Raw genomic sequence first — 72,089 nt, forward strand, 5'->3', positions numbered from 1 at the left:
ATAAACACAATGTCAACAGCAGCAACAGAGACACAACTAATGGGGGGGAAAAGAACCATCTCCTGGTATCACACCAGTGTATAAGATGATGCATGTTATTAATATAATTTTCTATAGGGGTTGGAAATGACATCATAATTTAGGTTAATGCTGGCCTAATATCAACCCTTTAACTTCTCACAAAAAGTGGCAGCAGGTTGTAGGTGTCCCATATTACAAAATTATCCACTGCTAAATTGAGGCAGGGTGTGAAAAACAGTCCTTTGTGAAGCAGGGTAATAAATGGATACACACACAGGGAGAGGAAAATGAAAGAAATTGGCATGCATAGCCTTTCACTGACTTACATCACCTTGTAAACACGTTGCATCCTCTGAGAGAGGGTGATCCGTCATGTGTTAACATAGTGAAACAAACATGATTGATGGACTTCACATGGAAAGTGCTTCACCCTCCTGCTGAGATTCAGGAGGTTCTGATGTGGTTGTGTAACTCCGGAATAATGAGAAAATAACTATTTTGCAAATATGATTTTAAAGAGCAAGCTTCAAGAGAATGCCAAAAGATATTTGAAAAAAAGGAAGAGCATTGGCTAAAAGGAGCACCAAGAAACTGCCCCAGATTCCAGTGCTCTAGTTATGGTGCATTCCAGTTTAATTGGGAAGTCAGAATTTCCATGTTCCCTGTCGAACATTTCAACTGGAACGCCCCCTAAAGTTGGATTTCCGATTAGGAAAGTCAGGAGAGCCTCACAAACCTTGACACCACAATCCAAAATGGCTACTAAGGGCATCAACAGTAGCAACCACTGTCCATCTTCTGTGGACATGTTGCTAGTGTTTGTATGTGCAAAATACCGCATAATGCGTTGTTATCACTGGCATTGCTAACAATGGCTAACCTGGCTGCGTTCCAGTTCTAGTCAAAATTTCCGAGTTCCCAGGCGGAAATGTCAACACCCCGTAAAATCAGATTTCTGACTCTGAAAGTCGGGAGAACCTCACCAACCAACCCCGACATCACAATCCAACATGGCTGCTCCGAGCATCAACAGCAGTGAAAGCTGTACGCTATGTATATACTTTTTTGAGCTCTTCTGTCTCATTTGTGTCTCATTAAATCCACACAGTACTGTCAGTCTTCTATCCGTGGACATGTTACTATGGTGTTTGATCACGCAAAATACCACATAATCCTAACAATTTGTTGTTAGCACTGGAACTGGAACATGGTCAACTCAGGTGTGACGTTATTCCAAGTTCAGACCTCAGACTTCCGAGGAAAATGGAACACAGCATAATCCATTCATCCATCTTCTGCTTCATCCTATTCAGGGTCGTGTGAGGCAGCAACCAATCACAGCGCACACAATGGACGAGAATTTTTCAATTCACTTCACCTACCTGTGTTTGGACAGTGCTAGGAAACTATAGTACCTGAAGGAAATCTGGGTCAAGAAGTGGTCTAAAAATAGGTCAAATCATATTAAACGGAGCCTCAACCCAGCAAAAGACATTCACATTTTGGATTTACTGGTGCAATTAGCTGTAATTTGGTATAGTTGTGATTGATTTCAAAACTATTACACTCTTGTCTCCTCAAAACGCCCAAATAGGCTGCAATGTAACACACACACACACACACACACACACACACACACACACACACACACACACACACACACACACACACACACACACACACACACACACACACACACACACACACACACGATGAGTAATGCCATGCTCTTGTCTACTCAGGAAATAGTAGTCTGGAATTTTTTTTCTGTAGGTAAACCAATTTTTAGAGCAGATTGAAAACATTTATTTTCAGTTTTTCATTGAAGGTTAAAATAAGTAAATTTAGGTTATGTTGTTTAAATGCAAAACTTCATGTTCTCCCTAGGCTTGATCATTTTAATTTGCTTGTATTCATCTAGCTTTAATAAAACACATTGTAATGAAACACTGAATATTATGTATTTAGTTCAGTTGTACACTCTCGATACTAATGCTATGGCTGATAAGACGTGTTAATGGATTTAGCAGGTCACACCTGTACAGTAAATCAGTAAAGTATATATCTGTGTTTACATTACCCAGTCAGTTAAAGGTGCTGTAGGTAAGATTGCGAAGATCCAGGACTTAGCCAAAAAATTTGAACATCGATAACTTCTCAGTCCCTCCCCTCTTTCCGCTAAAGCCCAAAACGGTCTCCAAAGCCCCTCCCCCCACAAGGGAGAATGAATGCGTGTGCATGAGCAGTGATTGACACGCAGTTAGACACCCCCTCTGGCCCTGATTGGTGCATCTGAACAGGGAGCTGTGGATTTTTGCAAATCGCACTACAGGCTGTAGGTGGTGCCAGATTTTTTTTATTTATTACCTGCTTCATGTAGTTCTACTCAAACATAGGGTCAGTTTCAGCAAATATGACAGAAAGTTAGTTTTATAAGGCTTACCTACTGCACCTTTAATGGTATTTTCACTACATACCACCAATGACTGGCATCATTTACTGTTTTGAATGTGTGAAAAGTTACTTCTTTTTCTGTAATTGACTTCACTTGCCTGTTGATATACTAAAGTGTAATGCTTACTGCTTTGCAGTTATGGGACTTGTATTTGATTTATTGTAATAAACAAACAAAAAGATGTTATCATTTGCCTTGATGCGTACAGTGATGATTGAGTACTAGTTATCTTGAAATAGGCAAAAAACAAAACAAAAAAAACCACACAATTGCCCAAGCAGAGCGAAGATTTTGTGTTTTATAAAATCAGATAGGGAACTAGAGCGAGGCAGGGTCATTGACTGTAACAGTCTATGGGCAGGGTGTTATGCTGTGCCACCACCAGATGGCAGTCAAATTGAATCACAGAGCTGTGGAGATATGGCAATGCAAGACTACTTCAACTGCAACAGACCTTAGCCCATGGGCCCATCACAGCACTAATCAATCACTTGTTTGTTCAGTCAGTGATTCAATCTTTGTGCAGTTGATTAATATTCTTGTGATTTTATTGTTTCCAATCTTTTCCCTGATTTAAGGCCATAATCAAGTGAATAGATTCAGAAAAAAATGTCTATAAGAATACACTTAGCTGCCAGTTTATTTGGTACAGATGCAGAAGTTAATTAATACAGTCCCGCAATAAATCTTACCTTCACGAAAGTGTAATGTTCAGTTGAGTTTTTGTTTTAGAAAGGTGTTGATTCAACTTTATGGTTATTTTGGATGCTGTAGTTTGTGGCTCTGATGAATTGTGTAGCGTTGCAGCCTACCAAGAAAAAAAATGGCTACTATTTTTTCCATCTAATTTATATAAATACTGATGGAATATCTAATACTAGATTATATAAAATAATACAGACAATTGATATTAACAAAGATGTGGACAGTAAACAGTGGCAATACGCACTATGTGAATGTGAATACGCAACAGCAATACGCCGTAAGTAGACTATGCCAAATATGGGGGTGACAGTAGCTCAATCCTTAGGGACACGGTTTTGGAACCGAAGGGTCCTTGAGTAAGGCACTGCTCGGGGCGCCTCACCTCGCCTGTTTGGGGTTGTTTGTGTATTTCGGGCCTCGGTGTAATATGTAACAACAGAGTGTAAAAAATATGTAATTTCCACTTGGGAATTAATAAAATAAATGAATTAATTCCTTGAATAAAGGCAGAAGAAAAACTCACACGTCTACCAGTGGGTGGCGGTAACGCACCATAAACATTACATGTCGACAACATCCTGAAGTGCAACGAAGAAGACCAACACCCAAGTAGTCAGGGCTTGGAGTTACAAGTAGGCTTTGTATTTCGGTCACTGGGGGTAAACAAGGTAGGCAAAAAAGATATGCAAGTACTTTGTGTGAGACGAATACGTTTATAAAACAAGATCGTTCTAATTTGGCTAATTGAGTATGCTAACAACTTCTGCTACTAATGTTGACTAACATTAGTAGCAGAAAACCTAGTGAGGCTAAATTAGCTTAGCCAGTTGTTAAATACTCCTAACCAGGGCTAGCTATAGGCAAATGTTATTATAATTCCATACATGCCGTTACGCCTCTATAACATTACATCTGTACGAGCTCGTTATAACAGTGCCAGAGTAGCATTCAAACAAGTAACAGTTAATTATTTCTGAAATATTATTGAAACATAATGCCAAATTGCAAGCACAAATAACTTGTCTGTAATAAATCTGCCTATTGTTCACGCTATCACGGATCACGCTAATCTCATGTCCCCTTTCTGACCTTAGGTTCCAGCAGTTCCAGTGAGCCGTCTGTACACAATTACAGGAAACACCTTGCAGACGCACATTAGCATTATCAGACTTTATAATATTAAAGCTTCGCTCTGATGTCAGGAGAAAACTTTTAGGAGGACTGTAGCCAGTACCTCTAACAGGGCAGTCCAGATCTTCTTTTTTTTTGTTCACCACTGGAGACAAATGGTTTTTAGTCATGGATCAAGGTGTTGTGGACAGTCCTGCTGTTACCCTTGTCATCAGGGCACCCAACCAGATGTACGATGACCAGACCATCAACTGTTGCCAGAATTGGACCGTGAAGAAACTTAAAGCACACCTGTCAGATGTATACCCATGCAAACCAGTGAGTATTTTGGCTCCAGTCCACTTAAATCTGCTGAGATGAGAACATTAACGATGTATTAATGCCAATTACTTTACTCTGTCATAGCTTATCACCTTTGTTGAATCACAGGAAAGAGTTGTATCCTGTGTGTTGTTTTTTGCCTTTATTGGGCAGTTTGACAGCATAGTGTGGCAAGAAACGTCAAGGGAGAGTGAAACTGGTGACATAAACAAGTTTCAATTTCAATTTATTTATAAGGGACAATGTGCAATTAAAACATAAATATGACCATTTGATGCATTGCAAGTAAAAAGTGTTCCCAGCCGGACAAAAACTGTTAACATCAGTTACTTATGCATCGTCAGGTGGGTCCCTGCGTGTGATGGTATGTATGATGTTTGTAGTTTAAACCCAAGAAGTGAGTTGTATAAGATAAGATCAAACATTGTTGCCTGTTGTTGAATGTCAGATTTCCCGTTCCACTCAGAAATAGTGTAGAAGAAATGGATTTGGCTGGTATTGTAGACTTTTAACTGTATTTGAGTCCAGGACTAACACTGCCAACATGTTTAGATCACTGTTTGAATCCTTTTACACTTCTTTTGTGATTCAAATTACTGTTGAATTATCACAAAACCATTAACCTTGATCTGTACTCTAAAGTGAAAGATGTTTGATTTCCAGAGTCATAGTAGCTGTAAGAGCCTTGGCGTCTGTAGATTTGACATCACAATGAAAGGAAGGCATTTAGATTCCTGCTGTATTGTGCTGCTAGTGTGACTTTGCTCCTTTTCCATTGTTTCCTGGGACTTGTTTTGATGCAATCATTGTAAACACAAAGGGACAAACTTCTCCCTTGTAAAGCTGTGGATTAATCTCTATAAGGGCTCCACTTAGTCTTTTTTAGTGGACATTAACTGTGGCATATTTAACAGTGAGGCATCTTGAATCCAGAATAAATGGTTCTCCATTGCAGGTTGGCCAGGATTGGAAATAGGCAATTTAAACTCCTGAATGGTCGTACAGTGAATGCAGGCTTTAAGAGGACACACCTGACCTTGTTGCACTGCGAGGTTAATCCACTGTTAAAACCCATTTATTCCAAATGAGGTTATTATAATCTCATCCACTCACTCACTCTTTCAGTTTGCTATTTTATTGCTTATTGTTGTTTTTGTCAATGTTTATACAGGGCAAACAAAATTAAATGAACTATATTCTGTACATTTTGCTAATTTACAATTATCTCCGGTGACCCCATTATCCTAATGATTTTGGATTTCTAGAGCTCCAAAGACCAGAGGCTGGTGTATTCTGGGAAGCTGCTTTTGGATCACTTTACCTTAAAAGATGTGCTCAGAAAGGTAGGCTCCCTATGTGTTGGATTTCATATTTATAAGAGTGACTCAGAGAACGCAGACCTCCACCAACGCTATGCCCTATCTTACATTGTTAACGAAAGTAAAACATAATTTATGTATCTGCTCCGTGATTCAGATCTGCTCCAAAATGTAATGGGTTCTTCATTGGCCCATGCTACACCCTTTCACCAAGTTTCAGGAAAATCGGGCTTGTACTTTTTGTGTAATCCTGCAGACAAACGAACCAAACCCAAAACATTGGTTGAATAATTGTAAAGCTAACAAGAAGCACAAAAGCTGCTTGATTCTCTGCTTTCACCAACTGCATACTGTAAGTATCTCATGGTTTGTGCTAGGTCCCTTAGTTTCAGTTAAGAGAAATCTTTCTGATACAATGACATTTTAGACAGTGTTTTTTCAACTTTGTGGCAACAATTTATGGAAGTCCCTTTTCCTGTTTTAACATGACAAAGTCCCTGTGCACAAAGTGTGGTCTATAAAGAAACATTTTTTTCCAGTTTGGTCAGGAGGAGTAACTTGACAGGCCTGCACAGAGCTATGACCTCAACCCCATCAAACACCAATAAAACTGCAACACGGACTGTGAGCCAGGCCTTTACACCTAACAGCACTGACTGACCTCACTAATGCTCTTGTGGCTGAAGGGAGAAAATCCCTGCAGCAAGGTTGTGTAAAGCCTTCCCAGAAGGAGGCTGTTACAGCAGTATACTAAGAGCTATGTTTTAGGAGTGAGATGTTCAGTTGCATAGGGGTGTAACTTTGTTTGGATGTCACACACTGTTTTTGGGCCTTATGCATTGTTTGAATATTTTTCTTGCTTTTGAAATGTTTTGATGGATCAAATGTATTAAATTTGGAACACCCACCTGACAGATTAAAACTTGCCATATGTACATACCATGTTCCTATAAAGGCAGCCATCTCCAACATTAAAATGGGCTTTGTATTTGACAAATAGACAGAAAGATGCAAACATGCTATCCACTACCAAGTATTACAGCAATATTCACTATTAAAGTAATGCATTATATCAGGTTGTATATATGTATGTATCTCAAGTTTTATTGTAATTTGGTGGTATTTTACTGAGAAAATCAATTGGGTCATGCTATACTAGCAGTATAGCATTTATCAATATTACGCAGATAATATGAATAGTGTTAGTATTCTGAAATGCTTAAATAACGCACTTTACACCGACAAAGTTCATAAGTTTATCCTTTTTTTTCTTTGAACATGACTTAACTTGGACTCTGTTTACTAATGAGCTGTATTTGCATCTACAGCAGGATGAGTACCATATGCTCCATCTGGTGTGCGCCTCACGAACCCCTCCCAGCTCGCCGAAGCCCCCCTGCAGCCACAGTAACAATCCTCAGGAGGACTCAGTTGGTCCCACGGTGTGTCACCCACGCGATCCTTTCCATTCATTTCATCATCAGCACATTTCCTTTCATCATCCAGCTCTCACTGCTGTAATTTACACCTCCTTGAGGATTTGAGATTTGCCACTTGCCATAAACTATAACCTGCAATTTATCTTCTGGTTACAGCCCCTTCAAAACTCTACTAGTCCTTCCACTGGTCAACATAGCCAGTCATCTACAGGAGAGAGCAGTGATGGACTCAGACAGCGATCTGGACCCTTCCCTTACCACCAGATGTATCCACAATTTATGGTACACAGGTAAGCTTTTGGACTGGTGAAAACGTAACTGCTGCAGTGCAGAGTTAGAGTATTTGAGTAAGCTGACTTACTGCAGCAACTAAAGATTTTTAGAGCATAGAAAAAAATTAAACTTTTTAAGCAGATCATTCCTGACCGATAATTTAGATGCCAAATATCACACAAGCAAGAAAAGTCCTGGAATGACTCAAGAAAGCCTCAAGAACACAAATATTCACATAAAAGACACATGTCTGAATGAGAAGTCAAGAAGCTATCACTTCCACCAATTTATAAAGCAAGCTGTTCTGTATTCCATGTCTGAAAGAGGCTATAGTAATACAGAGCTGCTATCGGATTGAAAGAATTAGTTTAGCAAAGTAACATTTTCTGTCCATCTCAGCCTCTTTGACAATTGTGGTTCATGTTAAGTTGGCCTGTTTCCTGATTATAATCATGGTTGACACAGGTCAAATGTTTTTGTAACGCAATGTCTCTATTTCCAGCTGGAATCAGTACTCCCCACAGTCAACTCCTCCCACAAACATGCCCGCCTATTACAACCCCATGACACTAATGTGGTGGCAGCAGTTGTATGCCCGGCAATACCACATGCATTAGTAAGTCCCTTCATGTTTCTGAATGTTTGCCGGGCCTCTATCCAGGCAGCCAACTGTGCTTTTATCCTTTCTGTCCCTCTTCAGTCAGTTACTGGCTGCCTCCTCTCAACACCTCAGGCCAGACCAGCCCTCGACTCACTCTAACCAGCCCGACCCTCTGACCCAGCGACCTCAGGTGGATCGGGGCCGTGGCAACCAGGAAGTCCAGATGAACGCCCAGGGAGGGGAGATCATGAACGAGGAGGAGCTGAACCGGGATTGGCTGGACTGGGTGTACACATTTTCACGTGCTGCGATCCTACTCAGTATAGTCTACTTCTACTCCTCCTTCAGTCGGTTTGTCATGGTGATGATGGCCATGCTAGTGCTTTACCTGTGAGTCCTGCTGTATATTGACTTGGTATTTTGGGCTTTTGGTTAATATTGTACATCATGCCATCCACCTCCCATAATGATAGAGGTTCTTGTCTGACAGCAACTACATCAGTCAGTTAAACAGGAAATTAAAATGTGGTACTCCTGGCACAAGTTAGAACACATATTACGCAAACGTATAATTAATAATGATATTAATTGTTATTGGCAGGATCTAAAAAGTTTGTTTTTTCGGTCACTGCAGGCATCAGGCCGGCTGGTTTCCCTTCAACCTGGAGAATGAACTCCCTGGAGACAGAGCAAATCAGGACGATATGGAGGGAGAGCTACAAAACCACGACTTTGAGGAAATGGTAGCTTCCTTTCATTCATCTCAGTTTCACCAAAAACATTACCCAGGGCTAAAGGGATTTCTATCTGTAACCCATCGTGGTTACAAATACAACGTAGATGCATTGAATAGCTGAGCAAAAGCGACAAGTAGGGCTGGAATATCACATCATAATCGATTAATCGTTTAAACAATTTATTAAGAACAAACGCCAAACATTTGCTGGTCTCAGTTTCTCAAGGTGAGGATTATATCATTTTAGATTTAATAACTGTGTTTTAGATTCTGTCTGACAAAAAAGGCAGTTTAAAGATGCCCCCATAGGCTATGGGAAATTTTAATGGGCTTTTTCTGACATTTTATAACCTAAATGATAAATAGATTAACTTAAAAAAGAATTAACAGATTATTTAAAGTGCTCATATTATGCTTTTTGGCTTTTTCACTTTCCTTTATTGTGTTATGTTTTTTGTGCATGTTATAGGTTTACAAACTGAAAAAGCCCAAAGTCCACCCCAAAGGGACTTACCATCTCCAACAGAAAACACTTTTCACCAACTGCTCCAAACAGCTCTATTGTAGTCCAGCCTTTACTTCTGTGACGAACGTGCGTCACTTTGTAACACACGTTATAATGCTCGCCTAGCTGCTAACGTGGCACGCCCTCATACTCTGCTTCTGATTAGCTAGTAGTCCTTACCTAGCTACTCCGCATGTGCGACTCCCAACAAAGATGGAATAGAAGTGAGATGCCTCACTCTGTAGCTAAAACAGAGAGCTCAACACACAGGGTGAAAAGAGGAGCTGCAGCAATGTGCAGTACAACAAAAATATGGTGTTTTTTGAAAATTAAACCATGTAAACCTATTCTGGTACAACCTCTAAATACAATTATGAACCTGAAAATGAGCATAATATGAGCACTTAAAACAATAATGAAAGTAATTGCCATTTGCCGCTTTAGGGACATTTTAGGTAGGGATGAAAAGAGTACGATAATATTGTACTCAAGTAAAGTACTGTTACTTTAAAACCATTTTACTTAAATAAAAGTACTTATGTAAAATGTATTTGAATAAAAGTAAAAAGTAGGTCAGTTAAAATGTCAGTTAAAATGTACTCTGAGTAACCAACAATATAAAAAAAAAAAAAAATTCATCATCACCAAGGTAGCCAACACAGAGATGTATAAACAACATAAACTCCACAGCGGCTGCTGCCACAAACACACTAAGAAAAAGAGTGACTGCACAGTTTTTAAACACTGCGTAACACACACACAAACACAACGCTGCTAGGTAGAGGTAGCTGGAGTTCTCATCTGGAGAAAGTTACATTTGTCAATGATTTTTTTGTTGTACTAACCTGTCTGAACGTCATTCGCGAGGCACTCCTCAATCTGCCCCAGGTTCAACTTGAGCACAATATAACCAGTCCACTCAGCCTTTCTGTCCCACTGAGCTCCTCAAAGTTTTGAGTTGAATGAGGCTCTGCAGTCACATCATGGATTATTGTCAAAAAACAGCAGAAAGTCTCCAAACAGCTCTCTAAGTTACAAAGTTCCTAAGTGAATGCAGATGATCAACCATGAGCATTTTAGCATGTTAGCCACACCCAGCGTGCACATGTTGATGACACATCGTAGGTGTGTTTGATTTGAGTCACTTAGCTTGCTTACCAGGTGGTGCATTAAATCAGTGATTAATTAAGGTAGATGTCTGCGGCCCTTTGCTGCATGTCATTCCCCCTCTCCCTCCCTTTTCAAGTCTAAGCTGTCCTATCAACAATAAAGGCCTAAAAATTATAAAAAAAATCTTTCCAAAAAAAAAGTCTTTGTTACAGTACAGATAGGTCTCAATTGTTCAGACATTGACAGTAACTTTGCATTAGGGAGCTATTGCTCAAGTAGTGGATATCACATTTCACAATCAAATATGTGTAATGAGTGCACTGCATGTTACTGTAAACATGCTGTATCTTACCTGATTGTCCTCCTATAATTTGACTTTATCCTGTATAGGAAGGAGTGATGGATGACGGCTCGGACGATGATGGGGAAAGTGGAGAGGAAGGAGCAGAGGATCCAAACAGCGCCCCCCACACAGGCTTCCTGTCCTCCACGTGGTCGTTCATCATAACCTTTTTCATGTCACTCATCCCAGAGGGACCGCCAAACGCTGCTAACTGAACCACAAGCCGCCACAAGGGCACATTCTTAAGAAGACGAGTATCCTACCTGCTTAGGGAAACTGTTTTCTGTTGCAGTACAGTGTTGTAGTTTCCCAATAGTGTACTTTACTACATATGTAAGACTCTGAGCCAAAACACAAATGACTGATTGTAACCCAAAAAGTGGTCACATGGAGTTTTTGAACTGCCCAATGACACGAAGATTAGTTTAAGTGGGATTGGTAGGGATGCCTCATAAACATAGTCAAAATAATAAGTGTCTGTCAATGCATTCTGTAATTTTTAAAATAGGGACAGAAGGCATATTTATAAAGGAAATTACTGACGGCACTCCTTGTGTTTAACAACCTGAATCTCTTTTTCCTTTGTAAGAAGTTGCGATATTTGTTAGTTTTGTTTGAATTGTTATGTTTTTTTGTAATGGTGGTTGTATCCAAACAAGACATTTTATTTTAGTAAGGGCCACTTCAGTCCAAAAGCTAATGCAGCGCCTGTGATAATTTAGTGATTTGGGCCTGAAAGCTCATAAAATGTGTCTGAACACATTACTGTGTACTGTGTTGAAGTGTATCTCAGAGTGATGTTGGCTACAGAAGTGTGATTTTTACTAGTGAAACAATGTACCACTAATTCTCTGACAGCCTGAAAGAACTGAGTGAAGTAGAAGAATTAATCTTCCAGAATTAATGGAATATCAAACAGGACGGTTGTTGTTGTTGGGATTTAAGTCATGTGGCATTGAGCGGAGAAGAGACACTTTCAAATGTTTTACTGTTAAATAAAGCACTGCCACAATTCAGAGTTCATGTAGGAGTAGGACAAAGCTACACCTCTTGAGTTTGTGAAAATGGCTACTGCTGTATCTTTAACATGTGTACCATAATAATCATGTTTATTAAAGGTCCCATGGCATGACATTTTCACTTTATGAGGTTTTTTTAACAATATGAGTTCCCCCAGCATGCCTATGGTCCCCCAGTGGCTAAAAATGGTGATAGGTGCAAACTGAGCCCTGGGTATCCTGCTCTGGCTTTGAGAAAATGAAAGCTCAGATGGGCCAATCTGGAGTCTTCCCTATATGAGGTCATAAGGGGAAAGGTTACCTCCCCTTTCTCTGCTTTGCCCGCCCATGAGAAAGAGAGAGACATCATGGCTTGCAAATGAGCGAAGCATGGCAGTTGGTCAAGGCCACACCCCCACTCTCCACCTTGCCCCGCCTCTCTCCTCCTCAATAGCATTTAAAACATCGTGCACAGCTGTCAGTTTTCAAAAAAGTGTTCGTTTACATGTACCCGTGTATACATATATGCTGTCAAGAGGATGTCAAACCTGTAGGTGGCAGTGTAACGAGAAGCTCAAGCCCATGTCAGAATCCCGAAAATAGCAACAACAGCAACGAATCACTTCCTCTCTCTTCTCTTCCTCGGCTGCCTAAACCTGTTTGTCTCAGTTTACATGCAAACAAAGTTTTCCAAAATCTCCACTCTGGCCGGAGGTTTTAGAAAGACTCGTTTTCAGAGGCAAATTCTCCATTTGCGTGTAAACGAAGGGCACAAACGAAGGGAAATGTCTCCGTTTTTCAAAATAACCATGTACGTGTAAACAGCGCCTAAAGCTACAGACAGAAATGGCACATCCTAAGGAAAGCTCATTGTGGGACTGGCTCGTAGTGGCTGTAATTCTGAACCAAGGCTGAATTTCGGGAAAGAGACTTCAGATACAGTATTAGAGGACCACTGAGGCCTATATAAATAAATAAATATATCATAATAAATAATTCAAATATTTAATGTTAAATGGATTACTTTATGGATTCAGTTAACCTTTAGCTCTACTGTGCAAGCTCAGGTCTGGATACATGGGGCTGAAGCCAGTGCTGCCTCTAGATCAGAGCACATGCTGCTCAAAAACAATGAGCAATCAAGAGCATCAAACTAATTAGGTAGGTATAATTACTACTAATAACAGTCATAATCAATCATAATCAATGTTTGCACAGGTATAATAAACATTAAGGACATTTAAGCTGTTTAATTATTATTATATATAATTAATTTCTTGCTTTTACTCTCTCAAGCTACATTATCAAACCAAGGCCTCCCTATATCTAGACTGAAAGGTTTGCATAGCATTGATACTTATTATGTGAATTAATCTTTTGTCGGTAATTGTCATGTTTAAAGACCCCGCACATCCACACAGGTGTTTTCACTTACTGTGGCTGATTAGACCTCTGCTCAGGGTTAGTTGCAAGTTTCCCGCCTCAACAGGTTCCCTTTCTGTCAAAAAGTCAAAAAATTACCTCTTATGTCCTTTACTAACCAGTTTCCTTTAACACCGATGGTAAACGTCATGAAGTCAAGAAATCATATTATCCATCATCACTCATGTCCAAATCTAGCTTGCTCTGGCTTCTGATAATGCAGCCGCATTGTCAAAAGACATGTAAACAATACGCGTTGCTAGGCTACCAGCTGTGGTCAGCACAGCGGTTTTTTGTCATAGACTTATTAATGAAGTGAGAGGACGGCTCTCTGTGTCAATATCGCCGCAGATGGGATTACATTGTTGTTAGTAGTTGAAAGCCCCCATGCGATGTAGCTAGACGCCAAGGAGAACTTGTAGCCTAATAGTAATTGTGTTGTTGTGTTTGTACGTTTTATGGTCGGTTGTATGATGAAACAAGGGGGCAGAAAATACAACTGAGTGGGCAAAGCCTCCTTTTGCCCCCTTCGGGGCGCCGGGTGCGTGTGGTGTGTAAGACAGATCTCTGCTGCCACCTTTTGCCTTAACATGGAAATGTTAATGAGTCAGTCCCACTGTGTGTATACACTGGTAACATGTTCCTCTTTTCCTTGAGGACCCAATTAGTACGTTTTGATGATCAATCAACACTGGATTTTTTTGGGGAGCATATACCAATATCACTATTTAAGAGTTTAAAAGATCTGATAACGAAAACTAAGATTATTATTTAAAATTATATAAGGACTCCTTTGTAATTGTGACCAAGATATGTTTGAGCAGGGCAGTTTACAGTTGAAAATGACCCATCATTTATTAAACCTTTTACTTAAGTGCTCCCTCTGCAATGTAGACATAGTTTCTAAATAACCTCAAACTTTTTATCTTTGGCATTTCTGTATTTCAGTGTATCATAACGGGACTGATATATCTGCGATAAGCTAAACTAGGAAACGTGCCTCGCTAATGAGCCGTTAGTAATTATAGACATGACTTGGAGTAACAAAAACGAACCATGCCAAAAAAAAAACCTGTTCACTCATAGTGTGTTTTTAAATAAAGACAAGAAAATTACCATGTATTCACTTTTATTGCTTTGCACCAATAGGTCATCATTCAAGCTAACAACATAATGCTATGTGCTTCACTGATGTTTTACTACGTGATGGAGTGTAAAATAGTCACTTTTGTTCTTTACATGGTTGACTCACCTCTTTAAGCTAATAAATATATAAGTATATGTTGAAACTAATGTCATGTGAAAATAGGTTATTTTTTCATCAAAATAAACAGAATTGTTAAATTATAAGTTGGTTGGTGGATGTTCACTTTATTGTGATGATTCCACTGATCGACAACTCACACATTTTATATGAAATGGTCCATATGTGTAAGGAAATAACTTGGGAAATACTTGTGACTGAATTAAAATCTAAGCTTTTTAGAAAATAGTTGGTTGGCAAAATGTCACCAAAATCATTTCTGATGTTGACGGTACAATAAATTTGACATTCACTGAAAAAAACAGTACCTCAATATCGATAAAAGAGCTTTTAAATGTGAGCAGATACAAGAGCTGAGAGTAGAGCGCGCGCGCGCGCGCACGCACACACACACACACACACACACACACACACACACACACACACACACAATTAAGAGTGTGTGTGTGTGTGTGTGTGTGTGTGTGTGTAACATTTGTAAATGGAAGAAAAATCGAGTTACATCGTTTCAGTCGGTGGCTCAGGCTACGACGTTTACACAGACGTGGAATAACACTACAACAGACATAAGCCTCTGCAAATGAGCCGTGTACTACTTTACTCTTGTATAGTATTGATGGTCCATCTTTGGCATTGTGTGCCATCACGCTTGTTCCTGTATATCTGTTCTGAACACTTAAATTATCAGTACAAGACTTGCACATAAAGAGCTTCGACAAGGCACGTAAGCTATTGTCCGTATAGTCACTGTAGCTACACACAGACAGAGCAGATGAAACAGACAGAAATCATTTCACCAATTATTCTTTGCCTTGATATTAGCTAGGTTCATGAGTCCATACATTGCACAGTATGGAATACTTATTGCTAAAACAGGACCGCACTTTAGCGAAACAAGAACTTAATAGAATATAATAGTTTTTACATTTACTGTAGAAATATTTTGCATAAAATGACTTGCAACGCTAAACATACCAAATTATCTTTACACCATACAGACATACACATTATTACCAACAACAACAACACAGACAGTATAAAAACCGGTGCATCTAACTGGGTCACAAATATTTTCTTTTTTTTTACCTTGCAACCTTGCTTACTATATTTTATGATTTACAGCATTTATTTAAATAGTGGTGATGACAGAGATGAAAGGACATACAATGGACAGCTAATTATCACTGTCTTGTGACAAGAAATATCAAGTGACCACAGTCAGAAATCATTCACGATTCCTGAGTTGTTTAACTGACATTTGAACAACCGCTCTATAGATACGGTGGGAGGAGAAGTAACCTTTTTATTAACACACTATATTCCATTTTTAGGTAAGAAACTATACTGGCAAAGTGCTTACTGTACAGTACAGACTTCTTATGGCCTCTGAAGTAGTTTTTTTTCTTCTAAATGTTTTAAATTAAAAGAACACACTATACATACATACATACTTAATGATATTTAAGATAAGATCAAATAAAAAATAAAACATTGAGGTTTACAGTGAAAACAACTGACCAACTTATGAACAGCAATATCAATACTGAGTGTTCCCCTGCAGACAGTAGGAGGATTCATAAGCAGATTCTACAAAGATATATGTAGTAGTGTGGTGTAGTAGTAGTAGTATCTACTTTATCTGAATGCACCTCTGTTTTGGTTTGTGTCATTTACGGTGCCATACAAATTATGAAATATTATCAGCTGGCACTGACAGTACCTGAATGGCTTTAATCAAATACAGTAAGTTGTGAAGCTGGTGTAGTTAGGTGAAGGGTCTTAAGCCAACCTAAAATACATGGAAACAAACAGTGCAGGGCAACTCATGGTGTATGAGCTACAAAGGACATCATATGTCCAGTACTGTGATCAGCTAAAACAATAACAGTAAAATTAAAACACACAATCCAAGATCCTCACCGGTGAGGCCCCTTCCTTTGGCATCTGTGGTTTTAATGCGTGACACATTGCGACATTGAGAGAGTTCCTAAACAGTGTGCGTTGGTGGGCAGTAACAGCAGAAATCCTTCATTCCTCTGAGATGTGCGCTCTACAGTGCATCGTGGCAGCCATTTGTACATATGCTGCACACTTCAGGACTTGTGAAGAGTGGAGTAGGACTCACAGCCCTGGGGGAGCTCGCCTGCTGCCCCAAAGAAGGGAACTTCGCAGGCAGGTTGTGCTGCTCCAGTTCTATGCCCCCTTTACCACTATGATGGTGCTCGTCAGCAGGGTAAAGTGTTGTGTGGGGGAAGGTAGCAAGAGGGGAGGAGGGCCTCGGTTTATCAAAGGAAGGACTCCGTAGTAGAACCCCCTCCTGGTGTTTCTGGGCTGACGTCGACTCTAACGCAGGCCACCTTCTCCTGGCTGTTATAAATAGATGAAGAAGACACACACAAGATTAGGTGGTTTATGCTAATTTATGCTGGTAATGTGGGTGGGGAGCAACTGCAAATGTGAGATTTTGTCAGGAGGAGTGATAGTGCTCAATTACCAGTGCTCTTAGAACAGGATTTGACCACCTACAGTACACACTGTTGATGACGGGGCTTATGTGAAGACTGTTAAAATACGCAGCTCCTAACTGAGGCAATTCTAGATTAAATGTCAACTTGTGTTAAGGTTTGTGTATTTCCTAGTAAAGTTTAAAAGTATTCCTGCCAACATACTCAAATGAAAAGCTTAAGGAGCTAAAGGAGACTGTCACACTCAAGAAGACAGAATTTTCTATGGACTTTTCAATTCTGCTTTAAATATCACACTGATGTTTATGCTGTACAGATGAGGCAAATCTGTGATATTGGGCTATATAAATAAAATTGACTTGACTTGATCTCCTACCTTCTAGGCAGCAATAAGCTTCAGTTTATTTCACTACAGTATGAAAATAACCTTGCAGAGTCATAAAATCCAGTAGTCCCTAACAGAGTAAATAAGTTTTAGTCAACATTATATCATCATATTAAAGTGATGCAGTTGGGAGGGGAGGGGCTCTGGCAAACTCCAGGAGATGGCATAGCTACCTTTCACTACGCTTCACAGGTGGGACACATGACTCTGCACTCGAGTTCACGGCTGTCCACGCTGCGGTTTTGTCCATTTCATCAGAGATATTTACAACCAAGGGGTCAGAATCAGAACTACATGCCAAAATGCACGCACACACACACACACACACACACACACACACACAAAGAGAAGACAGGCATGTAGACATCAAATCAGCGAGAGTGGTTCAGTGCAGGACAGTTCAAACAAGCAGACACAAACATGCATATAATTAAAAAAAGATTAAAACAAATTAAAAGCACAAAATGACTGACCAGACAGGCCACACACAGCATGTTCCATGTTACCATGTATCAAGAAATGTGGGCCTTTTGCGTCGGAGGCAAAAATTGATTGTGTACACATTATTAGTTAGACAATGATAGGATTATTTCAACAAGACAAACGTTTGGCCACAGACTGTATTACCCTCAAAATAATAGTAAAAAGAATACAATAACACACAAAGCAGTGTGTTTTAAAGCCAGTGTTTCTCTTTTTTAAATAGCAGAGGACCGACAGTTTTGGCCATGCACTAACTGTCTGAGTATCAGTGAGGAGGGTTAGAACGCAGCCATGTGGGTCAGATGTTTTCCATCAGACACACAACCCTGCTACCTCTTCTTCCATTGGGAGGCTGTGGGTCACTAGTCCTATTCTGTATGATCTGTTCAAGATGGACATAATAACACACAGCTGACTACCAGTGTCAGAATTACCATTACAAGTTGTACATGACATCATGATAAATCAGAAAATGTGCTTACAGCTCCAGTTTATTTACTATGATCTACATTTTTCCTTCAGGTTTCTGGACTAGTCTTCAGCCGTTAAGGCATTTATTTATGGTTTATGGATTAGGAAATTCTTTTGGGAACTATTTACATTAGGTTTAGTCTGTAAAGCATTTTCAGACATCATAAAAATGCATTTAGCAGCCTCATAAAAGTCAGACCATAAAAAAAGAAAATATAAATCGTAAAAGATGAGATCTACTGTATAATTAAAAAAAAGAATACACTTGATGCCTCACTAAGCAGTTGAAATAAAATTCTGCTTTTCATCCCAGAACTGGGCATCAAAATGTGCTTTATTGGCTGCACCACTCACCTCCCTGAAAGTGCTTTCACCGGGATTTTGAGCCGGTCCAAGCCGTCAAAGCTGTCCTTCAGTGCCAACGCCTGCTCTTCGTGCAGTCTGGTCTCTTCTTCCTGATTGAAAACAGCAATGAAGGCCTAAATCACAAAATAGCCGTGACTGCAGTGAGGCAGGTAAAACACTGGTATGGGGTAACTGTCATCTAATCAACTGTCCTCTTAATCATGCCATTTCTAACTCTTTAGGTTGGGTTTTATGAGATTACATGGCTTTATGTTTACACATACTAAAATTGGCTGCTATGAGTCTCTACTAGTTATACATTAAAATTGCATTCAAAAGTTCATGTTTCCTTCTCCTTTACATAGCAATGCTTGCATGGCCTTTATACCTCTAAAGCAGTGGTTCCCAAACTGGGGGACCCACAGTTATAACAGGGGGGAGAGCTGCTAACAAGGCAAGGCTTAACAATATTTGTATCTACAAAAGAGGGGCCCAGCAGGAACCACTGCTGTATAGTGTCCAGATTTTAAAAAAAAATTTTTAAGCCTTTATTTATCCAGGTAAGTCGATTGAGAACAACTTCTCATTTGCAATGACAAAGCTAATCACAGCAATATTGTTGTACTGTAAGTTTGAACATTTAGCAAAAACTAAACTTCTCTTATCGTTCTGCTTTAATTACAGTTTGACTTAATTTCACCACAAAAAACAACAAGTCAATAACATGAGATGAGTTTTACCAGCTTTTCTCGTTCTTTCTTCTTCTTGTCGTCCTCTTTCTTCTTCTTGCTTTCTGGTATCAAGTCATCCAGCCAGCTCAGCTCTCTCTTTGTGAAGAAAAAGTCTAGGAGCTTTCGGATAAAGACCAACGCCAGAACCTGGAGACACGTAGACAAGGGATTTATTATCACAGATTCAACATCACAAAATATACATAAAATATAAAAAAAAATGGAATAAAACTACAATTACCGCCTTGCGGTTGTATTCCTCCGCCAACCGGTGGCGTTGTTCCTCAAATAACAAACTATAGCTGTGTTCCAATTCCATACTACATACTGTATACAGTATGTATACGTATGTATGTTTTTTTGCAGTTAGTATACAGTTTACATCAATGTCTGTCCAGACTTACATAATATGTGTAGTGAAAACTTTTAGGACTTTGAATTTAATAAAAAAGGTATTAAGTACATTTTTTGCCGAAACGTAAACACTGCACACAGATCTTCAACCCAGCAGCAAAGAACAGGGTACCCCCAGGATTATTTAAGTTAAATTTAAGACTTTAAGACTTTTAAGACCCTGCAGGTACCCTGAAAAATGATCTATACAATCACCACAGTTTCAAGATTAGTGTCACCAATTCAGCCATTTGTGACATTTTGTCATAATTAGCGTATGAATTCTTGAGTTATGGCCAAAAAGCTCAGTCAGTTCATTCTTGAGTCTGAGTACATTTGTGCCCTGAGATATCGTGTTCACAAGAATGAGAAGGACTGACGGACAATGCATAAACACATATATTACACTGAGAAAACTTTAATATCTTCATTTCATCTGGCACCACAATGAACATCAATTATGTATCATGGTGATATCAGAAACTTTGTTTAATCCTATTACTTCTGAACACACACTCTACTGTGTTGTGACAGTTAACAGTTGTAGATCTTAAAGCTATAGTGCATAGTTTCTGTCTCCCCCATGAGAAATTCTAAGTAATGACAACAACACTGTCGTTGCATCCCCATGACGCAAGCCTTCCGTGATCTTCAGATATAGTAATTACCTTCACTCGAGCTTTTGTGCGCGAAAGTCGTCGGACTACACCATTTTGTAAACAAAGCCATACTGAGAAATGCAGAGAGAGTTTTGTGGAGCTGATAGGCTTAATTAGCTTTGTAACTCATTTGGCAATGGCTTGAATGTGACGGACGTTCATTAATATAAAATAGTTGCGCACCCTAGCTTTAAATTGGTGAGGCTGAATCTGTATCTTTAACTTATCATGTAGATGTGAAGTGACTAAATGTGACAGTCATCGAGGTTTGAGGTCGTTACCATCATGGGGAATACAACAGCTGCTGAAGAGGCCTTGATGACCCAGAGCAGCACCAAACAGGTGAGCTGCACCAGGGTGAAGATATGGACCTTCCACAGCGGCACATAGCGCAGATAGATCAGATCAGGCTGGTGCTTGGAAGGCATGCCGAACAGCTTGATTCTGTCAAAAAACTACAAAGAAAATGAGAGGCTCGGTGAGGGTGAGGAGAAATGCTAATGAAAAAGACTGGGAAGACGAGGGGTGGCGAGGTAAATTTAACAAAAGCATTTAAGGAATCTGAATTACGATCAAAGGTTTGGAACTACACGGGACAAAAAAAACGTATCTTCACAGACAGCTCATGACTGCTGTTGTGTTCACAAAAAAAGGCATATTAGATTCAAAGACCAGCAGACTAGAGTCTTACTTGAATGCCTTTGAGGGAAGAGACACCCATGTAGAGAAAGACTCCATATAGGACTGGCATAGGAATGAACTGTAAAGAGCACAAAGCATAACCCCAGTGTAAATGATTCAACTAAAGTTCAGGAAAGAAACAGCTCATGGAACATGGCATTTAGTGAAAACGCATTTAACACATAACCACTTTAGCATGTTTGTTACTTAGATGAACTTCTCATTTTGGGCAATTCAAAGTGAGAGGCCAGTATTATTATGGAATCTCACCTTGAGCACCGATGTCATGAAAACGGAACAACCCATGAGGACAAAGATCATGAATCCAGTGACCCGCTGCTCCCTGATGCCCAAGAATTTGGGCTGCTCTCCTGGAGCGGAGCAGCCAGACTCCACCTTCAGGCTGTTAACGTGGGAGATGGAGAGGACAGTGGCAGCCACAAACCATGGCAGGCCCATAATGGAGCACACGCCCAGCATTACTGCCACTATCAGCAAATCCAGGTGATAGCCACAGCCTTTCTGTAAGAAAAAACAGGGAGACAGCAAGTGAGTTGGAGAGCCAGAGGGTTTGTTTCTGCAAATGTAATCCTTAAGTAAAAACAGAATTACAGAAAACAAGATTCAGGAGCATACTCTCTAAAAATTGTAATTTGCTCATTCACACTTGAAATACTGAGTTTCAAATCTCTCTACGAATTTTCAAGGTGAATTCAATTCATTTTTAAAATAGTAGCACTGTGGAACCCAGAGGCAAAAAAATACCTAAGAAAACGGTGTAAGAGATTATAGTTGAAGCAATTCTGTGAGATGAGAAGGACAGACAAGAGAAATCTGTTGTCTTCAACCATAATTAAGGATGACAGAAAGGGAGAGAAATGAATGAGAGCTACAGAGGAATAGAGAGGTGTAAAGGGAGCAAAGAAGGGAGAGTTCAGATAGAAAACGCTGGAGGCGGCACAAATAAGTACCAAAGTAAAAAGAAAATTGAAATGTATTATATAGTACATTTGGTACATTAATACATTTATTTAAACATCAACATAAATTCAAAATACCACATTAAAATTATTTGGATTTTTTATGAAACTGCTGGATATTAAAGAAGGGATAGACACCAAAGACCTATGTGTAACTCTAAGGATATAACACTGCCAAAAGTAAACCTCCAAAGGCCGGTCTGACCTGGAGCTTGTGCTCCTTGCGGTTGATGATGACTGCAGTGATCTGCTGGTCCATAAAGATGAGGATGGTGCAGAGCAGGGCAGGAAGTGCTGCCACCAGCAGTGTCCACCAGGGATTTTCTCCTAACGGGTCCATCAGCCAGCCTCTGTTCTTTGAAGTTGGCTGCAGGGAATAGTCAGGGATGGGCTGCATTTAGTATATTAGGCATAACATAATTTTTTTGAGAATAGTTGATGATGTGAACATTATTATTTTTTTATATAAAGGTACTGCATTTAGACCTTTGCTGACATAAGAATGTCCTTACAGAGGAAGTAATTATGTGCGACATCACCTTGTCATTTGAACAATCATGCATAAAGATAGACATAGATGCTGGAATAGATACCTACCTCAAAGCGGTCAGGGACGTTAAGTTTAGGAGAGGGGATCCCCATTAGATAGTCCACCAACACCATGACCATGATGGTTATAAACACAGCAAAGTCGCTGATAGTGGACCGCACCTACCCAACAAACAAGCAACACAGTTGTTTTTATCGACTTATTTAGGAATTGCAGCTGAGCATGCATGCTATTTTCTACTGCCACTCATATACACACACTCACATAAACAGTAAAAGCATGACAATTCAAACCAGCGCCTGCCTGCACAGAACACCAAGTGATAACAGGCTAGCTGGGACTGTGTGGGAGGATGCGAGAAGATCTTTTCTTTCTGTACACGAGACTGATACTGCATACTAATGACTGACACAATGTAAACATTTACATAGCGTAAGAAGCTTTAAAAGGTCCAATGTGTAGGAATTTCTCCCATCTAGTGTTGAGATCATATATTGCAATCAACTCTCTCGCGCCACGCAGTTCAAAGTAAGTATTACAGCTACGGTAGCCTTCACTCTTTTTTTCTGATGACGGCGGTCTCTTGCTCTTTTCAATATCCTTTTTCTTTTTCGGGGCGAAGAAGAAAACTCCTGTTCCTGAAATTTGGATTTTGAATACGTGTCGTCCTCCATGTTTCCTTCTTCAAACTTGCCGGGGCCGGGAAGCTACGATACCCATTAGCAGCATTAGCAGCACCTGTGAGTTTATCATATAACAGCAAAAACATGAAAGGCGGAGCAGTATGTCCTGTATGTCCCTTACCGGCTAACGTATTTCAAGATGGCGCATGAATATGGAGCGTCTACCCCAGTTCATGCGAATGCAAATGTAAAATTTCAAGCCAAAAGGAATACTTGGAATTGATGGTGGTGGTAAATATTCATGAAAAAGGACAAGTTTGTGAACGAGCAACACAGATTTTGATAATGAACAACTAAACACATTACACACTGGGCCTTTAAAGCTTTAGTGCATAACTTTTTGATATTACGTCTGTTACATTCAAACCATTGCCAGATGAGTTGCTACAAAGCTAATTAAGACTATCAGCTTCACAGAACTCTCTGTAATTCTCAGTATGGCTATGTTCAGAAGACTGTGTTGTCCGGCGACTTTCGCGCGCAGAAACTCAAGTGAAGATAATTACCTCTTCTGAAGGGTCCATGTTTTTTCAATCCTCCGTGTCCTCCTTGGCTACTAGCAACTGCGTGGGGAAGGGGTTGGGCCGGTGCGCGATCACGGAAGGCTTGTATCATGTGGACGCGCCAGTTTTGTTGTCATTACTTAGAATTCCTCATGGGGGCGACAGAAACTACGCACTATAGCTTTAAGCTAGATCTACACACTATTGCATGCACAGAGATGTAGAAAAAACACCCTGTTCAAATGTGAGTTTATAGTTTGTTTTTTTTGTTTTTTAAATTTTAACCAGTGATATACAATGGTATTGTACTTTGAAGTTGAAAGCCACATTTGTGGTGTTAAGAGTAGTATAACAAGAGTGCACATAACAAATCTAGCAAACATCTCACCCTGGTGGGAAAATATCTCTCTGTCTTGAACTGCTTAAAAAAGGAAGACAGAAAGAAGGTGGTGAAGAAGAGGATGATGGACCAGAAGAGAACATCTGGGATGTAGGGCCCATGATGACCGCAGGCAGGACCCACAAACTCCCCATGGAGGGTTGTACACATCTAGAGAAAAAAAGATAGTATTAGGTTAGTATTATAATACAAAATTTTGATAAGCTGTTCCAGTACTGACAGCAGTATTGGTAGCAGTTTTTTGGCAGGCTAATCCTAGCTCTAGTAGTGGTTGCAGTTGTTGCATTAGTCTTAATGTGTCTGACTTAATCTGTATGTATGTAAAAAAAAAAATAAAGAAACAAAAGCTGGATTTTGGCTGATGATGTCTGTTTGCTCAACACATCATAGACATGCGAGCGTGGGTGTGATTCCTGCACATCACACTGGAGATCACTGTGTGCTGGTCTCACCGAAACATTGAGGTTGCTCCATTGGATAGAGTCTGGGCTGTATCCTGTCCGGTTCCACTCTTGCATGAGCTGATCTGAGGCATTGACTGGTGGAGAGCACTGACACCTGGGGACAAGACAACAAATGCTGAGCAAAGTATGTATGCTTATCTTGAGGTGAAAAAGAGTTAGGCTAAAAACATCAGTTATTTTTAAATGTGTTATTTTGCAAGGGGGTAATTTTTTAGGGGGTAAGGGGGTAAATCATTTCTGAGGTTACACGAAAACAGAAGTTTTTTGGTCTGTTTATTAGTCTGCCTACAAGAGGACAAATGACATATTTAACATACATACACTACAGGATAACACCTACACTTTTATACAGGCAGTAATTTGAACAGCTAAACAACTGTACACAAATATTGTAAGAATACCAATGTATGAATGCATATTAATACCAGGAAGTTGACAAGGTAAGCTCTGCCCCACCGCACAAAAACTTCCCTCAGGATAAATAAAGTCCAATCTTATCTAATAAAATAGTTTTCTAGGAGTTTTTTTAAAGCTTTAGTGCGTAACTTTTTGATATTAATGAACGTCCGTTACAATCAAGCCATTGCCAGATGAGTTGCTACAAAGCTAATCAAGACTATCAGCTCCACACAACTCTCTCTGTATTTCTCTGTATGGCTATGTTCAGAAGATTGTGTCGTCCGGTGACTTTCGCGCGCAGAAACTCAAGTGAAGATAATTACCTCTTCTGAAGAGTCCATCATGTTTTTTTAATCATCCGTGTCCTCCGTGGCTACCATGGTGGCTACTAGCAACCGCGTGGGGAAGGGGTGGGGGGCGTGCGTGATTACTTAAGGCTTGTATCACGTGGACGTGCCGACAGTGTTGTTGTTATTACTTAAAATTCCTCATGGGGGAGACAGAAACTACGCACTATAGCTTTAAACTATTAAACTATATATAAAAACTTAAACTATAGCTCTCACTACTCACGAATACAGGGTAAGATTGTCCAAGTTGTTGTGCGTGTTGACAGGGTAGTGTTCTCCCAGGTGAAAGAGCTTCTCTAGAGCCTCGTAGATGAAGATGATGCAGATGAGCGAAGCGAAGGCCTCCTCTGTGAATCGGGTTATGTAGCAGACCAAGGAGCTAGCATCTGTGGCCACCAGGACCAGACACAAGAAAGCTGTCCACAGACCAATGCTGGTCCGCAGTGACAGGTAGGACAGGCCGTAGTCACTGGGAAAGATAGACAAAGGTGACATGGAGGAGAATGGATACAGGTATACACATGCACATTAGAGCCATGTAGACTTTTGGAATCCATACTATGTAGACTATTTAGTCTCATCGGTGTTTTGACTAAGTATCATGTAAAGCATGCTTGAACGTACGTGCAGAACCTGAAGAGGATCTTCTCAAACACTAAAACAGGGCCCGTGCTGCCAAGAATAGTGAGGGGCTGGCCTGCGAAGAGGGAGTATGCCACTCCTGTCAGTGAGGCCCCAAACAGAGACTCTATGGCACTCTGTAGACACATAGGAGAGGGAGGGAGTGAGGGAGTGAGAAAGGGAGGATGTGGGAGGTGAAACCACCCAAAGGAGGATAGAGTGGGAAAGACTGAAGGAGAAAAGAGAGAGGTGAAGAAGAGACCCCCCCGACCAAAACACGGAGAGTTTTGATTAAACAGACATTCTTGGCTGACAGGCTAAACAAACTGTTTGAATGTTTCCACCCTGCTGATTTGTCCGAAGTCATATCTGTGTGTAGCGCTTGCCTGCTGAGTTTACTCAGACGCATCACACACACCAGCACACAGTCTGTGCCTATGCCAACAGTCCCTGTCCTAGTAAGGGCATCTGGGTAGAGAGAGAGAGAGAGAGAGAGAGAGAGAGAGAGAGAGAGAGAGAGATAGACAGATACAAAGAGAGACACTATACAGCTTGCAGTGTGATAACAGATTATTGTATGTATATAATAATACAGAGTATGTAATAGCATGGTGAAGTAGGTGAAAAAATCAGCTGCTTTACAAAAAAGGTGAAATAGGGTATTCAGAAAATGGGTTTTGCCCTTGATTAACAGTAGCTCATGTAACTATGACTGCATCCATCTGTATTTAACCCCTACATCATGGACTGTATGTGCGTACATAAACATGGGTGTAACATGTTAAATGGCATGGTGTGAGAAAGCATTTGTGTTGCACACAGTGGTTGATGAAAACATCTTTAGTTATTTTAAATCAGAAGACTTCTTTGATTTAACTTTAAGGATTCTGGGGAACTTGAGGTTTCACTGTCAAGTAGTCATAACACCATACATTTTAAGTGCCAGCACAAGACACAAAATTAAATTATATACTCACATATGCTAGCCAAATTGTTCTAGGTTCTGTATACCTCATTTGGTACAACATGGCACTTAGACAACCTGGGGTAGGCATTTGATTTCCACTGGGTTCATGGAAAGAAGTATTGACTTTTAAGTGCCAAGCTTTCAGACTCACTATGTTGCCTTTTGTTGCCTCCCCAAGCAGACCTCCAAATGTGATGACAGGGGACATGCAGGCGCAGTAGAGGAACAGGACGGAGGCTAGACACTGCAGACTGAGGGAGTCTCTGATGTCGCTCCAGTAAAACGGTAACTTCCGCTTGATGTCCAGGACCAGACCTCCAAATAACCTGCAAGAGGGGAGAGGTAGTTTTTTTCCCCACCTTTATTTATTCAAAGGGGGTGTACACGGAGAGCACTGCTCTCTTTTTCAGGAACACCCTGATCACATTCACACAGTTACACATTCACACCTTTTAATGAATTTTCTAGTAGGAGCGCACAATAATATGATATAATAATTAATACTATATCAGTGAGACACTTAATTTAAATGCTATTAATATGAGGCAGTTAACCATCTATCAATTCCTCTGAGATTAGTTGCCATTCTTGTTATGTGTTTATTATCTTCCTGTTGTTCTTATAATAGTTGGAAATATTGAAATGCATTGATTCTTAATTCAATGTGATTCAAACTGTAATTTAGAAATTGTGATTATTTACTAGGTCTTGAGGCCATTTTACACAGTTAATTGGTAAGAGTGTTTGCTTGAACACTAATTGCATTGGAGAGGGCATTAACACTGCCGAGTGCTGAGGCTTGTGAATGTGAATATGCATTTTTATGATATTCAACCCCAAAACCTAGATAGCACTGGGATCTCGCTGCCTTCTCCTCTTTTGTGTCTAACCCTTTACTTTGAGGGATTTCATTTCTCACCTTGTATGTCTTCCTGTCTTTCCTCTGACACCAGGTCCTATCCAATTGCTCTGCTGTGAGGTCTTTCATTTTCTTTTCCCCCACACCTCTGGAATAACCTCCATTGCCTGCTTCCACAACCCCTGCTGTCTCTTCTATACAGCCCCTGTTTCTGATAGCGGTCCTTACATTAGCCTATTATACTTCCTTACACTCATCTGACCCCCAGAACTCCCTCATAGCATGAGCCTTTTATAGTGGCAGTGAAAAGCAGAGTGAATCTGTAAATAATACAGTGCCTTTGCAACTGATGTGTATGTGTGCAGAGTGTGTGTCTGTGAGGTTTCAAATAAACACATTCTCTCTCTCGTGTGGTCCGGGCTCCAGAGACCCAGCATGAGTTATTCATAAATGTCAGCATCTGAGTTCACAGAGTACAGTAGATGTATCAGCTAAAACACATAGTGGTGTTGAGTTTATACAATTTTACATCCTATACATTGGCATTTTAAAAAAAATGCAAAAGCTTTTACTATTCACTGGCTTACAGATCACATACTGTGATAACACTTTTGATAATGTCTTTTAATTTATCTCATCTTCATTTTAGAGTGTTTGCAGCAAGGACATTCTAACTATTGTACCCACAAATAAGTCTCTGTAACAAAAGAGGATAAAATGAGGTCCTTAGTCTCTTAGATGAGTTTTCTTCTGCAGCTCTTGTTAACAAGAAGCACTTGTCTCAGCATAATCAACATGATATATTAAGCATGCCTACTTATGCTTATAAAGTTGTGAATTCAACTGGGACACACTTTAATTATCAAATACTTCTTTATCAATATATTTGCTAACACTAAGTGATATTAATAGAGATTCCTGGAGTGAGTATGTTCCAATAATCATTTCAACTCAATGGTGTGCCAAGAAAAGGTGCTAAACTCACCTCCCGGTCCTCTGCAGCTCAGGCCCTGCGTGGTGGTCCTCATCCTTTTCCAGCTCTCCAGCTGGAGACGCAGTGCCATTGGGTTGGGACGGTCTCTTCCTCTTCATCTGCAGGTCAAAGGATTTAAATACAACATAGTTGCATGTATATAAATTCCTTTGCTGTCATGATGCTTTAAATCCATAGTGGGGCCCTCTCAGTGCGATTGGAAGTAAAGAGTGATATACAGAGATACGCATATGGAGAAGTCAATATAAACATTGCAGTTTGTGAGACCAGACTAAAATACAGTATGTGATGTCTAGTGTGTAGTGTGTTAGTATGCTGGTTATCAGTTAGTCTGCAGCTGGTTAATGATCTCTGCACCAGCACCTCCCAGGCAAATTTCTCAATGTTTGTTGTACGTGGCATTTGATATTCATGTCGGTAAGACACACACCTTTGTCTGCATTATTCACTCAGTACACATTAAACAATCTTTGACGGAGAGAATCTCTAACCTGAGATGGGACATTCTTGGGGGGTTCAATCCGGATTGTGGGGTCCCATTCTCCAGGAGGCAGGACAGTCACTTGATCAAGGAACTCGTCTATCCCCGAGAGGAGATCTGTTCTGTCTTTGGCCTTGTATGCCACATCATGGAAAATCTACATAATGATTATTAGGAGTTATTAAATGTCTCTGCAATAAATAAATAAAAATACATCCCAACATGCATCTTACATAAAAAAAACAAAAAAAAAAACAACCAGATAATATTTTGATACAGTTTTAGAATCTGTCGAAACTGAAATAACAAGTTACAAAAATGATCTCTGTGTTTCTCTCACCTCATCTGTCATTAGTGTGGCCATGGATCTGCCAATCTCATGGTACTGGGGCCCTTTGCCACGAGGACCCAAAAGCAGAAAAAGAAACCTTTGAACAAGACAAATACTTATGAATGCACCATGAATTACACTGACCTCAATACTAATCACAACAGTACATATTCACTAAAAAGGTACCCTGTGGAGTTTTCTGGTCAACAGTTAAATCACCAATCAACATTCATTGTTTCTCACTAAATTGCATTGTAGGTATCCTTGAGGATAATAAACATGTTCAATATGCATTCCCTTCCTCATATAAAACTTTAGCAAAGTCAATGTTTAAAAGATTTTGATACCTACATTGTTGACATCCATGTCAGCTAGCTAGACATCTTGTTCCCTGCCTTTACTGACACATTGCTAAGTTTCTTGGTGTGTTACCACCATTGTTGATCAGCGGAATAAAGTGAAACCATCTGCAGTGCTCATGTACCATGCTGAGGGAGTTTTTACCCCAATATATGCAAAAAAAAACATTTGTAAAGTATAAAAGAAAACCAAAGTTATGTGTCTATTTTCCAAAGCCACTATATTATGTCAGTTGTGTAATGAGCATTAGACCCTCACAGGACTACTTGCGTGGGTACTGACTCTTAAGTCTTGTTACTGTAGAGATTACAGACATGGAAAACAGACACTGTAGTGAGAACCACAGTGAATCCCCAGGTTAGATTAGTCCCATGCGAATAGGGCTTTTACAAATGACTTTGTCAGTTTGCTTAAATTGCTGCCAGAGTATAACTTGTCAGAGTTGGCGACTTTTAATCCAATATCAAATTTTTGGAATAAAACTCCTTATCGTGACATCATTCAATTACAAAATGATTGTACCTCGTGGGCACAGGCACCTCTGTGAGGCCTGTGATAAGGACTGCAGGGGACAGTCGTACAAAGGCAGTTATGGGCTTCTCCAGGAAGTCCACTTCTCCCACCAGTACGTTGGAAGCTTCAGCACCTGGAGGAATCTTTTTCATGAAATTCATGTCCACCTGAGACCAATAGAACAAATTAAATTAAAGAATCAGATAAACAAACAAATACTAATTATAAACAGAGAGAAAGAATGAGGGACTAGTTTACAAGGACAAACATGCAAACGGAGATGAAGAACTGGGAATGTAAGGGGTGGCAGCAGGTCGTTTGGATACTATGATAACGAATGAAAGATAACTCAAGTTAGTAGCTACATAAATGACTACATAGTACTGAGCAAAGATCATCTGTGGCTGTGAAGCATTTCTTACCATGTTTCTGAATAAATACTTCTTATGTGCAATGACAAATATAGATCTGAGCACTGCAACAATTTCTTTAGCTCTGTGTAGTGTAGTAGAATGTGCCTTCATACCTCTTTTGTATCCTCTGACTCATATAAACACTGCACCTTATTTTCCATTAGTCATAATGGATGGTTTTATAACGATAGCTACTTATGGCTGCCTTCCATTTTATTTAATGGATGAGGTACAACATGGTAGGATAAATGGAGGCCATGCGAGGGAGAGTTTTACTTTGTTGACCAATTCTTAGCCCATTACAGGTGAAGCAATGACTGAAAATGCCTCTTACTGAGCCCAGGAGAAAATGGCTGATGGGTAATTGGTATTCTCATGCAGGCAGTTTTCAACACAGACCATTTAAATGTCTGTGGAAGTCCAGAAACTCAAGAAAGACTGATGAACTCCTGGGCCCTTCCACCAAGATGGACTGTTTCTGTGCTCAGTACTGTGGTTAGGTTACCTTGCTGAAGTCGACACTGCTGCTTTCTCTACTGACCCCTACTTTGGATGGTCTCCTCTCCACTGCTTTGCTGCCATCCAGGTTGTTTGGGACAGAGTTCGGAGACACCGTTGAACCTAGGAGGGACAGGGGGAGAAGAAGGGCAGGAGAGATAAAGTGGTGATGGACACTAAGTACTTGGAAAGCAAAGACTGGTCAAGATTTACAGCGTGGTTTTGCCATGAAATGTTTTTGATTTCATTATTGCTATTTATTAAATGCCATTTGTCTTACATTTTTTCTCTCTACTCTGTTTGTAATTTTAAGGAACTAAGGTATTTTTTTATCTGTGATAGACCACTACTTTATGGCATGGGCTCATCAAACAACAAACAACAACATTTAACAGGCGTTAACCTCATTTTTGATCAGAGGTGAGCTCTTGGCAAACAAAATACAAAATCCTGAAGTCACATTGCTGCCCACACAGGTTCATGATGCAATGCTACAGGGTAAATAAAACTGTTTGTGTGATATTTGCATTTTGTTTTGGCTCTTTAAACAGAAAAATGAACCACTGGATCAATGATTTGCAGTCACTTATCCTCATTAGCTAAGTGGCCTGTTTTTAAGCGGCCGCATGTGTAAGCGCCAGAATATCACCAGTATATTTCTCATTTTCGTAGGTTAGCATATCAGCTCTGAGATATTCTATTAAATGATAGGTCCAGGTCTAGAACATCATTATCTATTAGGTTGCTAAACTTAAACTCATAGTAATGGCAGTCCCAAACACAAGAGTTGGGATCCGCTGTTCTAAAATGATCAATGGCTAACTGAAATATAAGATGAACAAGATCAAGCTTATAATACACACAAGTAGCTAAAAAATGTTTAACAAATTGAAACAGTAGCATTTAAATTTGCAGATCAACATTTCACATTTTTGGCTGCAAGTGAAAGGATTTCTTTCACTACAACCATTACTAGATGTGTTTGGTACAGAGCTGTAACACTGTGATGTCTCTCCACAGGAAAGACGATATTTTTCACAAAGCACTGTTCCTATTTGCTCGCCGTCAGTTAAGCTCATTACTTGGTGCTAAATCAGTCCTGCTTTGCTTAAATTCATGTCAGCTGTGAGTTAAATGCGAGGGGATGTGTTTAATGTGCCTGACATTTCACCTTCCTCAGACTTCAGCGCCTTTAAGTGTTGAAGCTTAGGTATTTCTGTGCATAATTGGCTGCACACACTTCAACATTGTTTATGAGATTTGAGCCATACCAGATACAGGAAACGCTAGCACTTGAGGTGACATGAGAGTGGGAAATGAAATGAGGGAGTCGTGTATTTGAATCAAAGGATAGCATTTGCATACTATCCTCTGAAATTCTGAAGTAACACTTCTTTTACCAGGTTTTCTTTTCTCATTTTTCACATCTACGTCAACACATTTCTCATTTCGCCATCAGAAGGTAATCAAGCCAGCGTCAAACAAAATACATTTATAAAGGGCTTAAGCAATGTGCCACATTCTCACCTACAATAAATCAAAATTAAAATGTGCCATTTCTACCAGCATGTGGTTTGGCCAGTGATCCACACCCTTGAACTGTACCCTGAAGTAACCCCAGTGGATGCTGGGCAGCTGTGACTGCTGAACAGGAGCATGATTGCTCACATACCTGACAAAGCCTCTTGGAATAAGGGAGGGATTAGTTTAGGTTGCGTTCACCAACACACTTCATTCAGAAGGCTAAGCCCTGGAATGCTGCCCCATACTAGCCTTTTAAACAGTGGCGTCATAGCGCTACCTCATTCATATGCAAAACAGTAACATAACTGAAAATACGTAAAGCTGGTAGCACTGGGACTTTTCTGATAAAGGTGAAAAGATTATATTAAATTGTATTGTATTGTTCTAGTATTTGTACAGATGTACTATGTATTAAGCTTGGTCTTCTGCTGGAAATCTAGTTCTTCCCACAATTTACATTATAGTGTACCAAGACTCAGAAAATACAAGTAGTCATAAACATACAGGGATTATGTAATGACACTAGGTTACCATGAGTCTAGATGCGGCCATTATTCTATTTTAAAATGGCCTATGTTTCATAAAACTGACAAATAAAAAGGCTTCAGATTTGAAAAGCTCTGAAATAGGGTCTAGAATAACATGAAGCAAGTGTACCAGTGATTCTCCACATGCCCTGTGTACATGTATTTCACCAATGACTTCATACTCAATGGATCCATGGCATGTGTATATATTAATAGCCTGCAGTCAACTCAATACCATTACAATATATTACAAAACTGCAAGAACATATAAATCATTACCATCAACTAGAATTATTTTATTACTCCTTATTAACCTGTAAACCAGGCTATTCTCAACAGACTCATATAGACAAATTACTCTAAATGACACATTTTACTGTATAACACTATATCTCTGTTCAATACACAGTCAAGACGGTTTAGCTATTTTAAGTCAACATCGTACAACATACAGTGTTATTAAACTGAAAACTTGAAACCCCCCTCTGAATAATAACCTAACCCACACACTGTTGTCAGGACGCTTGCTTCTTTGGAGATACTGTGTATTTTCCTAGAAGAGGGTACAATTACAGAAGCTCTTCAGCTATAATAAGACCACCCCAACCTTTCAGATGCAGCTCCCACCAAGTCATTGCTGGTTCTAATGACCCATACTTTGAAATGGAGCCATTCCCAGATGGAGAAACACACAGACGCACACACGGAAACGCAAACAGTCTAATAATAAACTGACAAGGCTTGGTTTGGGAAGAACAAAAAGCCACTGTTGGTGCCAGTATGAAAGTACATGCAGTACCTATACACCCACCCTGGTCTCAGGCTTATATTTAGCCATGCTGCTGGCACCCGCTACCCTCACCCTCAACCTCACTATTCTTATTCGGGTAAAAGAATGTTTATACTTAGGAATTGATGAAGAGGAAGAGCATGGGCGCCAACAGATGCAAGGGGGGCAAGCACAAGTTGCATGACATTTATATCTGTGAGTGTTCAAAATGGGATGGTCACCCGGGGATAAAAAGCGTAGTACTGTATGTCAGTTTCTGCGTCATACAGCATAACAAAAAGATAAGGACTTAACAGCTAGGGATGTCCCGAGCCTATCTGCAGGATCTGTATCTGAGACAGGTTTTTTGTTGTTGTTTTTTATTTTTTTTTTTACATTGATTGGTGTCAGCGATTAAAAACCCAATCAATTGTTCTTTATTTAATCCTTTATTATGATAAACTGTGCTCTAAATATGAAACCTATCAAAAAGGCCCCGGTGCATTCTGCTTGAACAAAAGGAACCTATTCCAAATCCAATGTTGTGAGTGAACAGCAGAGCGGCATGAAAATAAACAGCAGCCAGTAGTACCAGTTTGTGGTATCCACACTAATAAGATCATTTGTGCAAGTAAAAGCAGAGCAGCTTTGGGTTAAAAAAAAAAAAAAAAACTAGGTAACATCTTGCAGGTGCACCATATTGGACCTCAAAGCATTTTAATCTTCATATTGTGTTTATTTTAGGAATATAGACATGCTTTGCAAATCCTGTAGCTTTGTGTCCATATTGACACAAGCACTGATGCAAGTTACATTTTCTTGGTGAAGATATCGAGCTGTTTTACCTATCTGGATTGGCTTTTCTGATTTTAATATAGTTTGTACTGTATAACTGTATAAGGTAGCTGAATTAAACATAATAGTATTAGCAGATACCCAATATTAAATGACTTAGACTGATCAGTGGCAACAAGTAAAATTAAACATGTTCGGGACATCCCTTCTAACAGGTCTTACGTAAACACATTAATTGAGAAGAAAGATGGGGGAAGATAGCGTGGCAATAAAACATAACAGGACACATGATGCAGTTTGGGAGAAACACAGACCAAAAAATTATGGAAGGCAGCCATGAAACCACAATGAAGGAGGTGTGAATGTGGACAGGGCCAAGCAAGGCATAGATGCTGAGGAATGTCTTGAAAATGTGTAAGGAGAAAGAGAGAAGTTTGAATTGCAAAAAGAAGTATAAAGAGTTTAGAGAGTAGCAAGAACGAGATATATTAGTAGGAAAGAATAGGTGAGTGGAATAGATAGGAAGGGAGAGAAGCAAGACTCATGAGGCTGAGAAGAGAGTGGTGTCAAAAACGGTGTGGATAAATACAGTGGGAAGAGCGCCTTAGCAAGTGAGCCTTGCTGTGGGTTATTGATGAGATGGCCGCAGGGTTGGAAGTTAACAGGGAGCAGAGCTTTCATGCTAGTGCTAGTGTTCTCTGTTCAAGCCGTGACTCACACTTGCAGGCTACACAGATATTTGCCTTCTAAGGGCAGCAGCTCGAAGCCCTGGGATGCCGAGGATGCGCGCCGGCTGAGCTCAGGTGACGCTCCCTCTTCTTCTGCAGAGTTTGGTGGGTCGTCATCCTCAGGAGGGGATACCACCACTTCAGGGATGCCTCGAGGGCCGAGGCCTGCACCAAGGGTTTGGGAGGAGTGCCGGAAGGCAGTGGGGGTATTTTGAGGGGTGGTGAGGAGTTGGGGGCCTGGGGCTTGCCCAGTGTTGGAGGAAGAGGAGGGCAGGAGATGGTTGAACAGGATGGAGACTCTGGACTCTCGTCTCTGGGAGAGGTTGGAGACAGAGGAGGCGGACCCTGGCTTGTAGAGAGAGAGACGTGAAGAGGACAGGCCCTCTCCTAACAGAAGAGACAATGGCAACAAGGGGAGAGGAGAAGGGAGAGAGAAAAGGGGGGAAAGGAGAAGAAGGAAAAGGAATAAGGGATGGAGCAGAGGAAAAACATATGAAGTAGGAGTACATCACAGGGGTGGTATCTGGAGGAGACACAGCAAGAAGGGGTGGGCAGCAAGAGCAGGGTAGAGGTGTAGTTAGAGATATCCGTGCTTGCATAAACATGAGCGGAAAGCATGGTTGTGTGCAGAAGACACTAAGAATGATTCAGTGATGCATGTAGGAGGGTCTGCAAGGGCCAAACAACTTGTCTCATTCAACTCCAAACAAACCAACCGTTCAACATGTCAGAGGTAAGGCAAAACTCTTCAGAGAGGCTTGCATGCAGGAGAGGATTAGTTAGCACAATGTTGGTACATTGTAAGCAAACATGTGCTCTACCACAGCAGACCAGTCATAAATCCTACACAGTGCACACAATCATTTGGCACAAGACATTGACTTTCACAATACAACTATTACCATCACCAACCATCAATGTGACATATATCATTTTGACTTTTCACATTTGCATTTTAAATTTAATGATATGGAAATGCAAGCGCAACAAGAACCATAGGCACAGAAGTGGAGCATGTGATATTTCTTTCATATTTAAAACATCAAGCTGGCACCCAAGATCTTAAAATGCACACCATACATTAACACTACTGCAGCCATGCCCAGTCAAAAACACACACAATGCTGACTCTGGTTGCATGTGAAGCAATATTTCCTGAGTGTCACCCTATGGAGTGAATACAATCATTAATTCAAACCCCCAAGCCAGGCCAGCCATACAGGTTAGCACAGTCAGTCGCACCCAGATTTCTTTTTCAATAAAGTGGCTGACTGCTTCAATATAGATCGTTCTCTAAATTTGACTCACTTTTACCTTCTACGATGGCATTGAGGGATTTGAATAGTGGATTTTTAGGAACTGTTCCCCAGTGGTGGAAAATATGGAGGAAAAAGAAATACGAGTGCGTGATAGGATCTCACCGTTTCTTTCAAGTAAGAGTGGGTCTGAATGTTTCTTGCCTATGTCAGCAATGGAGCGCACCAGAGGGATGCGATTGCTGAGTTTTCTCTCATTCTGGTGGTGGTGTTTCTTCAGCATAGCTTCCCGCACCTTTTCACGCAAATCCTCCTTCAGCTGGCCTGATGCCACCATGCTGTCTATGAGCATGCCTAAATCGTACAAAGGCAGGGACATAAACACACAGTAAGAAAAAACTGAAATTATGTATAGGCTATTCAAAATGATATTACTAGAGTAATGAATAGTTATTTCCTTTTTTTATCTCATACTTTTCACCACAATGCTACATAACAAATACAATAAGATGGCATGAATACAGTAGGTCATGTATCTTAAAAAGTGATTTCAATGAGTATTAAAAATGTACCCGCAATTTCCTCGATGCTGTTGGCCCTCATATCCAGCATGACTGTGCCATTGAGTATGCAGCTGCGCAGTTCAAATAAGCTGTGTAGTGACAACGTAGCCACATAGGGCTTACTCCACCTCTCCCCACCGTCTTCCACATCCTCTTCAAACTTCAACCATCTGTAGATAAACACAAAGAGCACAAACACACACAGACGCAAATTGTTTACTTAAATCCACAAATTATAATTAACAAAAAAAAAAAAAAGAGCTGCAATATAGTTCAAATTTTATCAGTGAGGGAACAAAGCATTTACATTTTACAATTTAGTTCTTAGTAAAATAACACTGTTGACATTTTTGACCTGAGGCTGAGTATGAGCCTAGTCTATGTCTCTTCAGATCTCCAATTGAGACTGCCTTATTTATAGTATAAGTCATTTTCACAGTAATGTACACATGTACTATAATGTAGCCACTAAGGCTAATAGTTGTGACTAAGCCATAGGGGTGGGAATCGATTGGCACCTCACAATTCAATTCCGATTCAGAAGCCAACGATTCGATTCTAAACCGATTATCGATGCAACAATTTTTTTATGTATATTTCCATGCGTGTTTTTAAAAATATACATATAAATCTGAGTTTGCTACTCAAAGTTTGCTAATCACTTCCTAGACAAATCAGCTAGACAAAGCTTAGATTTTGACATATATTTGTTACACACAAGTTTTAATGAAATGTTTTGTCTACTGAGGTTTTTGTTTGGTAGTCGTTCCATGCTTAAGCCTTAAACATGCTTGTGAAAGTCACCTTCTCTCCCAGTAACCTTCCATGTCAGAGGCTCAGTCATGTTTAAAGGTGGAGAATTGGCTTCTTAGAACATGAAACATGAGGTGGTCAGATGTAATGTGATAAAGTAGATGAACAGCCTATATGTGTTTTGCCAAATTATTTTATGTATGGCTTATTAGATCATGTGTATATACAAAATTAGATTTTTTTTTTTCCTTTTGGCCATTTTTGTGTGTTTTTCTTTTCTGCACTCTTGCCTAAACTCTAAGTTGTTGTCTATTATCCCATCCTCTTTCAGTCACTCTGTTTTCTGATTTGTACTTGTCTGGAGACAGTAACTTTGAAATAAAAATCAACACATTTAAAAAATAATTAATTTTATATATATATATATATACACACACACACATACATACACAGTTTTTTGTTTTTTTTTATGTGTTTTTTATATATATATTTTTTTAAATCAATTATTAACTTATCAGAATCGATAATCGAATCGTTCCAGAGAGAATCGCGATGCATCTAAGAATCGATTATTTTTCCCACCCCTACTAAGCCATGATCACAATACCTAATCAGGGTTTCCAGTTAACTCCTAATGATGTTATTCCATGATTAATGTATGCTACAAAACTATAACACAGATGCATTAAAAATCCTGTCAACTAATATTTGTTAAAAAACAACAACAACAACAACAGATCTTTGAAGTTCTGTATTGCTTTCACTTCATGTGGTTGTCATCATTCTGTTTGCCCCTTAAGTTGCTTTCTAACCTGGCAGTCTCCTTCCATTCACTGGCATTGCCATCTCTGAAGGAGAGTTCGTCCAGCTCGGTGAAGAGGTCATGGGAGACGTGCTCGAGGTCATCGTCCTCTGTACCTAAAATAAACTGGACCCGCTGGGATGGTGTGTCTGCACAAAGAGTGGGCAAAGGCCAAAAGTCAGATGTACAATGTTTACAATAATAATAGTAATATATAATAGTAACATTCTCCAGGCATTATTAGTGTTGTAAAAGTTACCCTGTGGAGTTTGTGACCTATAGTAGCTCTATGGAGCAGGTTTTTATGAGTGGGTTCCCGTTGAGTTTGTTCTCACTTGCACGTGCACACAGGTGACGTGATACACAGTCCTGCCAACGGTTTTACACTTTTCTCACTAATCTGGAGGTGGCTGTAATTTGCCAAGAAATGCAGCAATGTGCCAGCAAAGGCAGGGATGAAGAAGACTATAAGCTAGTAAACACAGGTGTAAACAATGCATGTTCCAAAATGTTTTATGAGGAAGGAAATGTATTTTGTTTTTTAGACCTCAAGGATACACACAATGCGTTTTGGTGTGTAATGCTGAATGTACACATAACTTTTCCATTTATGAGAAAACTCCCCAGGGCACCTTTAAGGGGATGTGTTAATCTCAAACACATTTCCCCCTGAGTTTCCCCTGTAGTACCATACTATTATGAGAGTTCAGCTATAGAGCATGACGGAGAAAATGTCTCATAGAAGCAGAGCAGGCATGATGCTGAGGAAGTGTGCAAGAGAGCATAATGAAAACCTGAATGTTCTCCAGCTAATTTATGTTTGTGTCTGACTGAATTAGAGGGCAGATATCAGGACATCTGGAACCAGAGAGAAAACAGAAATATATATGGTAGATTACAAGAATAAACACCACAGGGAGGCAGAAATGTAATGACTAGCAGCAAAAATATTTTCTGTTCACACATGGGTACACTGTGTGGGGTTCTGGTGTGTATTTTGCACAAGTTGAGTACACTTTATATGGATACCATTTAAGTGTTTCAGAATATCTGTCATATAAATCGTGACGCTGTGTGCCCTCAGTCGGTGCTTAACATGACAACAGGACCGATACAGTTTTTTTTGGTGTTGCTGTCATAAAGGACTTGATAACCCCTCATAGAGTTCAATGCATTGTTTGGGTGCTTACAAGTCTGGCAGTTGATGTGATGCAGCAATTTCTCACAGATACGCATGCACACATTGCTTAAAATGTCATACCCTTCACTCAGTGTCAGATGCTGGTTCCCAGTGGCCTTTAATGCCTTTTAGAGCTGAAATGTTTTATTCAGAACCATTTATAAATAAACAAAGTTGAAGGCTCTAAAAGTAGACATTAATGGCAAGGTAGAGTACTGTGTGATAGAAATGCAGTAGAACAAGGGATTTAGAGAAATTGAAAAAAAGAGCAGTGTGGGGTTTGGTAGTAAATGGGGGCATTAAGATATTTAGGATGAGCGTTTCCAACCATAAGTGGGGGATTCCCTGCCATCTTCCTTCCCCTCCTCAGAGTCTCTCTCTTTCTTCTTTCGGTGGTGTTTGTGTCCTCGGTGGCGATGCCTCCGTTTGCTCTCTCTTCCAAGAGGAACATGGACGCCTACATACACTGCTCTGTGACCTTGGGTAAAGAAAAGCGCAATACCAATTCAGACACATTTCCTGTATACCGACTTTTACACAAATTGGAAAAAGAAAAGAATGAGGAAAAAATAGGAAAGCATTTTGTAAACATAATACAGGGTAAAATAGCACAAAAGAAGGAATAGACATACAGTTCACAATTTCAGTTGCATATGAAGTATTATGATACAGACTGACTCTGCTAATAAGGTGGTAAAGAGAAAAAAAGTCATGTTATTTGAAACAAAGTACATCCATTTTGTTTTCACATCGTATGTACTTCAGATAAATACATACAAGAGATAGATATATATATATATATATATATCTACAACAGGTTCCATTTATAACATTGTAAAATATGATGGGCAGTTTTCTGCTGTAAAACATGTTTAACTTGACATCTCCTGTCTATTTCTTGCCCATCACACACAGCAGATTTCTGCCTCTGTTAGCAAGTAAAGCTAATACACTGACAAAAAGGAAGTGCTATGTCAGATTCTTCCCAGAAGGACCACAATAATATAATTGGACTTCTAAATGCAATGGACTAGATTCAATTTCAAAATCCAACAATCAACAATTAAAGCCTACAAGAACAGTATCACAGTCCCAGACGTTTACAACTGAAAAGACAGACGCACTAACATTTGAGACAGAAGACAGAGAACTTCTTTCCATTTCGTTTGAGTGTTCTAGTTAATCTACTTGAAGGAAACCAGAGTACAGCATTTAACTTTTTCAACCCTCTGCTTTCTCCCAAATATTTTATATACTTCCCCTCATTATTGTTGCCACACAGGAACTGTGTTCTGAAATGCAAACGCCCTATTTTCGCCCTACACTCTCTGCCAATACTCATTTTTCACAGATGAGTCATCTCTCTTTGATTTGAGAGGAGAAATGAAACCAAGATGCAACACTCAGAAGAAAGGCAACGTACACATGACATACACGTGAGCTGAACAGATGGAGAGAAACAGAGATGGAGAAAGGGGGAAGAGCGAGAAAAGACACAGGTGAAAAAAGGTTACAGAAAGCTGGACAAAAAGCAAAGGCCTCCAGGGATGTCACAAAAAGGAGAGAATAGGATAAATTGAGATATTATTGAAGAGATGATGGAGGATATGAAGTGTAGTGGGGGGGGGGGGACAAGTAGCAAACACCTGAGGGACATATTGTGGTGGTAATAACATTTGTGGTGCTGCTACTTTCTCTACATGTGTGAACAGCATTGACACTTTATTAGATGTTACACTCTATCCACTATCTGATCTTATCAATTATTTTAATGATATTCATCAAATCACATGGTCTATAAAATAGTTTCCCTATCCACCTACATCATAATATAGCATATATAGGGAGAAGAAAACCTGAACATTCTTTACACATGTAAACCGCTAACTTCAACAACTCATTGTGTTAGTTTTCAATTACATTTTGCTTGGAATCAATAACTGGGATTGTGATTATTGGGATTGTACTGAAAGTCAGAATGCGAGAATATCCAATAATTCCCCACCCCAGCCCAGAATGAAAATAAAATGTATGTATTTAATAGAAATAGAAAAGGCAACACATTCTTGCTAACTGGCAAGCAAGCCACTTTATGTGCTTAGGAACCTACCCTTTCCATCAATTAAAAAAGCACATAGAAGAAAAATCTTTTAGGCTGGTTGGCATTAAACTTACTTTCCAAATCTTCCGTTTCATAGTCTGTGTGAGTGGTGAAGCTGGTCTTCCCATGGTCAACTAGTGCCTCCTCATCTAGACCCTGAGAACAACAGGAGGAGAGAGAGAGAGAGAGAGAGAGAGAGAGAGAGAGAGAGAGAGAGAGAGAGAGAGAGAGAGAGAGAGAGAGAGAGAGAGAGAAGAAATATAAAAAGATACATTAGTATCATATACAAATTGATTTTTTAATTCCAATTTTCACCTTGATTTTTTTTTACTGGCTTTTTTTTAACTTTATTTAACTTTAACAACAGAGGCTTTAGCAGGCTCCGTGTTAGATGAGTGAAGATACAGGTATAAAGTAAACAACCTAATCCATTGGGACCAACCACGATGCAAGCTTGTTGAAAGGATAAATAACACTCCAACGGCTACATTTTGGAAGATTGGCTTGGCTGTGATAAGACTTACATGGAGATCCTTACATTTCCTCCAACACTCCAAATATCCGATTTGTTTTTTCATTTTTATTTTCTACCCATACCAAATCACTCCATAGCTCTGGGTTTATGTGTTGGAGTAAATCAAGTACTTTGGTTTTGCAGATGGCCAACACAGACAGCCAATTTCCACACCACTTAAACATTGGCAGTCAAGAGAAACAGCTCAGACTATGATCTAAAAGAAAATATAATTACGTGTTCTTAATGATAAGCAGTCTGTGATAATTCATGTAGCCCAGAACACAATTACATACTCTGACAAACAGATGTGATAACATCATTATCAAGCAGATTAACCTCTGATGGTTTTCTTAATAACTTGAAGTACTGTATAATGCCGCAAGGTATCATTGGAACTGTATGGGGGTTTATATATGTATATATTTTTTCACAAACTAATTAGTCTGTTTTGGAAAACATTTTTATGGTCTATGCCATAAAAGGTGGAGTTTCATGGCAACGTCAAGGGACTGGCTACAGTCATTAAAAAAGAGGTTAATATGACCTTAGTGAGAATAATTAGCCTGATATCAGTGTCATGGAAACATCAGGAGATGGAAAGATCCAACTCGAGGAGACATAAAGCTTACAGGATGCGTAGCAGCAAAGGTGCATATTAGTTATATTCTTTTTTAAATGATAGTGTCTTGAAACAATAATTACAGCACCCAAACACACACATACACACTCATCCCCCCAGCCCTAGGGCTGCAACTAACGATTATTTTCATAGTCGATTAATCTGTCGATTATTTTCTCGATTCATTGATTAGTTGTTTGATCTATAAAAATGTCAAAACATGGTGAAAAATGTGGATCAGTGTTTCCCAAAGTCCAAGATGACGTCCTCAAATGTCTTGTTTTGTCCACAACTCAAAGATATTCAGTTTACTGTCACAGAGAAGAGAAGAAACTAGAAAATATTCACATTTAACAAGCTGGAATCAGAGAAATCTTATTTTTTTTAATAAAAAAATGACTCAAACGATTAATCGATTATCAAAATAGTTGGCGATTAATTTAATAGTTGACAACTAATCGATTAATCGATTCATCGCTGCACCTCTACCCAGCCCCAAAATGCAGCCTTAACCATCAGCAGACATGCTAAACCTCAACATTTAAGATGAACTTAGCCCAATCCTAACCATAACCTAAACTAAACCAAACCCTGCTCAGTTTGAAAATCGGAACTGGTTCTCACAAAGACAGAAGTGTAAGACAACACTTAATCACACAGAGAAGAAAACCATGAACCCTTTTCAACCCAAACCCGGTTTGGTCCAATTACCAACCTTGTTATTAGTGAGCCCCTGACTCCCTACCCTTAAGTGCCAAAACATTTAAGGCAGCCACGGAGACACCGTCTCCAATTACTGCTGCATGGGTGGCCAAAACAGAACTAAATGTGCTAGGAGAAGTCACTGTGGGGTCAGCAGAATACAGCAATGTCACCCCAGGTCACAACCACAGAAAATTATTTAATATAATGGACCCCCCCCCCCCGCCCCAAACACACACACACACACACACACACACAGCAGGAAATTTGAATGTCACACCTCTAATACCCTTATTTCTCCCAGCTGTTCTCTAAAGCACAGTTGAGATCAAAGATTTGTGTCGAGACGAAACCGTTTTAGAACATCGCAGGGAAAGGTTGCAGTGGTCTGAACTGGCCCGTCTCAACATTCAGCTCAGTAGGATCCTATCTTATAGTTTCTTTTAGTCCAGTTTTTTTGACAGCTTATGTTTTAATAACCGGTTGTGACAGATTGCAGTATACTGTTATATTTTTCTGTGTATTTCAACTGAGCCCAAAGTAATCAAAGATAAGAATTTTAAAAATATCCAACATTCAGTCTTTTACATATGCCATATAACATGATCAAACACCGCATCTCAACAACTACAAATGTGCTGTTCTCCTGCCACGTGTTGTGTACTTTGATGCAACACAATCCACAATTGGATAATCCTTTCAGTCCCGTCAACCAATCACAGAGAGGCACTGCTGCCAAGCAGGAGAGTGTGGAAACAAAAGGTGACGATGACAGCCACATGCTGAAAAGATACGCGATACGTGGATGATATCAGGGCCATGTTTGCTTTAGCCCCAACATGCCAGTCACCTCCACCCGTCCACACTGAAGTTACATTTCAATAGAAAACACGTACTCTAGTCTATCTCCTGCTTTCCCTGTTTCATTACTGGCTTACTACTATGAATATGTCTTCAATGGCATTCAGATTTCCACACATATATTACCATAATCATTGTCCTGTTAGAATGCCACGTACGATGAATGATGCCATCTGTGATTGTGTCTGTGTGTGTGTGTGTGTGTGTGTGTGTGTGTGTGTGTGTGTGTGTGTGTGTGTGTGTGTGTGTGTTTCTCAGTTGCTAGTGGATTTGCATGATAATGAGCTGTGTTGCTCTCTGACAGTGCCTTGATGAGGAGCAGTAATAATTCAGCTGCAGGGAGAAGAGCAGCAAGAAATGAATCACTAGTAACTGGAGTTTTTTCCCCCAAAGCACAAGGGCCAGTAAAACTGACCAAGGGTGACTAAAACTTGACTGGTTCCTCATGGTCATGTGGAGGTTCACTGGATGTTCAGCTGCAATCGTCAGGACAGATAGCTGACATTTTTGTCTATCAGTCACACTAGCTGACACATTTCGAGAGTAAGTACAAACATTTGTACTTGATTTCTGTTTTGCAGTGTGGTGTAATGTACTATTTAAACAACCTTTTAACTTACTGTATATTTAAAACAAAGATTAAAAAAAGATTAAAAAGGGATGTTTTTTTTTTTTAATATAACAAGACCTCTGAAACCAAAATTAAATCAATTTATGGAGCAGGTTTTTGAACAGAGTTTGGCTACTGGCCACAGTTCTAATTTCCCATTCTGCTGGAATCACATGAACCAATGTTTACAAGCAGAGCGCACAAAGCTGGTGTGAAACTATTCCTACTTCATGGGTATCGTCTTATTCTTTAAGCTTCTTAAAATATCACTTCCAGTCAAATCTGTTAGTTTTACTGTATAACCACCAGTTTATGTACCATGTATGCCTGTTTAGTGAAGTATGCACATGTTACAAGTTTGTTGTGCCCTCAACCTTACATTGCTTGGTACAATTTAAGAACACATGATGCAACCTGTCACATAGCTTTGTCCAAAATAAACCCCTAGTCTATCACCCACTCCCCAGGCCAGTGAGGCAATTGGCCATTATGGCTACAAAACACAGCTGTGGTTGGGCTACAGGAGCATGGGGGAGGGCAGAAGGATTGCCAGCTGAGTAAAAAAGCTACTATATAGTGACATCAATAGATGATGTTGACAGAAGGCAGATGCGTCTCTGGGTATATCTACACAGTAAAGAAAGTCATACTATATGTGCCTAATACTGTTCTCTTCCCTGTGTGGATCCAGAGAGATCATTTATGTCTAGTAATGACCATTATGATGCTATACTGTTTGTTTTAAATATGCCACCAAACCTGTCTGAAACTAATGAGTGATAAGCAAATCTGCAGGTCAATTTTTTAAGTAAATCTGGCTCATTACAACAGTAATTAGACTGCACAATAAATGCCAGATAGTGATCAAGATACAAAAACAGATGGAAACATTGAAATAAAATGTAACCCTGTTATGAGCTTAATCCAGAAAACTCTGTAGGTGTAAATATAAGCACAGCGTTTCCTGGCCTGTCAGTGTCCACTGAGACGTGTGCAGCCACACGACTGAAATATTACTCATGGGATGTGCCACATTCTGCTCCACCTACCACTGACAAAACAGATGTCTAGCACGGTGGGGAATTCTGATCAGAAGACCCTCAATGTCACCAGGGAACATAACGTAACCTCTAGTCTGCGTTCAGAAGAACGGAAAGCATGCATGGAGTCTGGTGCAGGATAAGCCCTGTCTGGCTTTGCTCAATACACTTGAGAGGGGGAAAATGTGCACAAGTTGAGAGTGGATTCAAAATAACAATCAAAGCGAGGTAGGCAACACCAGTAGTTGCCAAGTGCCAACAATCAAACCATAAAAAGTGTCCCCATTCATAATTTCTCATCTTTCTGGTGTTCAATCCTGCCCCCTCATCCTCTATTCTTTCTCACACAGGTGTCATGTGGCAATGCTGTTCACAGACAATAATAAAATGTTGTAAAATCTGTGGGGGAAAAAAATCACTAATATCAAACACTTTTCTGTCAATGTATTCGCAACAATCATATTATGTGATTTGTATAACTACTCTTATATGCACCCAACCAGATCAGTCAGCAAACATCAATATGAAGTCCAATACGATTTTGAAAAGATTAATGGTACCAAGTGGGCCAAAATGACCCCAGTTGCTCTTAATTTTATTTGTTCAATTGTTATGTTTTGTTTTGATGTGCTGCCGTTTTAAAACTTACAGCATTCTAAATTCTAAATGTAATTTGGCTGGCTAATACTGGGGGAAAAGTCTTTGTATGACTGCTCATCAGAGACAAAAACTCGCTCAATAATTAAAAACGCTGCTAATAAAGAGACATATTCTGTGCTCGATAGTACAAAAATGAATTCATTAATATTAATAAAAAAAAAAAAAAATAAATAAAAAATAAAATGTTGCACCATCTACAATAGTTTCCATGCTGTATCCATGAAGGGCTGGCAAAAATCATTACTGAAAGTGTGTCAGTGTATGAGGATTTCCTCTGGCTGTTACAGCAGCTTACGTGGTAAAATCACCAATGTGTTGGGTATTATGCAGGGGTGGGGATGTATGATTCACATTTAAGAGTAAACACAAGACTTACCATGTGTCTATCCAAAAGCAAAGAAAAAACTCCATTTGAACTAACAATTGAACTACTGTATTTACAAGAATGACCAAAGAACACATTACCTATTCTCGATTTCAGTGATGTTATTTACAGAACTGCCTCAAACTCTCTCCTGAAAAAACTGGATGTTCTTTATCACAGTACCACACGTTTTGTGACCAGAGCCCCTTTTAACACCCACCACTGCAACCTCTATGCATTAGTTGGCTGGCCCTCGCTACACACTCGACGCCTAACTCACTGGTACCAACTCATTTACAAGTCTGTGCTAGACAACTGGTCACAATAGCCCTACCCACCCGCAACTTCCGCTCAAGCAGTTACATCTCCTTGGTCACCCCAAAAGCACACACCTCCTTTGGCCGCCACTCCTTCCAGTTCTCAGCTGCAAATGACTGGAATGAGCTACAAAAAACCCTGAAACGCCAAACCCTTATCCCACTTACTACCTTTAAAGCATGTCTGACCAAGCTCCTGTCCGAACACTGAATGTGCTAATTGTTCTCCATCACTCATGCATTGTTTTTATACACCCTATCCCACTGTCTCCGTCATGCCCCATTGCCCATATCTGTTTACGCGCTTTTGCACTTTTCATCTGCCCTGGCATGCAAAACTGTATTTTCTCCCCACCATTGTTGCAATACCTTATTGTCACACAATTTTTGCACATCTACACCTACCTCACTATTTGGACCACTACCTGCACTAACTGTATACTGACTCTTTACTACATTTCAGCACTTAGATAGTTCTATCTATTAAGGTATATTGTGCTACGATTGATCAACATCACTATCGAGTCCACACTTCGCACAAACTGTACATTGACTCTTTACTTCATCTCAGCTGTTATCATTCATATAGAGTGTCTTTACATGTATGCTGTGCTATTCCTGATTCTACTTCACTACCTAGACAAATATATATTCAGCATTTAGACAGACTGTCTGTTCATGTTTACTGTGTTATTACTGATCCACATCACTAACTAGATTACATCTTGCACTAACTGTATATTCACTTCACTACTTCTCAGCATTCATATATACTACCTATTTATGTATACTGCGTAGTAACTGATCACTGGATCCACATCACTATCTTGACCACAATGTAATTTGCACTAACTGTATTCTGACTCTTTACTACATCTCAGCAATGTTATAGATTGTCTATTCATGTATATTATGTTATCACCATACCACTTTCGCATATCCATCGAGTTACTTATACCCCACTTTGCGCCGGCTTTGAACTGCCTACTTAATCTGTACCTTTGTAGCCTATTGTATTCTGTTTTCTTGTACTATAGTGAATGTGAAACTGTATGTTGTCTTATACGCTTATGCTTTTCTTGGCCAGGTCGCCGTTGCAAATGAGAACCTGTTCTCAACGGCCTACCTGGTTAAATAAAGGTTAAATAAAAATAAAAATGAAGGTTGTCATTAAGATATGAACATAATGTCTAACTCTATGACATTTGTTGGGGCTAGAGTTTGTTGTGTTGTATCAAATATTTTATGTTTTACAATAGCTTACACCATAATGCAAGTATAGCCTCAGTAATTACCAGAGAGTTGAATTAACACTTAACAGTTCAGGTTGTTGTGTCCAAAATCTGCCTTTCCACAATTACAAGAAGGGATGTTGCAATACCAAAAATCTAGTAGTTGGTACCGATACCACAAAAAGTGCATGATACTCGATACCAAAGTCGATACCACGGTATGTATACAAATAAAATATAAAAAAATACTTAAAACATTAATTCCGTTATTTAAACATTTGAACTAGGGCTGGGGGGCGATAAAACAATCTCGAAACGGGATCACGATGAAATTCAGGTCGGTAACCATGATAAGCTTTAGACATATTTACCCAATAACACAACTGCTAGAGTCTGGTTTTTCGGCTTGGAAGTGTGTTCCCCCGTCAAATAGTGTTTCCTTTCTGTTGAAATGCGTAGCGCCCCCATCCATAGTTATTAAGGTTCAGGTTTAGGTATGGGGAAGAAGGTGAAGTTGGAAAAGGGAGAAGAAATGAGCGAAAGTGGAGCCGAGGGCAACGAAAGAGTCGTTGAGGGCATGAACGTGAAGTCGCGTTATCCTCTCAAGCTGAAGACGTTGATATAAAAGGGTTACACGACGTGCAAAATATGTCATCTTACCAATCGTGACGTTGTTTTTGCCAGAAATTAGTGTGTTCCATAGACTGTAAAAATAGCACGCAATGAATGCCATCAGCTGCCAGGCAAACCAGCGCCCCTGTGTTGGTGTGGACAGAAGGCATCACGATGGCTGTCGTGACATCACGATGGCTGTCGTGACATCACGATGGCTGTCGGCCATCGCCGATAGGCATCATCCATCGGACCAACCGTGAGGTTAACCTCACTTCTGTTAGTATGTTTGTGTGGGAGTAATTTAACCACACAGCAGCCAAACACCTTCTCAGCCAACCATACAGTAAATTGAACAGCCAGCCACCCAACCAGCCAACAGGCCTGGTTCCCTCTAATCTCAGTTTCTTGCCAGCCTTGCTTCACTGGGACCGGATCCAACCGACAGAGACTGACGTAAGAGACGTGTTACATAGTGAGAGACCTGTCCCTTGTGATGACTGAATATCTCTCGGTCTCACACTGCCAAAATGCACAATTGCACACTACGGATGAGAATATTGACATATATTTACTGCCAATTAATGTTAAATTGTGTAACAAATTAAATTACGTCTGAAAACAGAAAGATAATAGAAACAGACGTTTCAGAGATTATAGATGGCTGCTAACGAAATTATGTACATTACGTATATGCACATGTATTACATAATTTGGGAAAGTCTTTTCAGGACGGCACAAACATCCATGGTGCTTAGCAGGTGCTGGGGAAGGAACATAAACACAGAGATGATAATTATATAATTTGATCAGACAGCTATATTTTGCTGACTCCCCTTTCAATTATTTACCTCCCTGGAGCCTCACCACATTCACAGGGCAAAACTAAGAAGGCAAGGGCTGTCCTGTATCTAATGTCTCCTGAGTGAAGATGTAGTTTATATATATATATATATATATATATATATACATACATACATACATATATATACACACACACACACACAGTTTAAACTACATTAACCTAAAGTTTAAACATCTGGTAAGAAATTTCATTCAGCAGAAACATTGGAAAACAAATAGATACTAATCATAGTCTCCATTGGACGTAATCAATACTCCCAAACATGCACAGACTTTGCAGACAAACATTCACACAGACACAAAGATGGAAACCATCCCCTCTGTCTGCCTCACAAATAATGTCCTCCTGATTTTAACAGTCCCCCTTTGCACGTTGCTCTTATTCTGATCATACACATTTTTTGCACTTTGTCATTTTAGCTAGACTGAATGGGAAAAAAGTATTTCATTTAATTTCACTTCAGTCAATAACCGTCATCTCTATTGACAGCATGCACCTTGTTTGCATTCAGCTACCTCGGCAGACCCAGTTTTCACCCTCCTCTCCCTAACACTCCTCATCTCTCCTTTATCTTCACTCCTGTTCTCCTTGTCCCGCTCGTTCAAGCAGCCATAACTGTCTGTCGGTTTCCTCTCATTCCTGCTCCTTGAAGCAATTAAAGAGTAGAAAGGAAACGTTTCCATTTCAAGAGACATGTCCGATGAGGCATCAGCTTCTCTGTACTGACCACCTGCTACATTCATGAGTACAGACCTCAACACTCCAATCTACCGTAGATGAACACAAGAGGACAAACCAATATAAAACACAAACACACCAATAACACTGCATACAGAGCCACTGGATCCTGTTCAAGTGTAGAACATGACAGTCCGGCACACACACACACACACACACACACACATACACACACATACATACCGTAAGCACATGCTCCCCTTCACTTTGTTCGTCCATTTAGACTATCCGCAAAGCAAAGGCAGCAGGGATATTAGCCAGTTCCTTCTGACTTAGGGCTATCTCTGTTGTAGAAGGTGTGTGTGAGCTAAGCGCTAACAGAGACACTGTCGCACTCGTCTGTTCCCTCTTCCTCCGCTCATCTTTTTATACAGAGAGAAGAGGAGAGAGAGAGAGAGAGAGAGAGAGAGAGAGAGAGAGAGAGAGAGAGAGAGAGAGAGAGAGAGAGAGAGAGAGAGAGAGAGAGAGAGAGAGAGAGAGAGAGAGCTGCTTCTGAACACACATTGCTCTGCTCTACCCTGTCAGCCCGCTCTTTGCTCAGCAGCCAATCCCACCATGCCACCATGAATATTTTATTTGCCCAGCCAAGAGTTTAAAAACACACACATACAAACCACCACACGGTGGACATACACACACATTTGGAGGACATTCAAATGGTCACCGCTGAGGTATTCAGGTCAAAAATAAAGACCCACCCCCAACACTGATAAATGGAAACAAGCACACGTGTGAGCTCGGCATTCCCCAGAGGGTGCAATGAATTGAAAAAGGACAGATAGCTGTGTATTCATTGAGATTCCAAATGCCTCTGAGCCTTTGACTTTGACATTCACAATCTTATATCCTGAAGGTTGCACGTCTTTCAACAACCTGTAATTTTACAAAGAACTATGGCTCATTTGTTTTGTCCACAACAAGAATTCTTACATCAGTAGGTCAAAAAGAACATACCGGTATTCCTGAAACCTAAGTATTAAATCTTTTTTAATTGGAAAATTGGATCTCAGTCCAGTCCAGAGATACCCTTTGGATGATCCGTAACAGTGCCAGTCAGTTCCAACTAGACTAACCACAAAACCATCAAGGCATTACAAGTTCTCAGAGCCCAGGGTGAGGTCTTAAAATAGCTTTTATCCCCAGACTAACAGTCCAAACCCCCAAATTATACAGTTTATAGTAATGTAAGACCAGGAAAAGCAGCAAATCCTCACATTTGAGAAACTTGAACCATGAAACGTTTGGCATTTTTTCTTGATAAATGACTTAGATCCTCTTTTAACGACTTTTTACAGAATTGTATACTGGCAAACTGTATAATTAAGAATACAGTATGTGTCAGCTATTTCTTTTCAAAGCAATACATATGAATAACTTATAACTCATATCCCTAGCATTAAATACACACACAGAGCTGCCCAGGACAACCATTATAAACTACTGGTGTTTGCAAGAGCTGCCCAAGTTAAGGTTAGGGTTAAATTTGAGTTAGTCACAATAAGAGATCTTTACAGTACTGTAAAGATGTGCAATATTAGCATTACATCCAATGCACTGGCATGCCATCGACGACTACATGCATCCAGAGGAGAAGAGAAAAACAGAGTCATATTTGTAGAATTGTTAATGGAAAACTGAATCCAGTCTGTAGAAATTTCTAATTAAATTCAGGTTTTGCCACAGGCAAACATTTACATTTTTTGTTCATGGTTCTTTGTGGTCAGCTACAGTAGTTTACATAAAAATTACAATATATTTAACAGTTATGTAGTTCTGCATTATATAAAAATATAGCCTGCATCACAGTTTCCCTTTGATGGTTTTCTATAATATTTGGTATTGTAAAGTATGTTTGTAATCTTAGTTGAAAGGGCATTTAACATATGAGGTAACGATCGCCAACTGGCGGACGCCGGCCACATCCGGCCCACCAAAGCTTTCATTCCGACCCACAGAATAATAATGAATTCAGAAAATGTGAAGAGGAAAAAGTGGGTTCTGGTATTTAGCCTTATGAGCATTCACAGCAGGTAACATTCCACAGGGAGAGAGCAAACCCAGCCCCCTGTATTTGCATCTTTATTCACATACAGTTGCCCGATTAGTTTCACTTTGCGGATCAAAGTCACACTGGACAGTGGACAACACCCAGGCAGGGGCGCCACTACCCAGTGTCAGAGGGGTATGCAGCAACAATTTTGCCCCCCCCCCCCCCAAAAACAAAAAGTGTGCCAGACATCATCATGTATGGGCTTTAAATAATAAAGGTTTATTTTAAAGTATATCAGCAACATCTTATCAGCCCTTGGCAACCAAATTGTGACAACTGGCAACTAATCATCACCCCTGGTTGATGTGATTTGAGTGGTGAGTGGCTTTCCATCTCTGTCTGCACTATTTTTCCCCCAAAAAGGACACAGTGAATAGGTTGGTCAACAGAACTTCAAACCATACTGGACATTTAGTTTTGTGTGGTCTAACTAATAGAACTCCTACCTGATGTCATCACTGGTCTCATCTCTACGTAATGCCATCGCCGACCTCATGTCTCATTCACTCCTTGCCTGTGTTCTTCTCCACTAAGACATCTTGTCAAACAAACATTATGTAATATATTTTATTAGTTTTTTCCATATTAAAAATATTAAGAAATTAATCTGTTGGTATCAAGTGGCTCCCCCTACACTTCCACCTAATGTTAGACCTACCTGTTGCCTTCCCCTGTCTTTCCTGATCCACCATCCTCACACCTGAATGAAATGAACTCACTGTTAAATATAGCAGCCTAAATTAAATTCTTAAATCAGCCTAGTGATGGCATCTGATAAGACAACTATTATGCAGTAAGGTTATATATATATATATATATATATATTTATTTATTTTTCTTCTGGTCATTTATTGTGCATGCTACCTTATATTTACCAGGTGTTATTTTACCTTAATAAAATTGAGATATGTCATGCATGGAATTGGTAGCATAGGGTTTAACCAAAATCTAAATGTAGCTATCAGCAACACTGGTTTGCATTAAGCTAGCAAACACTAGCCCCCATGGTGCTGCACCCCTATGTGCCGCATATAGCGCATACCCACTTTTTGCGCCACTGCACCCAGGTAAACCAGACAAAATGCCATGCAGCTTCAAGCACAATTCATTTGGATACAAGTGTTGCATTTTGGAAGATAGACGGGATTCTGAACGCAGATGTCCGTGCTTCACACACAGCAGCGCCGAGAGGTAGGCTATGTGTGTTACAACACACAGCACATGTACCTAACTTGGAACGATACAGAGAGGATTATTAACGACCACTGGCACAGGACAGATGACAACTAACGCTACGGTCGTTACTGTAAGTAGGCTAGAATACAACCTTTGTGAGTAAAAAGCAATACCCACTTACCTGTTCTACAGGCATAAACATGTAGGAAGAGATATTTCAATCTGCTCTGCCTGTGCAGTCCACTCTCGTCCACCGCGCTGTTTTACACAAACACAGAGTGCTACTCTGCAAAAAGCGAATTTTCACAAACAAGCTAAAACGACAACTGTCGGTTTGTAGTCTAACTGTTTATCTTAGTTTGCCACAAATCTTGAAATTTGGACAAATTCTTGTAAACTTAGCTGCTGGATAAACAAGCCATCCTCTCCACTGGAGCGGTAAATCCATGGATGTGTTATAAGACCAAAACAAATCCACATGGCTACTTAATATGCACGGGAATGACGTCATCGTCATGTTTGCTTGATGATGATGCCTAAGGTTGTATTCTTTTGCAACAGCGATCATTTCACTGCAAATCAGGCATACAGGTTTAGCATTACTAAAAGTCGGCAAAACGAATGCGTACTTATCAGTCCATTCTTCATTAAAGCTGCGGTTTTCCACGTCAACTTTTCACTTCAGGCTCTTTGACAGTGACATTTTTACCTGACAACAGGCTTTTCTTCCTGCAATCTTTTTCCACCAATCAGGACACTGCATACTACAACTACGTTACTGTAATCACACACTTTAACCATCACTCCTCAGTGAACTGCCTCCTAGTCTGGGATCATGTTCTAATTAAGTAGCCTAGTTATCAATATGGATTTTTCATGTCTTCTCTTTTTTCATGTAAATAAATATAGCATTAATTTAGTAGGAAAGTGAAATTAGCAAACAAGGATAGGCTAATTAGGTATAAATACATTTTATTTTCTTTATTTGTGTGTCTGCTTAGAAAAAATCTGGCCCTTGGAAAAATAGTAGTTGATGACCCCTGGTATAAGGGGTCCAAAATTAGAAGAAATTGAAAAAAACATGTTGCCCTCAAAGCAAATGAATTCCCAGCTCTTATTACTTCAATAATATGCAGTAGTTATTAATGCAATCCGAACAACAGTGATAAATAGAGGAAGGGCCAGGTTATGCTAAAAAACAACAATGTGTTGTTGAACCACGTCGGAAATCAGAAGTGTTTATAGCTGTTCCAAACAGCCACACTCAAAGGTGGGGTGAATAGCTCAATCAACTCATCGATTAATTGACTTATTGCTTCAGCTCTAAACATATCCATGTTAGCCACCTATACAATCCGCTTCTCGTAAGGTAAGACAGAAAGATCTTTTTGGTGCAGGGTTGCGTGTGCACCTCCCAGTGTTTACACACAAGAAAGAGGCTTAGGGAACAAAGATTAACTTCTCAATGTCTCAGATCCTAGATCCATCCCCGGTTATATCGCCACCCAACAGAAAACCATGCAACCATCAAGACTCAAACCGCACTTAGCAGCATAATGGGGTTGATGAGTTTTTTTTTGTTTTCCTGTAATTGGATGAGCTTTCAAATTTTCTTTGTGAACATGGTAGATCAATGCATAATACCATGTAGATTAGTACAATCCTGGGAATCCTGGGTCCTTGATCTGCTGTTCTGTCTTTTACATTTATAAAAATTACCTTTACGACATTGTTTTGAGGAAATGAAAGACACTCTCCCCTACCTCCACAGCTTCTTTCTAATCTACAGAGCAGCTCAAACGTGTAAATGCATTATCGAGGTGAGGCACAGAGAAGTTAGAAAAGCTTGGTAACTATTTTGCCTCCAAGTGGACGAGCAAAATAATCTCAAAATCATATACAACTTTTTCTTCGAGTCAGAAATGAACATTACATTACGTGTCACTTAGCTGACGCTTTTATCCAAAGCGACTTACAATTGCTATATATGTCAGAGCAACATGCCTCTGGAGCAACTAGGGGTTAAGTGCCTTGCTCAGGGACACATTGGCTGATGTATCACAGCAGGAATCGAACCCGGGTCTCCCACACCAAAGGCATGTGTCATATCCACTGCGCCATTACCACCCCCATGCTATATATGTCAGAGGTCGCAAGCCTCTGGACAACAACTAAGCGGTCTAACTTTCTTGCTGGACACGTTGGTTGATGTACTGCAGTGGGAACCGAACCCTGGTCTCCCGCACCAAAGGCATGTGTCATATCCACTGCACCACCACCACCCGAACAACAGGACAATACTAGCTGTGTCAATTTCTAATTTATGTAATGGACTTTATTTATCATTGCCTCCAAAAAGCACTTAAAAGCTTGTGGCCTGTTCAATCTTTTTAATCGCATCCTACTTTCTAAAAGTACATTACATTCTTGCAGAAAGTAGATTGAGTACAATATAAACAAACAGGCTCTCTGTTGTGTACACCAATAAGCCTATAGCTGGGTATGTAGGAATTATTTTTTTGTTATCGTATTATCTTAATAGTATAGCTGAACAGAACACAGCAACATCAGACTGGTAAATAGCCTTCTACTGTGTGATTACCCATTCAAAGCAATGTTGTACAGTGAGTAAGCGTCAAACAAACGCTCACTAACCCTGGCAGTAAGTGCTGAGCCAATAATAGTCCAGGTCATAGAGCCTACCGGCCAGATAAAGCCCTCTTTCACTAGTGGAACAGCAGGACGCAGAAATCCCTCATCTCTTGGCAAGCTGACAAACACCTTAAGTAAAATCCAATGAAAGCTCACACTGCAGAGCCAAATTAATATAGTCAATATAAACAGAGTTCAGGGCGTCAGTGACAGAAAGTGTGTATTTATAAAGCAAAATACGACACATGAACCAAATGCAAGGAATCATTTAAGGTACACCTGGTGGTCCAAACTATAAAACAGCTATTATAACCCTTCTGTTTTTCTTTCAGTGTCTTAAGATCCTCAGCCTTTCCACTGCCAACCCATCTTTCCGGTATAAATTTGAAACCAGATGATCCATTAGAATAGACTGTGGACAAGGACAGCAATGTTTCACTTTCAAAGTGACAACCAACAAACATATACACAATAACAAGTTACTTGTGAAAACCAGATTTCTGTGTTTTAAACATGCACACACTAGCTGAATATCCAAGTCAAAGGTTAACAATGGTATGTACTTTGGGATGTGCATTTTGATGGTTGAATAATATAAGGAGCCCAGAGACTTTATTTGGCATCAAGGAGTTGAATGTCTGCCTTGAGGGTCCTGTGTCACAGTGAATGCATTGACTGCCATGCCTGGGGAAGAAGTACACAGCTATCCAATAACTCCTTTTCATTGGGAAGACAGGGGTCAAGTTTCCACACACACACACACACACACACACACACACACACACACACAGAGTAGTGGTCAACCCTACACCAGCATTGATGTCAGACAGTCAGCAGGCATTTTAAACTTAGCTCTGACTGAAACCAGTTTCTTTTTTGGGCTTGTTAACACTGCTGTATGTTTGATGCTCATCATCCCATCTGTGACTGTAAAGTTACACCCAACAGACAGGATGTGGGTCTACTCTCACCCACAACTCACTTAAAATATCACATTGAAGAGTTTGGTAAATGTAGCTAACCTACACCTCACGTGTCTGATATTGTGCATAACAATTTCTTTTCCAGTTTCGACTATTTTCCTCTCTAGTGGCACAATGCTTTCACAGTAAAATTAGCAGCATTTCCTGACTTGGAAATGTACAAGTAGGCTGATCTATTTTGGGCGCATTTGATATGCAAATTAGCCTTTTATTGATGTACCAGCAGATCTTATCAACCGACTAGCTGGGGCACATATTATCAAGTAATAGACGGATGGACCTGTTGAAGAAGGTGAGGGGAAGCTACGTAACGTTAATTCATCAACTATTGTCAGATTTACTCAGGCAACACCAATTGCTTATATTTAGTTATGTGTAACTTACGTTGTAGTTTATTAAACTGCGTGGACAAACAGCAAACTCGGTATTTAACTACGGTTAATAACGTTAAAAACGTCACTGGACAGGCTTGACTCCGCTCGTTCCCGGCTAACGTTATCGTTCTGAAAACGAGTGAAGATTAACTAAAAAAAAATCTAGGCAGGGAAACACATTTCTATAAAACATATGTTTGAATGAACGCTTTCGCTGACTTTAACGAGAGACCTTAACACAACTTGTACACATGCCACGTGTCAGAATTAAAAAGCCGGCTAACAATAGCAGCCGGTGCCTCACTAAATCTGACTCCCAAGCATCACTTGTACTTCTGCGACTGCTTGCAAACAAGGGGCAAACACAGACAAAGAGCCACACAAATGTGATGGTAGCTAACGGTTAACTGATGGGCGGGTACTTACTGTTCTCAAAAGGGGCCTCATTTGTTCCGAAGGTTCGTCCATTTCACCTTCCGCCGGTCTTCTGTCCACCGTTAGCTCTTTTATTTTTAACAGTTGATGTAGAGAGGCCAGGTGACACTTATGTGAACTGTGAAGACTGGCTGTCCTGTGTGCTTTCCCTAACTACACGGTAAGGAAACGCCTCTAAAATGATTGACAGTGATTGATTGCCAATTCACGTTCAATACCCGGCGTTCACAGCCAATCAAATCCAAATACGTAACGATGAGGGCGGGGGCTATTTTCCTTGTCGCCTCAGAGTCCCCAGCGAGCTTTTTTTGTTATGATTTTTTTTTAGCTTCGTTAAACCTGCTGCGGCGGCTAGTGCTTCCATACTAATCATTTCAAATGTAAGTTGTACAAACGAGAATTGTTGAAATACATACAACTTTATTTAAGGTTTTATATCTAAACTAACCCGATATGAAAATGATGATTTATATTTTTTTTTACTTTAAAGCTACTTGAAGGCAAAGTAGGCCTATCGCATGGAAATGTAAACCAAAATAGCCACCACCAAAAACAATGGATAATGTGCTGTTCCCAAACTGAGAAGAGCTAAGACATCAACCAAATGTAAGCTATTTTGATGATGTTAGAGATTTATTTTGGCTACACTAGCAGTATTTACACAGTGAAATAATACTTGCATTCTCGTTTGTGACAAACAGTTGACAAACACAAAACACAATACAATCAGGGTTCCAAATTAGCACCATCTACTAGCCAAATGCTGGTACTCTATTGAGTGGCTGGTGAAATTTGAACATTGAATAGCCATTTGGCTGGTGGACGAAAAAGACTTACTTTATATAGGCTTACTAAAATGTATGGGTTTACTGTAGATGTGGCCGCTTATTGTGACAAATAATAACATGGCCTATGCATGCACATCCTTGGATATTGGTAATACAATACATTAACATCGGTATGGGCTATTTCAGATGTCAAATTCTTTTAAATGACTAAAAGCTAAATCTTTGTCTTGAAGTCGGAGGTCAACAATCATTGTCTGTCTTTTCATCTGTGGGGATTATGTTGGTTCAGTAACCTGATTATCAGTAGATAATATGTTTTTGCACACATTTGAAACTACATCCTTCTTATTATCATACACTCTCTTGACATAGGCTTATCATTCATCTTCCATAAAACCATCATAGCTTATCATGTATTATTTGATATTGTGTAATAATTCATTTTCACCAGCAGATGGCAATGCTGTATCAACTATTTCTCTCACTTAAGACAGCAGTTGGCTGCCAGAAATGAACATATTTAATTTACTCTTTACAGGTAATACTTTCAGTTCTCTTTTATTTCTTGTCTTTTAGGCTACATAATTGATCAAGTGAAATCAACCTAGACACCTAACTGACTTTTTAAACCATCAAAAAATGCTTGGGCTTTGAAAATTACCTTTAATGACCTAGCCAAGGAAGTAACTGTAGGACAACCTTTCTTCCAGAGCCAAAGCACATACTTAAAAAAATAATAATTACAGTGAACATTCTTAGTCACTAGCATTATTTCAAAATCACTTTGTGATCATGTCATATTGCAGTGGAGGACAATTAGAATAGAAAACAGGCAGGTGCAAACAGCAAAAGCAGTCTGTTCTTTCAGAAGATGGGTGTTTTCCTCTAAATAGAGCCCGCTCCTCACCCACCAATCAACCTCCGGCATAATCACGCGGCAGCTCAGAAATAGAACTGCGAGGTGGGAGATCAAACTATCACCTCTTAATTGTACCCCGAGTCTTAAAGATGCTGAGAGCCCATTAGCGCACAAAGAAGAGTGCTGTGTACTGCTCCTGAAACATGCATCTGCATAATGCAGCTGGGAGATGAGTCAGAAGTTAGACAAGTGGAAGAAACACCACACTGACATCCACCTGTGCTGGGACTCACGTAAAGAGATGCAGACTGCAAGGTGAGGAGAAAGAAAGTTTTCTCATTTAAAGCTTTAGAGAGAAAAAAAAAATCAGTAGGAAGAGTGTAGATGTACTGAACTTACTGTAGTGGAAAAATTACAACCCTTGTCTCTTAATGTCAAATGTAATATCCAGAAGTAAAGGCTACAGAACTTATAGAATCTAAAATATCTGTGCAAAGGTTGCACAGATATTTTTCATTAAGCTTTGAGCAGCAAGAGGCGACAGGTTGGAGAGAGTAACATATCAGGCGCCAGCCACCAAATGAATATTGACTGTGTCATGTTTTGTCCCAGAAGCTGTAGAAATTATGACTCCCTCTTTCCCAGAAGGTTTAGTAAATTGTGTTTTTTCTCCAGTGGTGAGGCCTTCTGACAGTGCCAGGAGAGACAGAAGAGAATGTAAAATTCCCAAATCTGTTGGAGCTCTCCATCAAAGTGCCAATGCATTGATTTTGACCACAGATCTTTTCCATGTGGCTGCCTCTGCACGCCTTACCCAAAACATTGCTCTCAAGACTAGGGTCTTGGGGGAGCCTTAGTGCCCCTGAATCCTGTCCAACTCCTCCGGGACATTCAGAGGAGGGGGTAGTAGAGGCCAGTGACCAGCATGGTGTACCCAAATCGACTCAAGGATGGGTAGATGGTGGGAGGGGTAGGTTGGGGTGATGGTAAATGGTGGTGGTGGTCAGAAGGGGAAGGTGGGAAGGGGAAAACAAGGAGGGGGTCCGGCCTGTTGAGGTGCGTCCCACTGCCCTCCAGAGGGAACGCAGGGGTTTGAAATCAATGTGCTGTTAAGTGCAGCTTAGCCGCGGGATACTCTCTCCAACATTATCCATGCACCAGTGAGCAAGGGCCTTGCCTGTGCGCTGCACATGCCGTCTGAGGGCACCGACACAAGGCCCTTCCGCGCCTCCAGTTCCTCTCACCTCCGTGCTTTCTGCCAACACTCAACGCCCCTCTCCAAACAGTTGTGGCCCTGCTAACTTGAGACTCATCTCACACCAGGGTCTCACTCCAGCAGACCTGTGAGCATTACACCCGTACTGTAGTGCCCCCCCATCCCCCTCCCATTTACTGCTGATTAACCACATCCAAAGCCAGCAGTGAGACCAAATAAAGCATTGTTGTGTACATAGACACCTGGGGCGAGATAAAAGGAGAGCCTTTGTCAGCATCATTAGGACTGTCAAAGTCCATGACCTCCACTAACAATACAAAGAACATATGCTCATTACACATAAAACAAAATATTACATGACATGCCAGAAGATATCTACAGTAGATGTATTATTGGATTGGGCTTAATAGCTATACAATATAATATATTACACTGGATCTGGTTCCTGGCTTTGGTGTGGGTTTTTTACAATTAAAGACACTGGATCTGACTCGTGTCGATGACATTAACCTCAAGATATTTAAGAACGTTTTTGTAAAATAAAAGTGATTAACTAGATCATAAGTGAATGCATCACAAAACAACAGAGTGGCCATATGAGACTCAGGCGTCCCTGAGGAACAATTCTACAGTAATTCTAACTGGCTTGATAACCATTTAACAGAAGTGACATTTATCAACACATCAAAGGGGAAATGTAGTGTGAAGAGGACACGTAATCGCCACCGTCTCACTCTTGCTTGTTTGTAGGTTACTTTTTAAAAGGGGCGTCTAAAAAATCTTGACCTAGACACACATCTGCCTGTGGCTGCATTTAATCAGTGAGAGCAGTAATAGTGTGTGACTGAAGGTGAGGAAACAGCCTCAGGCCTTCATCTGTGTTTAGATGTCAGCCCTCCTTGGGTACAATGTCTCCATAGCCTCCTTGGCCCTTCTTACATGAACTCTCAACATGGTCACCAATGGACCGCCTGAGGGAAGGGCACAGACACGCGACTGTTCACACACATGAAACAAGAAGTTGAACTAATACGCTATAAATTCTACAAACCACTGGTGGGTCCTCCTAGGCCTTTGTATTACTGACACTACAACAAAACTCAGTCAGTTACTGAGATTGTAGCTAGTAATGTTAACACCGTAGTATAGCACAGTAGTCAATTCTTCAGGTCTTATCCCAATGCTCATAACAAGTCAACATGGTCTGAATTTGTGGTAGCATGCTGTAGAGGTGTCTATTGATTACTGTACTTCTTGCATGAATGGTTGAGAAAGACACAATCTATCGACTTGTTGCTCATTTTTTTGCAGTTGTCAGAAGCTCCCATAAATCATCTGTTATTGAGCTGTGGAACATTCATCAAATAAATAATAAGAGAATGTTTACAGAGCTGCAGTGTAGACTGAGGACAATACTTGTAGTTTAGATAGTAATGCTGTCGTTGTCCAATATCAATGCCTACATGCATTTGACAAAGCATTTGAACAGGAGGATGAAGCATTGTTAGTGACAGCGGTTGCACCGTTAAAACGTACGTGTTTTGGTTTGTTGAGTGTGAGATCCGTGCGGAAAGACAAATTCCAGCAATCGTACGTTTATTAGAAGTTAAACTGCAGTATTTCCAAGGACTGATGTGAAATAGGTATTACAATTGCCCCTGCAAATAATTAGGTCAATACAAAGCATCACAATTGTGTTGACATAAGAGGACCCAAAAAGTTACTTTGGGTCTTGACAGCTATTCCTTACCTTCACAACCACTGATGAGCAGAGGTCAAGACAACATGAAAAGGAGAAGAAAAACATCATCAGATGCTCTAAAATACAATTTGCTGACAGGCACAAGTGCAAACATTTATATTCTCCAGACTCAAACCCCCCTAAGAGCCTTTTTCTTACAGCTTTCCTGAGAGGCCAGGGCAATCAAGCACTCTACCTTGTTAGGAGGTGTTAATTGGAGTTAGTCAGACTCCTCACTTTGTCAAGGAGTCTGACAACAGAATTAATTAGAATTCGAGTATGTAAATCAATTCAAATTGGGATGCTTATGGCGGAGGATTTGATATATTTTCACCGAAGAAAAACAGGTGCTGAAAATATGAGCCAAGTAGTCTCTGTGTGAATATTATGACTTCTCTTTCCACTTTTGGAGAGGCATATAAATAGAGGTGTTGAGCTGTACATTGCCCTTAGTTGGATGGTTGATGGACCATTTTACCATTTAGCCTGTTTCTCTTTTTTCTAAGTACACATGCCTCGCATGCAGTTGCATTACCTAGGTAAATGACAAAATGTGTAAAAAAAAACCGCCATGGCAACAACAGAAGGAATAGCAGGATCAATCAGCTTTTGTGTGCTTTTCACCTTATTGAGTCTATGTTGTGATTCATGTAAGACGAATGTAAATCTCATATTTAAATTACACTTCGCACACTTGAATTGTGAACTGTGTTGTTACCTTGTTGCACTTATTTGTATTTGAAAGGATTGCTCAGCTCTTTTGTGGATAAAAACCTTAGGCTCTGAGAATTTCTGCTTTATATTTCCAGGAGCAAGAGAACATGAAAAAACTAAGTGCTTACTGACTGTGGCCTTCAAAAAAATGGGGCTTTCAGACATTATGCCATCCCATGCCCTTATCATTTTCTGTTGTTTACTGTGCGTGTGATTATTTGTATTTATGATACATGATAAATCTAAGCATATAAAAATAGTCTGTTCAATTTTAGACTAAATATGCTTTATTAGTGAAAACGGACAATATACTTAGCTTATGGAAATGTAATTTGCAACGTAACTAGAAATTAATTCCCTTTCCGATTTGCAGTTAGTCTCACATTGCTTACAGAAGAAATCATTAAATAGGCTATTTAAAAATACCTAATTTTGATTACAAAACAAGATAAAACTGGTTATATTTTATTGCCATGCTTTTGAAACCATTGTTTTATTCAGATGCCAGGTAGATTTTATACCACTTGTTGCAATGTCAACCTGTTGGCAGCAATCACTCTACTATAGAGGCCCAAATTCATGGGCTCTATAACAAGCCATAAAATAAAGTAGGGTCATAGGTCCCCCCTATTCATACTCACATTCACTGCATAACACACATTTTATTTAGATGTGACAGGGTATCAGATCCAATTATTTCAGTTTAGTTTCAGCAGCTATTGTACATTTTAAAATGCATGTGTAGATTTATATTTTATAGCCGATCAAGGAAGATTATCTTAATATTTGCAAATGCCCTGTCTTAATGTCCCATAGTCATAATATATAAATAAAAACGGAGAAAGACATTTGGACAGTGCTTTGTGAAAAGCCGTTTTATTATCCATTGAATAACACCTCCATGAAGACAATTTGTACAAGATACATCACATTCTAAAGTGCACGAATACTGTACAACGAAAATGACTTAAATACGCAGGGGGGGGACAAAAAAAACAAACAAAAAAAAACACATTTGTAAAAAATAAAAGTTGTAAAAAATAAATGAATAAAAAGGGACATGCTTTTTCAAAAACAACGATCACTATGCATGTTTCTGCTCAGGTATGTGAGAGGGGCTGGCCTGGGAAAAAAACCTTGTGCAGCTTGCTTGGGGGGAACACTAAGCTTTGGCACCTTTAGAGAGAAGAGAAAAAATACATTAACAAGGAATGGAGAGCACTCAGTAATAAACAAAAGAATTATATTCAGTTTCAATAAATACAGTCTTAGGGGCTTGTGTAGAATGCATAATAACCCATGCCTTTTGGGTTGTCCTTGTTGTACTCTTCCGTAGTCAAGTCCTCACACTTGATGGTTGGGGAGTTCTCTGTGCTTGAGCCCCCAGGGGACATCCTGCGCCTCTTGCACACCACGGAGTACACACCAGAATCGCTAGAGTCCACTGATTTCAGTGAGTGGGACGTCTCGATCCAGGTAGAGGCTGGCACCGCGTTCTCCTCGGGTAGCTTGTCTTTAGTAGCCCCGAGCTGGTCCTCTGCGAAGGCTGGTGGGCTTGGACGAGGGGACCAGGGCAGGCCCGTGGTCATTTTGCGCTGGTAGGAGCTTCTGGTGCCCCAGCCTGCTGCCATGGAGGCAAAGGCTGAGTCTGGGTAGTAGCTGAGGGCGTGGGACGTCTGCAGGGAGAGGGGCTTGATGCCGTAGGACAGCAGGCTACTGGTGGAATAGTCATTCTCATAGGACAGATCCAGCTTGTTGGAGCCTGGCTGCTGGACGGGGGGGACGAACCAGCGCTGAGCAGAGGCAGCAGCGCTGACGTCCTCACTCTGTGGGGAGAGAAGGCTGTTGGTTTGGGGAACGGCCCGTTCACCGGTGTAGAAGCGGTTCTGAGGCAGGTTGTTGACAAACTGGTCCTGAAAGAAAGGCTGCATGGTGTAGCGGGCCCCGGGCACAATTTGGGTGGAGCGAGGGGAGTCTGTAGGGGACGGAGTCAACCTGTCACTGTCTGGGGCTGTATACATCCTGTTCAACAAATGGAGAGAGAACAAAAAATAAATGTGTTGCCAAAGAAAATGTAGTCTGCAGGGTATTGTTTGGTATGCATCAAACAGATCAACCACATTGCTTAAAGTGCCATACACTTACGAGTCATAGTTGTCCCGGAAGCCTTTCGCAAATGGGTTGTGATCTATCTTGAGCTGTGTGATCTGAAACCAAAAACAGAAATAAAAGCGTAAATAATGTGCATCTTAAGGCAAGCAAATGCACTGTGTGACTAAAGAGCAATAATAAAGAATGATATTTTTAGTTTGTGCAATTCAAGATAGGATAATTCAAATTAGTTGTGTCTAAATAAATTCTAAAATCAAACAAAAAAAAAAATCTATTCTTCAAATGCTTACGTCTGTGTTCTGGTAAGCAGTGACGGCTATAAACTGGTTCTCAGGGAAGGTGAAGGTTTGAGTTCTGGCCTCATTGCTCATGTCCTCCACTCCGTCTTCCGTCACTTCCACAATGTGCAGTCGCGGTTGGTATTTATGAAGCGACTGCAAGACTATCATCTGTAGAGGAGAAAGGTGTCATAAGTACAACGCTGGAGATTTCAAAAACAGGCTGCATAAATGTATTTGTATTCTTTATCAAAAATGTAATTCTTTAAAAAGATGGCAATCACGCTCGAAAGTTACAATATCCAAATCATTAGTTTCAGTAAATTACAAATCAGAAACAATATTGACAACACTGGTCCGCTTGGGAAATGGTGAATTTGAGCATTTCAGAAATCAATAACCAACCTGTGTGTTGTTGTTGTTGGCCCCTTTGTTGTTGGTCAGCTTCAACTTGCCAAAAGAGATTTCTTGCCTCATCCAGTGAGCCCCAGTGTTTGGAGATTCGGGATGAACATACATTTTGTTACCTAAAATTGAAATAACAGTTTGACAAACAGAAAAGTAGAGAGCGTGTGTCTGTGCAAACTATGTTGTCTAATTCATATCCTGACATTATTTTCAATGTATCCAATCGTATTTTAATAATTTTAAGGCTTTGGGGGGAAATATTGGTAAAATTAAATTAAAATACATAATTGTACATATCATTTTAATGAAAACAAATGAATGTATAGTAGATTAGAGGAAGTCTTATGGAATTTATTGAAATACATTTTTAATGTTTTGTTTTAAAAGCAGAAAGATGCTTCTTTTCCTTCAAATTATTTTCTCTAATTATAAAATTATCAAATTAATGAATCCTTTATGAATGTATTTAAAGCCCAGTCATTTGAAAAAGGCATATTTGACCCAACACACTTCAACTGGTTCCCCGAGATGACATGACAGTCCAAATTAAAAAAAATTGTACTGAAGAGCTTAAATTATTGCAGTTAAAGACTTGAAATCGCAACCTGTCAAAACATGTTACTACAATTTAAAGTAAAAACTGTCTTTATTTCCAAAACAGTCTTAAACTTTAACACCCAGACCAGCAGGCTGTTAGGACTAAATGCCACATTGCTGCATTATTTCAAACGTTTTATAAAAAAAAAAAAAAAAAAAGAGAAATCGATTTTTTTTTCAAGGAGGGCTTTTAATAAAAAAAATAAAACAAATAAAAATTTGTCTAAAATGAGTTAGTCTAATGATTTGTTTTCATTTTCTAACTCACCTTGCATATTATTGTCTGCTTTTCCACAAGTGACCCACTTTCCTCCCTGAAAGCGCCAGTGATTCGGGTCAGCCAAAACAACTTCTACAAAGACATTGTAATGGGCCGTGAGGTTGAGTCCAGTAATGTTGAAACTGAGGAATGGAAACATCCGTCTGGAAATAAAAGGAAAACAGGAATAATTAACAGCTGTGCTCATAAACCATTACAACATCTTAAACTAAACTTTGGCGTTTCAGTGTGGCATTTGGCAGAATGCTTTACTAATACTGAATTTGAAATAAATATAAATGTAACTGTCATGTTTAGCCTGTTGTGTCATTGTGCATTTACAATTTACTAGAAACGAAATCTTGCAATTTAAAGTAAAAACAAAAACAAAAAAGATGCGTAAAAGGAATATATGGATCGTGTGCGTAAAACTTTGCTCATGCGTAAAACGTGGCCTATAAAAAATGTCCGGTATCTTGAGAAAAAGTCTTGACAAGCCAACTGGAAATATGAAAAACGAATTTTGCATTCTGCACATGACTGCCGTGTGTTACTGGGCCTTTAGAGGCTCCGGCTGCGCATCTGCTTACCTGCCCTGTTTGGTGATGATCATCTCGGTCTGGTGCCGGTGGAATTTCAACCACAGAGGCCGGTTGCACAGATAGACCTGCGCTCTGGCTCCGGCGGCAGACGCTGGCAGAGACATAGAGCCAATACCCGTCCCTGTCCCGGGATAGGATGGGTACAAACAGCCCGGACCCTGGCTGAACTGGTACCCTCCGCTGCTAAACTGGCTCCGACCGGTGCACACTGACGAGGAGGAGAAGCCTGTTGGAGGCAGGACGGATCCGTAATGAAGTGAAGCCGGGTACCTGGAGCTGCTGGACCCGGTGTACACCGACCCGGTCTGTCCTGCGTAGGGAAAGAGAGAACAGGGACTTGCCATGTCGGAACTCGCCTGGGAAGACGAGATGAAGTATCTGTCAGAGCCAAGTTCGTCTATGTTGTAACGCCGACCGCTCGTCAACTCGTCCTCGCCGAGCACCGGGGAGCCTTTCCTCCCATCGGGCCCGGTTTTAGTGAAAGTGTCCCCCTCTCCCTCACCCAGCATCCCGTTTCCCACCGCGCTCAGGTATTTCTTAGGAGCGCTGCTAGAATCTGATTCTGTCCGGTCGACTTCTTGATAGTCAAGCTGCGATGCTGGCCTCGGGCTGTTGTTGGCACTGTCCGACGAGGAAAGATTGTAAAAGGTCTTGGGCAAATTGATGCTGGCGCTGGGAAGGATGTTCTCTAACTGCATTGTTTAGATCTTGTTTAGAGTTTCAAGAGTTCCAGAGAGTGAATCTCAGCCAAGGAGGCGACAAAACCACCGGCGCCCTGTGTTTCGGTCTCTGCACGCCTCCCTCCCTTACGAATGATGGAAGGAGGTTAAACCTTCTCCTCACCTACGGATTTTCAGATCAGATTATGGGCTGGCCAGGAGATGTTCAGCGGCTCTTATAAGATGTAGTTCTCCACACACCCAAGTGATTGTAAGCGTGAGGGGAGGAGCTTTTGGAGAAGCATGCAGGGGCACCAGCCCTCTCCATAGCCAATGGTCGCACTACTCTAATTCAATTAGAAAGCGTCTGGTTGAAATAAAAAAAATCAAGGGGAAATCTATCATGAGTTAAGTTTATTTTTGCTCTTATATCCCGGGTATAGACTTTACCAAAGTGCCAATTCCTCCACGCAGCACACATCCACTATTTTATATATGTAAGTGCAAATAATTTTCAGTTAATTGTCAAATATGAGTGAAACATAATTTATAAGAGCCTTAAACGACAAGTAGTACTTCTTCACATTTTACTCAAAGGCTGAAATGAACTAAATGAATCACACTTCACCAGTCCTGCATTCCCCAACGCGCACGCACAATCACCTCTAAACTTTTAGCTTAGGCTGCAAGTCATCACATTCATCAAAATACACATTCTGATATGGCTTGTCAGATTACTTCCACTCCCTCACCTAAGAAGACTTATCCTCGATGAACAGCAGCAAACACCGAGACATTTCCCCCCCTGCAAACACTCTAACACGTAAAAAAAAAAAAAAAATCACATGTGCATCTTATTTCCTATAATTGGCCTCCGTCGCCTCTTCCACTTCCAGGTTTTCAGTATTGGCTCCAGTAAAGCTATCCACCGTCAAAACTGACTGAAAAGGAATATATGATATTAAAAAAAACAGGCTTTTGAAAATATATAGCCTAGGCTATATATTTTATTTGTCTCTGCATAAGAAAAAAAGTCGAGTATTGCAGAAAAGCTTTCCTTCTTCTTTTTTCAGGTCATAAATAGGCTACATTTTTGTTGCTGGGGCTTCATTTCCATTCAAAAACTGTAAAAAATCAAAAAGAAATAGAACGCCTTGATATTCTTTTTTCTTATTATTTTCGGAGTTTGTGTTTTTTAATCCAACCTTTGAATTATTGCTAAATTGGCCACTAATTGACACGGAACAAAAAACATCTTTTATCAATGACCATATAAGTGATAATATTAAAGGTAAGTAATTAGATATTCGGAAAATTTTGATTGATTAACCTTAATTTAATTTACCTTATAATAATAAAAAATATTACATTGTTCAAATTAGGTTCAGTAGATTTGGAATATTTGAATGCAATTTCATAATAATAGGTTACATAATGGGGATGGGCTTTCTGAAAGCAGACGAAAAATGTTATTTTTTTGTTTTTCTTTTTTGCATTTAAAGTAAAGGAGGGGTTAAAAAAAAAGGTGAACTACCGTGTTTAAATGGTGGCAAATCTCCGTTATAACTCAAGCCACTGACATTCCAATAGAAAGGATGCACTAACGCTGCACAAATCTGCATGCATACCGAAGAAGCGATGAAAATAACAATTAAAGGAACATAATTATAGTTGTTGGGTAATAGCCTAATTAAAAAAAGAAATGAATAGAAATTAAACATATTTACTGAATATAAAGCCATTTAGAATTGTCCATGTGTCTGTCCGACTGCACACACATACACACACACACACACACACACACACACACACACACACACACACGGAAGGAGAAAAAAATCGAAAGCTCCCGAAACCAGATCTAATCAAAGAAACATGTCGCACAACAAACGTCGCTCATACGGCCCCCAGAACCAATAATAAAGGGTTTTGTCAGCAGTGACACGGAGACAGCGCTCTCTAGTGACCGATCGGGATAACTGGGTAACTTTCCCATGTTGGTTAAATATTAAAATAAGTCAACACTGTAAGAGAGCTGCATTCAGGCCGTCAACTGCTCTCACTTTTTCCACTTGTATCTCACTTTACATCATCTTCATCTGCCGTGAACTCAGCTTGTGCCTGTGTTTGCATGTGTGTGTGTGTGTGTGTGTGTGTGTGTGTGTGTGTGTGTGTGTGTGTGTGTGTGTGTGTGTGAGTGTTTGGGCAGTTTGTGCAATGTGTGAGTCTTAAAGTAAGCTGGAGGGAGAGTAGGGAGTGAGATGAATTTGGGGAAAATGGGGATACAGATCTGTGAAAAGCTGAGGGAGAATCTCGGCTGGAGGCAGATTGGCTTGTGTCATAAATGGGACAGTAGAGCTGGCTATTGGGCCATCAGGGGACCAGAGCTACATGCATACAGCACACAACCTGTCAATCAAAACCAAGAC

General features: G+C 40.0%; 3 protein-coding genes across 21 annotated transcripts; 1 reads left to right on the top strand and 2 right to left on the bottom strand.

Annotated features, from left to right (window-relative positions):
* Nucleotides 1–3,743: 3,743 nt before the first annotated feature.
* LOC116047294 (homocysteine-responsive endoplasmic reticulum-resident ubiquitin-like domain member 2 protein) lies at nucleotides 3,744–12,089 on the top strand. Of its 4 annotated transcripts, XM_035991628.1 has the most exons (10): nucleotides 3,765–3,790; nucleotides 4,276–4,630; nucleotides 5,589–5,685; nucleotides 5,899–5,976; nucleotides 7,281–7,394; nucleotides 7,548–7,681; nucleotides 8,167–8,280; nucleotides 8,365–8,655; nucleotides 8,900–9,008; nucleotides 11,007–12,089. In XM_035991628.1, the coding sequence occupies exons 2-10, from the start codon at nucleotides 4,611–4,613 to the stop codon at nucleotides 11,172–11,174; spliced, it is 1,125 nt and encodes a 374-aa protein (XP_035847521.1). In that variant the 5' UTR covers nucleotides 3,765–3,790; nucleotides 4,276–4,610; the 3' UTR covers nucleotides 11,175–12,089. The 4 variants fall into 4 exon arrangements, with proteins under 4 accessions (XP_031151842.1, XP_031151844.1, XP_035847521.1 ...); XM_031295982.2 differs by lacking the exon at nucleotides 5,589–5,685 and having other exon boundaries at nucleotides 3,744–3,849; XM_031295984.2 differs by lacking the exon at nucleotides 5,589–5,685 and having other exon boundaries at nucleotides 3,744–3,849; nucleotides 7,284–7,394.
* A 3,624-nt stretch (nucleotides 12,090–15,713) lies between these two features.
* On the bottom strand, nucleotides 15,714–59,630 carry LOC116047291 (sodium bicarbonate cotransporter 3-like). 13 transcript variants are annotated; one of them, XM_035991401.1, is made up of 26 exons: nucleotides 59,419–59,630; nucleotides 42,695–42,776; nucleotides 40,848–40,997; nucleotides 39,350–39,488; nucleotides 37,794–37,954; nucleotides 37,426–37,575; nucleotides 35,981–36,352; nucleotides 31,630–31,745; nucleotides 30,721–30,878; nucleotides 29,848–29,935; nucleotides 29,518–29,664; nucleotides 29,018–29,124; nucleotides 27,325–27,499; nucleotides 26,210–26,343; nucleotides 25,809–26,054; nucleotides 24,825–24,930; nucleotides 24,361–24,522; nucleotides 22,834–22,947; nucleotides 22,442–22,603; nucleotides 21,527–21,778; nucleotides 21,267–21,335; nucleotides 20,857–21,030; nucleotides 19,533–19,670; nucleotides 18,802–18,926; nucleotides 17,667–17,783; nucleotides 15,714–17,010 (listed from the first exon to the last, which is right to left on the bottom strand). In XM_035991401.1, exons 1-26 carry the CDS (start codon nucleotides 59,458–59,460, stop codon nucleotides 16,929–16,931), a joined length of 3,768 nt encoding a protein of 1,255 aa, XP_035847294.1. In that variant the 5' UTR covers nucleotides 59,461–59,630; the 3' UTR covers nucleotides 15,714–16,928. The 13 variants fall into 13 exon arrangements, with proteins under 13 accessions (XP_035847294.1, XP_035847295.1, XP_035847293.1 ...); XM_035991402.1 differs by having other exon boundaries at nucleotides 31,672–31,745; nucleotides 37,387–37,575; XM_035991400.1 differs by having other exon boundaries at nucleotides 31,666–31,745; nucleotides 37,387–37,575.
* Nucleotides 59,631–65,589: 5,959 nt separating this feature from the next.
* On the bottom strand, nucleotides 65,590–70,512 carry eomesa (eomesodermin homolog a). 4 transcript variants are annotated; one of them, XM_035991705.1, is made up of 7 exons: nucleotides 70,413–70,512; nucleotides 68,990–69,311; nucleotides 68,409–68,563; nucleotides 67,541–67,662; nucleotides 67,148–67,306; nucleotides 66,891–66,952; nucleotides 65,590–66,767 (listed from the first exon to the last, which is right to left on the bottom strand). In XM_035991705.1, exons 2-7 carry the CDS (start codon nucleotides 69,103–69,105, stop codon nucleotides 66,014–66,016), a joined length of 1,368 nt encoding a protein of 455 aa, XP_035847598.1. In that variant the 5' UTR covers nucleotides 69,106–69,311; nucleotides 70,413–70,512; the 3' UTR covers nucleotides 65,590–66,013. The 4 variants fall into 4 exon arrangements, with proteins under 4 accessions (XP_035847598.1, XP_031151824.1, XP_031151827.1 ...); XM_031295964.2 differs by having other exon boundaries at nucleotides 68,990–69,844; nucleotides 70,413–70,499; XM_031295967.2 differs by lacking the exon at nucleotides 70,413–70,512 and having other exon boundaries at nucleotides 65,590–65,921; nucleotides 66,049–66,767; nucleotides 68,990–70,211.
* Between the last annotated feature and the right edge of the window lie 1,577 nt (nucleotides 70,513–72,089).

The sequence above is a fragment of the Sander lucioperca genome, chromosome 14, assembly GCF_008315115.2.
Source record: "Sander lucioperca isolate FBNREF2018 chromosome 14, SLUC_FBN_1.2, whole genome shotgun sequence".
NCBI classification, from domain to species: Eukaryota; Metazoa; Chordata; class Actinopteri; order Perciformes; family Percidae; genus Sander; species Sander lucioperca.

Coding starts and splice junctions, on each gene's coding strand:
- LOC116047294 (XM_031295982.2), top strand. CDS start 4,481: ATGGATCAAGGTGTTGTGGACAGTCCTGCTGTTACCCTTGTCATCAGG. Junction 5,977..7,280: donor TAAAAGATGTGCTCAGAAAG/GTAGGCTCCCTA, acceptor TTGCATCTACAG/CAGGATGAGTACCATATGCT. Junction 7,682..8,166: donor CCACAATTTATGGTACACAG/GTAAGCTTTTGG, acceptor CTCTATTTCCAG/CTGGAATCAGTACTCCCCAC.
- LOC116047291 (XM_035991397.1), bottom strand. CDS start 59,460: ATGGACGAACCTTCGGAACAAATGAGGCCCCTTTTGAGAACA. Junction 21,779..22,441: donor GCAAGGAGCACAAGCTCCAG/GTCAGACCGGCC, acceptor TTTTTCTTACAG/AAAGGCTGTGGCTATCACCT. Junction 18,927..19,532: donor AGAAAGAACGAGAAAAGCTG/GTAAAACTCATC, acceptor TTTGTGATTTAG/GCCTTCATTGCTGTTTTCAA.
- eomesa (XM_031295964.2), bottom strand. CDS start 69,699: ATGCAGTTAGAGAACATCCTTCCCAGCGCCAGCATCAATTTGCCCAAG. Junction 68,564..68,989: donor ATCATCACCAAACAGGGCAG/GTAAGCAGATGC, acceptor TTTTATTTCCAG/ACGGATGTTTCCATTCCTCA. Junction 66,768..66,890: donor TTCCGGGACAACTATGACTC/GTAAGTGTATGG, acceptor TTTGTTGAACAG/GATGTATACAGCCCCAGACA.